General features: G+C 47.1%; 1 protein-coding gene and 3 long non-coding RNA genes across 5 annotated transcripts; 3 read left to right on the top strand and 1 right to left on the bottom strand.

The window, feature by feature from the left end:
• Positions 1 to 23,644: 23,644 nt before the first annotated feature.
• POU3F3 (POU class 3 homeobox 3) lies at positions 23,645 to 25,941 on the bottom strand. Its single transcript, XM_074930431.1, has one exon. The coding sequence runs from the start codon at positions 25,939 to 25,941 to the stop codon at positions 24,622 to 24,624; it is 1,320 nt and encodes a 439-aa protein (XP_074786532.1). The 3' UTR covers positions 23,645 to 24,621.
• Positions 25,942 to 38,388: 12,447 nt separating this feature from the next.
• On the top strand, positions 38,389 to 57,046 carry LOC141972520 (uncharacterized). Its single transcript, XR_012635403.1, has 3 exons — positions 38,389 to 38,492; positions 54,534 to 54,615; positions 56,934 to 57,046. It is a non-coding gene; the product is annotated as an uncharacterized LOC141972520 (long non-coding RNA).
• A 58-nt stretch (positions 57,047 to 57,104) lies between these two features.
• On the top strand, positions 57,105 to 65,524 carry LOC141972524 (uncharacterized). Its single transcript, XR_012635412.1, has 3 exons — positions 57,105 to 57,260; positions 63,437 to 63,555; positions 65,288 to 65,524. It is a non-coding gene; the product is annotated as an uncharacterized LOC141972524 (long non-coding RNA).
• A 1,347-nt stretch (positions 65,525 to 66,871) lies between these two features.
• LOC141972516 (uncharacterized) lies at positions 66,872 to 68,857 on the top strand. 2 transcript variants are annotated; one of them, XR_012635402.1, is made up of 3 exons: positions 66,872 to 67,260; positions 67,730 to 67,825; positions 68,282 to 68,857. It is a non-coding gene; the product is annotated as an uncharacterized LOC141972516 (long non-coding RNA). The 2 variants fall into 2 exon arrangements; XR_012635401.1 differs by having other exon boundaries at positions 67,730 to 68,857.
• Positions 68,858 to 71,160: the final 2,303 nt, after the last annotated feature.

The following is a 71,160-nucleotide window of genomic DNA, read 5'->3' as shown; positions in this document are numbered from 1 at the left end:
ATTTACTGAAAGAAGACCCTTTTTGAAGGACAGACTCCATCTGAGCAACTGTGGAAATAGCCGTCTGGAAGCAAGTCTGGCAGAACTGATAAGCAGAGCTTTGAACTGAGAAATGAAAGGTACAGAGTCAAAGACTTGAATAATCTCCACATGCCCATAGAACACCAGAGGAGAAAGCCTAGGTACACGAGGGTATGCCAAAGGATAAAGAAATTTCAGTGATCAGAATGGCGAGGGATGAGAAGAAAGAAAGTGCAAACTGTGATGAGAACTGCTTCTAAGTCAGCAATAGAGTGCGTGTCAGGAGCAGGTCTTAACAAAGCTGTGGTATGGGGTACAGAGGTATTTAATAACAATATATGGACCAAAAGAGGGAAGAGCATGAACTAAGCTGGCAGGGCATTAGGCAGGACAGGTATACACTGGTGACACAACAGAATAGCAATCACGGCTGGAACACTGGTCTCGAAGCATATGCATTATTCAGAAAGGCAGAGATAAAGGTGAAGGTGGTAGCAGAGAACTGCACATTAATGATATGAAACACTGCAAAGAAGGATGTGCAGAAAGGAGAGCATGCAAAAAGCAGAATTTGTTCCAGTTAAAATCACTTTGGGGAAAGCTGGTAAAAGAAAGTACTTGGAAAGTGCGAGGCCCCTGATTTGGCTCTGGTTTTGGATAAAGTCAGCAGTAACATCATTAGGGAGAACAAGTTCTGTTGGGTTTGTATCATGCAGGGAAATTTTTACCTTCCCAAATACGGATCAAAGAACAAATGTCACCAATAATGACAGAATCTAGATACTTCTGGATGTAGTAGTCAGCAAATTTCTTAATAAAATTCTCACAGAATCAGTAAAGAGTGATGCTGGATTGAGACTTTTGGTAACTGATAACTGCAGACAAAAATTAGCTTAAGTGGTCAGGGACTGACACTTCCTAATTAAATGGAACAGATAAATGAGTCTGTTAATAAGGGTTTGCACTTCAAAAGGGCAAAGTTTGGTAAACTCACAGTATTGATTAGTGAAGTCATATGGATTGCAGAGTCCAGGCATTAAAATGTGAAAGAGGCCTGGAGCTTCTACAGGTCTGAATGACTAAAAGTTTTGGGCATCTCCGTAACAGGCAAAAGAGAAAGCCTGGTTGTATAACCATTTCAAGAGAGGTACTAGTACATTAACTTATGTCTTTTAAAAGAAAAGACCAGGTACTCAACAGGGGGAATGGACTAAAAAGTGACAGGAAAGATCACACCAAAGTCCTCCTAAGCTTTCTTGGACAAGATGATATCCTACACAGAGAGAACAGGGTAAGTACTATCTTATTTGCATTTCATTGCAGCATTTGACTCAGCAGCACAGACGATGTTACTTGTTAGCTGGAGCTCTGCAGAAAAACTGTAAGTATAATAAGGATCTGGCTCATAGCATACAGACACCACTGGAAAAAAGCATTACAAGGCTGGAGAGAAGCAATTAGGAGAGCTCTTCAAACTGTTTTGGGACCAATCTTGTTTAATATTTTCATAAATGATTGTAAGTACAGACCTTCGCATTCTTGATGATGCAACACAGAGAGGTGTCATTAATGCAATGAAAAGCATATCAAGACTCTGAAACCAGGTAAAGATTAAAAAAAACCCACAAGTGCAGTTAGGACTAACAGTACCGTTTCCCCTAGTTGCTCCAAGCTTGTAAGTGAGCAGAAGTACAGGGCCACACTATCCAAGGTGACTCTCATGCTACAATATGACCCGCCCTTCAAACAGGTTACTAAAATCCAGTGAGACAAAGATTGGAAAGTGTTATTGCCTTAGCACAAAACTTGATGAGACCTTATGTGCAGCTCTGAGCACTCCTGGGCAGAAAAGCTCAATTCCATCTCGAAGCACTGTGCAAAAACACGGTGAACTTGACCAAGAGGAAACAAGAAGAGGCCTGAATAATTGGGATTGTCAAGCTGGGAGGAAAAAAAAAGGTTTTTTTAAAAAAAAGTACTGAGAAGGTAGTACAAGCTAGACACAAGAAATCAGCAAAATCAGAAAATACTTCTTAGCTGTTAGTCATCAGTCTTGCTGTAGGGGAGAGTGAGCACTAAGAATACAATGGCATTTAAGACTGAACCTGACACATCATTGATTGAAAGCAAATCCATGTGTTTGTGATAAGAGGAGGTCTTACTAGTCCAAGAAGCCTCTTCTAGTCTGGTGGGCCTAACTGTGGCTGAATATCTGAGAGAGAGATTAAAAGGAGAGGTTTGTGTGATGAGAGAAGACTGCAGGTGTCCTTAGTGTTTGATAAATCTTTTAACTGCTTCTCAGTTCTAAACTTTTGCTAGTTTGCCAAACATGAACTGAAAGACAAAAATCTTGCAAGAAACTTCAAGTTTGAGCAATATTCAGTAGGTTGAATGGTGACAGAGGAAGAACATGGATTTTCATGTAAAATTTGAAACATTTTTCTCAGACTTGTGTGACTACTCTGCTGAACTTTACCATCTGACATATTCAGGCTGGCTATGTCCTATGTAGAGAACAAACCCCATTCACTACCTGCCTGACAGCCAAACATCAAAAGTGAAAACAAAGTGGCCTAGGGCATTTGTTTAATACCATCTCATAAATATGCAGTGTCGCTGTTTGCCAGTTTGAAGATAAAACTACTTGCAGAGCTAAGGACTTGGGCTTGCTCTTGCAAGAGGCCATAAGAAATTACCTACTAGCTTCACTGGGATAATATATATGGAGTTCTTATAGCTGAGCAGATGGATATTTTCTCATCTGTCCACGGGGTCCATCTGCTTCTGCTGCTTCTCCAGAAAGGTCTTGGGAGTGAAATTTTCAATAAAGGTGACAGGGTCCCCCAAGACATGTTCTTCTGCAGAAACTGATGCTTGGTTGTTCTTCTGCTTCTACTACTGTTAATCAGCCATTCCCTGTGTCATGCTCTACTCTTGAGACTCACCTGTCCAGCTCCCATCTTGCACCATGGCTCTGACAACTTGCTGTGTCCAGCCCAGTGCTACAGGCTGTCCCAGGCTCTGACCTCCCAGCCTGGGTGTGATTGATCCCACCACCACCTGGCTCCAGCTGACACATGAACCCTTTGGAGCAAAAGCACACAAAAAAGGCTTTGGGGTATGAATGTCTCTTCCACTACAGGCCAGCACAGCAGCTCCCTTGCCTTCATACCTCCCAGTTCATGAAGCTCCACTAAGTGGGTAGAGAGAAAAAAGTTTGAGTTTAGTATTGTATAAATCTAACTCTGTACAAGCTGTGTGTGCCAGCCCTCAGTAAACGGTTGTATTTCACCCCAGAGTGACCACGTGAGAAGGTATTCCTATATTCATTTCTGCCAAGTTTTCATTTTGGTTTTCAAAGGTCTTTGTTTTGTTTTTATGACCCATCTCATGCTGCTTGGCATTTCCTTTAACACTTGGCTCCTAGACTCATATGGTTGCGCAGAAAATATTTTAACAAAAGGGAAGGTCGAACTCACCCTGTCATGAAGGAAAACTAGAAGACCTCATGCCTCGGAGAGGCACCACAGCCTGGATGGAAAATAAAAGTGTGCCAAGTAAAAGTGAATTTCAGTTGGCATGACTGTAAATTGATCAAATGAGCTGCAGGCTGGGGTCATGTTTCCTGAGATTTTGCCGCTGACTACGGTACAAGTCAGGGCTCTTTTTCAAGATTTTGTTTGACACAGGCAAAACGCATGCACACTCAGTAATAACAGCTTGTCTTGACTAGTCCTGAGACAGTGCTGAATGTGGCTTGTCCTTGTCTGCACTGCCTACAGAGAGGTAGGACAGGATCCATCTCCCCTAACTTCAGCCATCTGGTCAGGTACGCTGTAACTAAGCTAGCTGTCTGGCCTCTTGCTATAATCAAGAGTGATGCAGGCAACTTCCAGAGGTGACTCATCCCTCCCTTTAATAGGTGCTCAAGCTAGCTGGCATGAATCGCCCTCCATCCTTCTCCACTGAATACAGGGGGAGCCCAGACTTGGCCTACACATTAACCAGTATACGGCCAAAGTTAGCGAAGATAAATCCCGTCTGCAGTCAGTGCTGGATCTGATAACTCAACTGCTAAAGGCACATTTGAAGTGCAGGCATTACTTTTAGAAATAGGTATCATAAACTTATTGGTATCAGATGTTCTCCATAAATGGGCAGTCCTAAAGGGTGGATGGGGCAGGGGGAGGGATAGTAACCCCTTGATTGTGAAATTACATGATTACTAAATGAATATGATTCTTCAGCAGGCTGTTTTTAATGTCTAGGTTGTGTTTCTAATGAAGGAAAACATGTTGTATCACTGATCCGTATCACAGTGCTCTTGCTGCCTGCTATCAAGAGAAGCCAAGCTCTAAACACAGGATCTCATATTTTTATTCATACCTGCAGAAATAAAACCAAGAGGTTGTTCTTTTTTAAAATCAAAATAGTCTCTGTGCAGTGTATCTGATTCAAACCATATTGCTATCAAGGTGGAACCTTGAAAACATTAAGATTTTTCTATGGTAAAAGTTAAAGATTAGAGGGCCCTGAGGAAACAGAACACATGGTCCAGAAGTTTTAAACCCAAATATTAAAGATAGTTGGCCAAGTCAAAACATTGGCATGTACATGAAGGGATCATAAATTACAGAGAGACCAAGAACCCACTGAGTCTACTTACTCCCTAGCACTTCTGAAAACTACTCCAGTTTTAATTAAATACCTTCATGAAGCTGCTTCAGTTTTGTACAAAAGAATTCATGGCTCCTTGCTTTACTAAAAAAAAATCCAAAAGGGTTTGGTCCCTTGTCTTTCTACACTGGAAAGGGACAAACGATGAGAGAAGCCTTTGGGACTGACAGACATCTTTACAGTTGAATCAGAACTAACCCCCAGAAAAACAAAACAAAGGAACCCACCACATCATTCACCAACAGCTCAGCAAAAGTACTTCAGAGGAACAGAAACCTCCCACCACAAATCCAGCAGGTTGAGGATCAAAAACTTAGGATGAGCTAACCCCCATGAGTTGCACAGCAAAAGGTACTTTTGGCTTGCCACAGATGATCCTCCCATGGCCCTCCTGAGACTGACCTGGGAAATGCATTGCCTTGAGTCAGCTCAAGGAGCTGTTCTCATCTTTTGAGTATGAGAAAACTCCTAACACTGCAATGATTTCAAAACCAAAGCTTAACTTCTCTGAATGATAAAGAAAACTCTGAGGTACTCTAGATTATATTTCAAAAGAAAATATGTGCCATATTTTAGGTTGAAATACAACGTTTATGTCCCACCTGATAGCAACAAAAGAGTATCTGCTACTGTAGAGCTAAAAGTAGGTCTCGCTCAGCAATGTCAGGAGGACCTTTCCTAAGATGGAACATGTGGTAGCAAAATGTGCCACCTGACATCCCTCTGGACTCACAGTCTTTGTGGGGTGACTGAAGAACAAGCATGGGGATTCCTCCATCTGAAAGACATCAGGCAGCTGTCCTTCCATCACTCTTCATGTAAAAAGTGGATGAAAAACTGTTCCTGTCTTAGTTTAAAAGATTCTCTCAGTTAAAACCAATAATTCACATTTCCCGGTGTAACCACAAACCTGGGCTTCTTATTGTTCCCATCCTTTTCTGGACAGTACAGCTTTGGACAAGGCACAAAAGATTTGTCTGTATGCGCCTTCTTCATTCATAGCATAGCGAGCCCTGGTGCCAAAGGATGCCAGTCTCAGGGCAAGGCACTTGAAAGTTAAGTACTGAGACAACTGACTTTTAAGATCCTTCATTGGATCTAGTCATAAACCTCTCTAGCCTAACTCTTCACAGGTGACTAATGAACTACAGTATGTCTGATTTTTCATGCCTACCCCGAGACTTCCTAGCCTGACTATCAGAGGTTTTCCATTGTCCATACACTTGAAAATGCATTCTTATTTCAGTGTAGACAGAAATTGCCCTTCTTCCCAATCACTGAACAAAATGAGTATTCCCAGACTCACCTGGGAATGAATGAAGAATGAAAATATATTCCTGTCTGTGGATATACACATTAAAATTTCTTGTCTATAAAACCAGTTCAGTGACAGTATTCTATTTCATTTTTGTCATGCCAAAGTTTACAAGCCTTATTTTGATACTGGAATAAATGTGTGTTATTTTTAATTATTAAGGTGTCAGAAGATTACATGGGACAGGGATTATGAATCACACTTTCACCTCTGAAAATGCAAAACCCAATAAAATTTGACCAAGCAGCAGAGAATTGATCAGACAGTCGTTACTGACACTTAATTGTCTGGTTTATGTAATGGCCTGTGGTGCAGCACAATCAGAAAGGATAAAGTCTTGGCCACCTTGCACTTCACGTTCCTTCTAGTGGTTTTGCTTCATATGATAAAGCAGGGAAGAGCACCTAAAAAGTCTGCTTCTGGCTGTCAGGGGACTTCAGAGTTGAATTTCAAAGTGTAGGGTTTTTGACATATTTAGTCATTCTTCTGTTGAGAAGATATAGGCAACCCAGACGGATGAATCCCATTTCCAAACAGTGTGGGTCCCATCACAGATGTTTCAGATGTTACATCACAATAAAGAGGGATCTAGGACCTAAATATTTTAACATGGGCTTTAAGATTAAGGTCCACATACAACAAAGGATTTAGACTTGTTACTCTTGTTTAGGCTTTTATCTCACTGTCGGTGTCCGAAGGAATTCAGGACCTCACACAGAAGTTCGTAGCCTAAACCCTCTGTTTGGGCTGAGCCTTTAATGCCCTAGTAGTGGTAAACTCCAATGTTGGTGACACTCAGGTACCTAATCTGCCAGACTCAGTTTGGGAAATGTAATCTGGCCAGCTAAGTGACATGGGACTTGCCACACACAGAAGTGATATCCAAGGGCATTGGACAACCTGGGCTGACAAATAAATATGGTTGGAGTGGCTGATGCAATACAGTCATTGCCAGCCAAAGACTACGCCACCATTTTATGACTTGAGGCATGGACAGTAAGATTTCTGTGCTTTTTTGGGACTCCCTGCCAGCATGCATATACAGAAGACCTAGGTAAACACAGCAAAATTGTTATGTGTAATTGAAGACATGGCTCGTATTCTATATCTGTTACAGAAATACAGAAGCAGAACGAAGGTAAATGTCAAAAGTAAAGGAAAACCTCTATCCTGGTTCAGCAGAAATGCCTGTATTCTCAATTCTAACTTGAGTCCTTAGAGGTGGCAAGAGCCAAAGAGAGGCTGGCACCTGTAGAGGCTGTCTGGGATCTCAAGTGAGCCCAAACATGTCCTGGAGTGTGTCCATTTTTTTTTTCTGCCCATGCCATGGGCCTGGGGTGAGCAGGTTTCTAATCTGGGCAACTCACTTGGTGCCTTAAATGAACTGGGCTGACTGGGTCAGCTGCCTTCCAAAGCGTCACTCTGGCTGCGAACGTGGGCATGGCTGCAGCGCCCTGTCAAAAGGGCAGCATCATAGTTTAATCTTAAAAATTGGCATATGCTCAAAAGTTTGGGAACAGATAGCTTCCTGGGATACCAAAGAAGCAGCAGAAATGGGGGCCCTATTCACCTGCAAGATGCTGGAGCTGGCGGGGGTCTTCCCTGACCTCCTAGAAAAGAGAAAGAAATGAAACATGCTGAGCTGAGAGGGCCTCCTCCTAAACACCCTCAACTCTGGCTTTGCTGGGATTTATTCATTACCCCTCCCTCTCCTAACCCCCCCCCCCCCCAAACAAACAAACAAACAACAAAAACCTCTACCAGCTCTTCACAGCTACAACGACATAAAAAATAAAAAAACCCGCAGAGGCTGGGGGCAGCTCCCAGAGGAGAACCCTCCGGTCGGGTTACAAAGCAGGTTTTGGACAGGTTTTGTGTAGAGGATCTGCACCCTTCCTCTTGCCACAGGCACCTTCTCGCTCCCAGGAGCGATCCCACCGCAGCCCCTCTCCCCACCGCTCCGCTCCCGAGGGCCAGGGTGTCCTCCGCGCCCCTCCGCACCCCTCTGTGCCCCTGGGCGGGCAGTGCCACTGAACCCGCGGGGTGTCGGGGCAGCAGCCTGGGACGTGCCATTAAAGCCGGCGCCTGCTTTGCCTGGGATAGGGGTGCTTACAAAAAAAAAAAAAAAAAAAAACCCAAAACCCAAACAAAAACAACAAACAAACAAAAAAAAAAAAAAAACAACAAACCACTTTTTTTTAAAAAAAAAAGGAAAGAAGGAAAAAAAAGCACAAATAAAAAGGGGGCGGATAAATCCTCCCACCCCGAGCCTCGGCGTTACTGAGGAGCAAGGGCTCCGGGAAGCAGGGGTGGAGGGTCCGGGGGTGCGGCGCTGTCCGGGGCGGCGGGGCCCGGGGGTCCGGGTCCGGGTCCGGGCCCCGCTGCCCCGGTTGCGCCCCGCCCTCGGCGGTGCGGCGCGGCCGCCGCCTCCCGTTAGGTGGCGCTACAGACTTTCCAACCACGTGTATAGAGAAAAGAAGGGGGGTGGGGGGGAACAAAAACCACATTAATAACAGAAAAATAACCCTCTTATTGTCCGAGACGCGGAGAGCCGGCCCCGCGGAGGGCCGGGGCGGGGAGCGGCGCCCGGCGGCGGGATGCCCTTTCCCCGCGGGGAGCGCCCGGGGCCGCCCGCACCCCCGCGACCCCCGGGGGCGGGGGGGGAAGCGGGCGAGAGGGGGCCCGGCGGAGCCGTCGCTCCTCCCGGGGGAAGATCCTGGAGGGGGAACGGAGCTGAGGGGTGTGGGCACTGGCCGGTTCCCATCCGGGGAGCTCGGCGAAACCGGCGCGCTCTTCCCCCCCCCCCGCCCCGAGTTACTCTTCCCTTCCAAAAAGCTGCTCAGGCAATCTGCACAGCCTGCCTGGGCTCTCTTGGTTGATTGTTTCATCAATTCACCCACCACCACCACCACTTTTTTTGGCTTTTATTTTTTTTAATTAGAGTCCGCGTTTTCCCCCGGTTTCGGACCCGCGAGTTTCCGAGCAGCCGGTCGGTGGCTGCCGCGGGGATCCGCCGGAGCGGGGCTGCCCTCGGTGCGCGGCTCTGCCCCTCGCCCATCCCGGCCGAGGACGCTGGGAACGGGGACGGTGCCGCCGGGTGAAAGCGCCGGTCCGCCGCAACGCAGCTCCTTAAAGCCAGTGACCGACTCGCCATCACTTCCCCGCCCGGTTCCCAGCAGAAAGGCGGCCGGGGCTCCCTCAGCGCTGCAGGCGAACAGCCTGGGAAGGGGTTAGGGCTGTCCCCACGCAATGGCCACCCCCTCACACACCCCCACACTTCCCCCCGCCTGCCGTCGGGCTGTGAACTTTGCGGTGGGGTGAGTTCTCCTTTAAGAAAGCGAACTGTTCCTTATGCATATTTAAGGCTGTTTGTCTGCAGTGCCCAGCTGACGCGGGGCTGGAGGCTCACACGCGGGACCTGAATTGTAGGGGAGTAAATCATCCTCACTTTAAACGCACCCTCTGCCAGGGCTCCAGTTGGGAGCCTCTTGCCATTGCTCTAAACACATGTAAGTCAGAAACGGAGGCGGGGGGGGGGGGGGGGGCGGGGGCTAGGGAGGGGGGGTCAGGCTGCGTCTAGTTAGGGAGATGAGGATGCTGTTTTGTTCATTCCCATCACAAAAAAAAAAACAAAACAAAACAAACCACAAAAAACCCCACAACAAAACAAACAAAAAAACCCAACCAACCAGATAATACAGTTTAGAACAAGAAATCTTGTTCTTGGACTTTATAAAGGGTTTGTTTGAGGGTTTTTTTGTATTATTTTCCGCCCAGCCCAAGGGGTTCCTGACCCAGGGTATCCCGAAAGTAGCCGGGCGGTGGGGTTTTGGGGCTCCCTCCCTCCTTTTGCCCGCCACGAGAGCGCTTTGCTGGGCGCGCAGGTGTGCGTGTGAGGAGCGCAGAGCAGTGCGGGGAGGGTAGTGAACCCCTTGCTTCAGCCAGGAGGGATAGGGGGAGACCCCCCCCACCCCTCCCGTAGCAGAGGGCTCCGCCGCCGCGCTGGGGGGGGTGGGGGGTCCGGAGCAGCCTCTGCAGCAAGCGGGGGGAGCCCCCCGGGGATGAGGGTCCCTCGGAAAAGCCCCTTCCCTGGCCGGGCACCCTGCCACCTATATGCGTATATACCGCCGTGCGCGTACGAAACGGCGAAGCGTACGTGAAGGTCAGAGGGGCGATCTCCCACTGCCGCTCAAGTGGGAAGGAGCAACTTTCAGTGCTGCGCTCTTAGCGGTTTCCTGCCTTTTAAAGTGAACTTGTTCGAGTGTGTTATTCAAAATGTGGTTCAGTAGTTATGCCTTCAAATTAAGTTGCTTCTCGGTCCTCATTGGGAAAAGCAGACATGTGTCCTCAATTGTATAGTATAAAAAAAAAAAAAATCTACTAGGTACTTTATGATTCCATCTGGAGAAATTAAAAGCCCAGAGCTGTAATGTTTATTCTTACATAGTTTACAAAAAAAGGGGGAAATGTGTGAGACACATGTCTCCAAATATAACCAAAGTGCTTTCCCTTCTGGTTAAAAAGTTGCATGCAAATGTTTTCATTTTAACACTCCCTGCCACCTGTACTTCGCAGGGAAACTTTTCTTGGCGTTAGTGATGAAGCACCAATAGTACTTATTAATGAATTAATTATTATTATGGCTGCTGAATTGACTTAAAGTGCTTTGGAGGCCAAACTAATCCATGTTAATCAGTTACAATTAATTGTGTTTCAGATGCTGTTTTAAACACAGTTTCAAAGGCAGAGGCGAGGAGGCTGTGTATGGGGTGTAAGAGGGGGTGGGGGGTGCTCCGGGGGCCCTCCCCGGCCCCCAGCACCGAGCCCCGTGCCCCGAGATTTCCTTTTGGGTTGCGGAAACGGGCGCAACGTTGTCCCGGGTACCCGCGTCAGGTCATACGAAGGTGCGAAGGGCAGCTTGGGTGACAAACTTATTCTCCTGCCGAAACCTGCAAAGATTAAGGGGACTCCCGGGTTTAGGAGTGAAGCCCCGGAGGGAGATTTTTCCCCTGGAAATTGCCGGGAGGGCAGCGGGCGCGGGCTTTGCTGCGTCGTCCTTGCTTGGCCGCTTTGGTCCGGGGGCTTTTGTGTTGTCGGCGGAGACAAGGAGGCACCGGTGGGCAGCGGGGCCGGCGAGCGGAGCGCGGAGCCCTCTCAGAAAGGCCCGGCTGCAGCCCCTGCCCGGGAGGGTTTGGGGAGAGGGAAGGGTGGGGGGAGACGAAAAAAGCCCCCCTGAGGGGACAAGCGGCAGCTGGGCCGGGCTCTGTGCCTGCCGGGGAGGACAGAGGGGTGGCCGAGGGCAGGAGAAGCCGAGGAGGGAGCCGAGACACCCCGGGGATGCTCCCCCCGTGCCCTGCCGCTCCCCGCCCGCCCCGTCCCGCCCCGCCCCGCCGCCGGAGAGACCTGGGTGCTGGGGGCGCCGGGCTGAGCCGGGGAAGGGCAAGGCCAGGGACAGGAGTTGGGCAAAGCCTCGGAAAGCCCCCGGGGGCGACGGGAGGAGGGCGGGCGAGGGAGGGCCGCCGTTCGGCCAGCCGGTCTTAGGACGGCCCGTTTGTGCCCGGCCCGACGGCCGCGGGGGAGCCTCCCCTCCCCGAGGGGTGAAACGCGAAAGCCGAGCGGGCCCTGGCTCAGGTGGACCGGGCGATGTCTGGGGTCGGCCCGGCGGGGCCGGCGGCCACGCACCGATTGTCCTCACCCCGGGGGGGCGGGTGGTGCTGGCGGAGGGAGGCTGGGCGCCCAGCTGGTCCTCTTCTGCCAGGGAAACGGGCTTTTCCATAATAATAACGGCACACACACCACCACCTCCCCCCCCGAAACTAAGGGCGGGAGGGAGGGAGGGAGGGAGAGCGGCGGGCTGCGCCGGGGAGAGCCGGCGCTGCCCCCCTCCGCCCCCCCGGGCTGGGCACCGCACCCGCGCCCGGCCTGCTCCTCGGCCTCCGGGGGGGGGGGGGCAGGCCCGCCCCTGGGAGCACCAGGTGTCACGAAGGATTCCTTGTCGTTAAGAGACTTACACTTCGCAAAAGTAAAACTCTCCCCCTGCCCCAGCCTTCAATGTGATTTTTTTTTTCTTTTATTTCTTTTATGGCAGTCCGCAGAAAGGCAATTGGGAAACTTCACTCCCTCCCATCCTCTCTGGAATTCTGTTGCTGGAATTTTTTTCGGTTTGATATTTTCTTTTCCCACTCCGGTCTTTCTCAGAGATTCACCCACTTTTTTTCTCTCTCTCTCTTTTTTTTTTTTTTTTTTTTTTTCCCCTTCATCCCATTGACTCTGCTCAGCTTTTGCTTAAGATGGACAAGCAAAAAACCAAACAACCTTCCCCCTATACGTGCAAAAAGACCTTTCTTGGAAAGCAGTAAAACAAACAAACTTTTACCTGCAAGAGAAAATAGTATACAAAATTATCTCCCCCCCGTCCCTCGTCCCGTCCCATCCCGTCCAGTCTCGTATCGAATACAGCTGGAATTCAATGAAAATTGAGGGAAGAAATGCATTTTCCACGTAGGAACGGAATAAATAAGGTGGCAGCGGGCGGGTGGGTAGGTAGGACACCTCGCTGCTCTTCATCACGCGTGGAATCGTTTTCTCCAGCCGAGGCGGGTGGTGATGTGCTCGCAGAGGTGCAGGAAACAATCCCCGGCTCTCCTCTGTCACAAAAGCAGGCTGCGTTTGATGAAACATGCGTATTAACCAACTTTCTCCCCCTCCCTCCCTATTTTTATTTGTTACCCTTGGTTGCAGGACCTAGGTGGTCACAGAAAAAAAAAAAAAAAAAAAGCCCTTGGTTCGTGGCGGCACTTTGTCGTTGGGGCAGAACACCCGCATTAGATTATTGCCGGGGATTTATTTGCATGCAGCTGCAAACCCACAACCCGGCTGCTGACCGCTGCGCATAAAGGGCTGCCGGGGCCGGCCCCTGCCTGGCCGCCGCGGCTCTCAGCGGGGGGCTGGGGGGTGAGGAGGGAGGATTTGGGAGGGGGTTTGCTCCCGACATAGCCCGGGGGGGATGGAGGGGTCACAGAGCCAGCAGCAGCAGTGTCCCCAGCGCAGCCAGAGGCTGCAGGTGCGTGAGGGGGGCCGGCAGCCCGCAGCGCCCCCCCCCCCCCCCCCCCCTCCCGCCGCCCGGCTCGCCCGCAAAGGCAGCCGCGGCTCCCGCTGGCCTTGCTCACAAGCACCTCACAGAACAGCTTCCACTAATGCAAATGTCCCGGGAAGAAAAAACCGGCGGCGGATCCTCGGGATTTCTTAGCGCTATTTTCAGTGCTTTGAAATTTGCAGTGATGTTGATGTTCTTCCCTTCCCCCCCCCCCCCCCCCCCCCTTCTTCCCTCTCTTCAGCCCAGCAGCGTTTGGCAACGTGTGACCAGGGAGCTTTTAACCTTTGGAGAAAGGGCTTTGGGTTCAAACTGCCTCCTCCACTACCCCCTATTTCCCCACACGCACCCCCACGGTGCGGGGATGGATTTGGATGCATCTGTCTCCTCAGGCCTCCCTCTACCTCGGGCTACACCACCAAGTCTCCTTTATATTCTCCCGGAGAGCCAGGCGAAGGCGCAACATTCCGGGGGCTTGAACTTGCTCCCCTTCGGGCGCAGTGGGAACAAAAGCTGCCCCCGAAGCAGGGCCGGCTGGGGGGCGAGCCCCGTGGCAGCGCTGCCATGGCCTGGCTCGGCTTCCCCCCTCCGTAAGGGGACGTACGGGGTCAAACCACCCCCCAGCAAACTTTGGGAGGGGGGGAAGGGGGCCTCCTATCAGTCCCTCTGCCCCGACGGCCAGCATGGCTCTGTAGAAGAGCAAGACAAAACTGGATGCGGGGAGCTCAGTTATTCTGGCAGAGGAAAGAGACGTTCCCACTCCACGCAGGCTCCTTCGGCCGGGCGTGAGCAGGGGGGCTGCTCCGGGCGTTTCTGCCAATTACAGGGGGCTACGGAGCGGGGTCTGCCAGGCAGCGAGCAGGCGGGGAGGGCAGCGCCGGGTGGGACCCTCCACAGGAAAAACTGCCCCGCGAGGGCGAAGCTGGAAGGACAATGGAGATCCCCCAGCACGCCCGCACACACACACACACAGACGCGATCGCCCACCCCCCCCTTCTCCCTCGCACCCCCCCCCGGCGGTGCGTGGGGGATGTGGCGCTGCCCCTGGGCGAGGCCACGCCGCCCTGGGAGTGGGGTGAACCCCCTCTGCCCGCTGACAGGCCGGGCGGTGGCGGGTGCCCAAAGGGCTTGGGCGGCTGGAGCCCCGCCGGGCCACCCCGTATAACGCGAAGCCCCCCCACTCCTCCCACCCTCACCCCCACGGTGCGGCCCGGCCGCGGGCGGGACCCGGCCGGGCTGCGGAGGCGCAGGAGCGCGGAGCCCTCTCGCCCTCCCCAGAGGAGCACGGCGCCGGAGGGGGGGGGGGGGGGGCGGGACACACGTTCTCCAGCCCTCTTCCCCCTGGAAACTGGGGAATAGGGGTCCACGGGTGCTCGAGCAAAGTGGGAAGCGCCTGTGGGCTGCAGCGGGCAGCGGTTGCAGGGGAGCTGGTCAGTAGCAAGAGTGGCCGAGAGAAGTGCGGGGAAAGGCGGGAGGGGATGGAACCATTCGCAAGCTCTGTGCGGAGCGGAGAGTGTGTTGTCATCTTTGTTTTGGTGGTGGTGTTTTGTTTTCCAGGGGATTTGGGAAGATAGCTGGAGTGGATTATCCATTCCCGTAGGCAATACTTGCCTGTATGGGCTCGAGGATGCAGTTGGAGGCTCGGGAACAAAGCGGGCATCTAATGTCAAGGTAACTGGTCCCCTTCCTTTGTTTATGCTATTGTTAATGACGGGGCTCACTCAGCCCTGGCCTCAGCCGTGCTGTATGGCATTAATATTGACTTGAGAGAATAGGCAGGACAATTAAAAACCAAAACCAAACCCCAGAACAACAGCAGTATCCAGCCCAAGCCCAGTTCTTCAGGTAAAACACGCCTCTTCTGAGCTACTGAGAATGATACTGTCGTCTCGCCTGGTATTCACAAAAATGCACGAACCGTTCATAAGATTAAACACGTCCATATCCGTCATTAACACCTAGGGGAGACACCGTAACCCTGTTCTTCAGTCCAAAATCAAAAGGGAAAGAGAATTATTTTCAAATACCCAGTATTAAAACACGAAGGAATTCTCACCACGCTTAAAAAAAAAAAAAAAAAAAAAAAAAAAAAAAAAAAAGACAAACAACCCCCCAAAAAATCCTACAATCAAAAAACCAAAACACCCCCCCCCCCAAAAAAAAAAAAGACAAAAAAACCCAAACAAACCAAAACCACGACAAAAACAAAACCCTAACAAAATAATTCTTTTAATTGCGATAATCTAAAAGTAGCAGAAACCTGAGCGTTTATTGACTCATTTTCTTCTTCTCGAGGTAGCGGATGGTATTTAAAGTTCAACATTTCACACAGCTCCTTGTTTAGTTTAATTTCCTCGACAATCTAGGCAATTTCAGCAAACTGAGTTAAGAATTTTGGTACACATTTGAGTATGGATATGCATAAAATAGAGAAGGCAGCAGAACAGGGGAGAGGGTATTTTATTATTTTAGGAAGAGAAGGGAGTGTATGTTTGCATGTGTGTGGGGATGCATGTGAGAGAGAGAAACAAATGGAGAGCTTTGCACCTTACATTTGGTCTGTGGCTTTAGTGTGGACTCTGGAACAAATATGTATTAGATTTCTCTGAGAAATGTCCCACTTGGGCAGATGGGCCTCTGTTTTGGACGAGAGCTCCAGAAGATGGAAGAAATGTATGTTGCTCCAGCACAATTCTTCACCAACCCATTTCTTTTTTTTCCCTTTAGAAAGATTAGTTTCAGCTCTGCTATCCTGGGCCCATTTTCTGTCGGAGAAGGGATATAATAATGATCAATGCCCAGCACTTCTCATTTCTTTTGTACTTGGTAAATATTCGCAATGTCTTGAACTCTGAGGGGAACTGGAGACATGAGGCCAAACTCGGCTTCAGAGAATATCTCTGTCCTCTGGCTCTCACCAGCACTCACACGGAGGGGGAAAAATCCCCAACCAAGCAACTAAACCACTCAGAAGACCCTCCAGCCCACACCTCCCCTCCAGCCATGCTCTTGGTATTTTAGCTGCCTGCTTGGTGATGTGGTATACATACATCGGGCTACCTGGGTTCATGCAACCAGCTCGGGGTGTACGTTAATACTCCAGTTGGAAATGGAGCCTGGAGATGTTGAGCAAACAGTTCCCGCTTGACTGTAGCGCGGACTGAATGCTGTATAGTCAGCTCTATGGAGCGCTGGCAGGGAAGTAGCACCAAGCATTTCCAAAACTAATAACAAAAAGGTTACTATATATAAAACGTTTATACAGCCCACACTGCCTCAAGTTGTTTAAATTTCGGTTTGATGCACATAAATATAGCAGCCATGCGGTTCCCCATTAGCCAGTCCCTGCTTTTATAAATCAATTCATTTCAATTTGAAAGGATGGCCCCTAAGAAAGACAGCAAGACAGTCAACAACCCTTTGACTTTCTCCACTCAAAGTGGACCTCAGGAAGAAATAGCGTCTGTCTTTGTCATTTCACAGGCATATCTCTGTGCCTTGACGTTGTGTTTAAGAGCAGGCCTACTACAAGTGAGGGTAGCAGTCCCCAGCTGGTTTCCCCTTTCTGATCCATTTTCCCCTTTTTCATCTTAGGTGTCTTCTGAGGAAGAAATAATTCTGCTGGGCCCTGTGCCTGGACTTTGGTCTGATCTGAAAGCACCATCCCTGTAGGTAGGAGCTCTCCTCTGTGTCTTGCACCTTGCAAGAAAAGCAGCAAGGGGACACTTGGAGTGACCAGGCATCTGACATCAAGAAGCAGCAATCCACTTCGTGTTACTGCAGGAGAAAGTTTGTTCCCAGACCAAATACTTTTTGGTGCTCAATACTGGTGTCAAACTGGTTTGAACTATCTCAAGCCTAAAATAAACATCTCTGTTGTGATATGCCAGTGAGCTCATCTCGATAACCCTCCCCTGTTTGCGTTGAAGGTATTGAGCTGATGTAACGCTGTCTTTTCACCCCAGTGATGTGCGCAATAGGGACAATTCAGAAAAGTTCTGTTTAGCGTTTTTTTCCCTTGTAGTTGCAGAAATGCAAGCTATCATCAGAAACAAGCCTATGTTTGAAGGTACAGTTTTCAACATGTGAGTGGGAAACATATGTACTGGCACAATTCAACCGCTCTGTAAAGGCTGTGCTCGCATTTTGGCTTTTAATCTCAACTCTGTTAGAGAGAGAGAGATGCAAAATGGAAGGGAATGTGATTATTTATGCTGTAGCCTTGTGATACTCATCCTATAACCGTTGGGGAGAGAAGCAAAACACTCTGCTAAAGCTTTGGGTGAGCCTGAGTTTCAGGGGGACTCTAGTCTTCACAGGTTCTCACTTCACTGCCTTTCTTCCTTTGCTATTTGTTATATGGGATTTTTTTTTTTTTTTTTTTTTTTTTGTCTGCTGATCTACGTTTTAAAGTGAGTAGAGACTAAATCCTGCTGAGAGAGAGCTCCCTCCATCACAAACTCACGTTTGGAAAATGCCTACCCCCCTCGACCACCCCCCTTCAAGCCATCCTCCCCCTTTCAGGGGAGAAAAAAAAACTTAAAAGAAAAAGAGAGAAGGGGGGGTGGGAAGGAGGGAGGACCCCCAGATTCCTCAGTGACCTGCACAGCTCGGACAGACCTTCAAGTTCCCCTTTCCCTCCTGCAGACAAACCCCGTCAGAAAAAAAAACCCATATGCCTGAACTTTTAGCGTGGCTTGGGGCTTGTACAATTCAGGCTCAATTTTAGCACTTTCAAGGGGTAAAAAAAAAAAAAAAAAAAAGGGAAAGGGGGGGGGGGGAAGAAGAAAGTTTAGATTTAGCTCTTTGTTGCTAAAAAAGCAGCACAACCAAGCCCCCAGTCATCAGCAAAAGGAACGGGCAGCCCCCGCAGGCGGTGCCCCGTCCCAAAGGCAGGCTGCCCTCCCCACGGGCAGCGGCCCGCACACAACGGCAGGCAAGGACAGGCAGCGCCAGCCTGAGCTGCCGGCACCCTGCCTGCTGCCGGGCCCGAGGGTCTGCCCTGCGCCCTGCAGAGAGGGGCACCCTCCCGCCAAACGCTGCGGGGGAGCGGGGCCCTGCCTGCAGGCTTCGGGGCTGGCAGGGAAGTTTTTTGGTACTGCTGAATGCATACACACACACATATATATATCTCGTACACACACATCTTTATATATAGATTTATATGTAGGTGTCTAGTCTATGTTTAAATAATCCTATCTATACACACAGTCCTCCTCTGATGAGGTCATTCCCCCATATATACGAGATTGGGTGCATGATGCCAGAATTTAACGCCAAGATCTTATCTCCACCGATCTAAGAGCAATATAAAGTAAATGTTAGCAGAAGGGGAAACAAATTTTGGAGAGAAACAGTCAACAAGGTGTCCCTGAAGGCTTCTCTCCTGCCCTCCCCAGCCGAAGTACCCACGCACTTTATGCCAAAGAGAGCAATTTCGGTGCGAGAGACTCCTGCTTCAGAGCAAGGACAGGCTGCACCCCGGATCGTGGGGGCTGGGGCTGCACCTTGACATTTTTAACCCCCGCCCCCCCCCCCCCCCCTTCCCTTTCCTGAGCGATGCTCGCCTCTCTAACATGCTGGTCGGCTGTAGCTTATTTATTTTTATTCCCCCCCCCCCCCACCCCGCGGCTCCAAATGTCTTAATGTTTTTTGATTCCAGGAAACTCAGAACGGAAGGGGGGATGCTACTTGAAAGTGTGACTCAGAAAAAGGTTTCGCTTTACAGCCATCAGTAGCACCAGGAGACAGCTCCATTAAAAAAGTAGTTTTCCACTGCTCTTGAAAAGCCGTTATTTTTTACATCGCTTTTAGGAAGATAGATTAACAAAACATCACATTTCAAGCCACTCTGATCTGTAATTAAATGGGGGAGCCGGTTTGTATTCTCCTATGGCTTTTACAGAAGTTGCAGTGATCCAAAGTCAGGTTGCTGTGTCAGAGTGGCATTTTTATTAATGAGAATACAAAAAGCTTGCATATTCTTAGCCCGGCTTGAATTTAGTTGCTAAGCAACCGCTGTATGGTAATTCATCCGCGAAATTTAAATCTTGGAGAAAGGATCCTGCGTTTTGCTGAATGGTCGCCACGAGGAAAACAACTTGTGGGACCGGCAGCAGCTGCCGCCGCGGCACCGCGCCGCCCGCCCGCCGGCTCCCCCGGGCCGCCCGCCGCCCCGGGGCCGGCCCGCCGCCCGCCGGGAGCCCCGGCCCGGCAGCCCCTCCCGGGCCGCTCCGCCTCCCGGGCCGCCCCGCCGGGGGAGGGGAGGGAAAGGGAGGGGAGGGAAGGGGGAAAGCGCGGCCGGGCACCGTCGGCCGCCCCGACGCGCCTTCCACTCGTGGGGACAGGCGGCGACCCCCTTTCCCCGCTCCAGGCCCCGCCGCGGCCGCCCCCGGGGGGGTGTGGGGGGGGTTTGGGGGAGTTAGTGAGGGGCGGGGGGCCGGCTCCCGGCGCGGCCCCGACGGCGCGGCCCCGTGGGCGCCCCCGAGGCCCCGGCTGCTCGTTTGGCGTCGGGGAGGACGGGATGGGCGGCGAGCCTTCCCCCGCTCGGCCTTCACCCCTGAGCTTTTTGTCACGCCAAAGCCTCTCAGCCAAAAAACCTCCCTACTACTGTGTCATTGATACGGCGGGGTCGCTCGCTGCCGTCCTCTCCCCTCTCTCCCGCCGCCTATTGAAGGCTGCGCCCGCTCCATTATTCCGAACTGCAACTGAAAATACCGGTGGGGTAACCACCTCCCTGCATCTCCTCCGCTCGCTCCATCCACCCGTCTCGCCACAGGCGGCCAAGCTCCTCGCCATCATCCCTGGTTTTAGCAAAATCCGTCCCTGTCCTAAAGCGCTCGCTCCACACCCGCCTCCGAGGCCGGGACTTGTTGCATCCCTTTTAGAGTTTGATTAATTACCCTGGAACTTAAGCAAACTAAAGTACATGTGGCGAAGAAGCTCACGCCTACAGTTTGGTCCTGCAGCCTGTCAGTTACAATCGTTACACTCTCGTGCAAATCGGACCAAGTGTCTCTCGCCTCAAAAAGGTATCCCTGTATAAATATATAGAAGTATCGATTTTGCTGTAGCTTGAAGATGTTGATCATTTATTACAAAAATAAACGAATAAATACAACAATATATTGTTGCTTTCGACAGGATAAATATTTTACAAATATATAATTTAAAAAAACAAATTTAATTGTTAAAATTATTTAAAATATTACACTTATTGATAAAATTATCAATAGTATATACTGCATTTCATATCAGAACCGATTATTCTCTAAACGTTCCATTGAAAACCATTCGTACAAAACAAGTTATGAGCAATAATGTGCAAACACGAGTCACTACATTAAAGCATAAGGATTCTGTGAAGATCAATTTCCGATAGGAACCGCTGCGTTTTTAAACCAAGGTAGAGCTCTTTGCTAAATTCCGGAAAATATGCAGATCAACAGCAGTGAGATGACTATTTTAAATACACCTGAACATGATTTATTGTGTACAGACTCGACGGGGGAAGCATGGGACGTGAGTGAGAAGACTGGGGCGTAGTGGAGGACCGCAGGATATGAAAATGTAAACTATAAATAATCACATCTCGGGATTACCCAGACTGATCAAACATAACTTTGTAAAACATTTGGCTTTCCTTTAGGGAGGGAAAGAAAAAAAAAAAAAAAAGGGGGGGGGGGGGGGATGTGGGAAGAGTAAGGAAAATGATGCCGACTCAGTTACCAAGCACAGAACACTGATATTATAAATGAATACAATTACTAAATTCATTAAGAGATCTGGTGATATATAACAGTATTTTCATTATTTACACGTGTAACAATATAACCCTTAGCGCAAACCCTCTCAGTTATTATCTACCTCTTGTTATCTCATAGACTCACAACCCTGAAATTCCTAAATACATTCAAAGGATTCAGTTTCTCTGGGCGGGGGAGGGGGGGGGGGGGGGGGGGGCGGAGAGGGTTGGTGGTGGGGCGCCCATGGCCTCACTTTTTGTGTATAACAAGTCCACGGAACGGGCCCATTTTGCCAGTCCCTCCGACCAAACGTTACTCCTCCAGCCTAAACCCCGGCTTTTCTTAGGCAGCAACCCGCAAAGCTTGCCTTTTCATCGAAACCAGTGTGAAGCCTAACGTTAGCTCTTTGTTGCCATCCAAACCCGGTAACCAAATACCGCTCCGAAATTTAAACAGACCTTCTCCGTGTCTAAATAAACCGCTCCCCTTCGTGTGTGAAAAACGGGATCCCACCTCACGTGTGCACGGTACCGGGCGGCCGGAGCGGAGGCCGGCGCTGCCAACCTGCCCGCCCGCCTCCTGCGCCCGGCCTTTCCCCTCCCGAGCCGCAAAATTAGCCAGGAGCTTTTGCTAAAAGGAACAAAAGAAAGAGCGTCCTTTACCCTTTCGGGTTTTCTTTCCCTTTGTTGGCTTGGGTTTGGGTTTGGGTTTGTTTTGTTGTTGGGGTTTTTTTGTCCCCCCCTCTTCCCTCCCTCCCCCCCCCCCCCCTTCCCCCCCGTGTCAGTAGGGCCTTTCGAATTTCACAAATCAAACCGACGGTGATATTTACTACGAGCTGGTGTTAAAATAATGCATCCCGGTGCACGGCTCAGGTTGGTTTTGATTTATGGACTGACACAAGGCCTATCTGAAAGAAAGAAATGTTTGTTGTTCCTACAGCAGTTTTCTGGGGGTTTAACCCCTGCCTCAAGAGCACGCAGAGAAGTAAGGCGGGGGGGCGCTGACGAGGGGAGGGAGAGGAAGGTGAGGAAGGAGCCACGGACGAGATGGATTATAAAAGAAAAGATTATTCTCCGGCAGACTATCAGAGGGGGCGGGTGGAGGCGTTAGGTGCAGCTCTCTAGTTCCCACAACCTCCCCGCTTCAAAATGAAGAGAGTTGAAACGGTCATTCACTTGTCCTTATATTGCAATAAATTATAGCGGAGAAATATGACAGGCTAGCTAGCGCATCTATTGGCATCTCCAACGTTACTAACACACGCGTGTCTTTGCAAAGAAGGTATGGCAGCGCGACGGCAGAGTGGAGGAGGAAACTAGGCTACACCACTTCACACCCCGTAGAAAAACCCTAAACCACCACCGACAACAACAGCAGCAACAGCAACAACAGAAATGGTGAACTAGGCGGACAGCACGTAGGATGCTGAAAGTATTATTCTATACATCCTTAGGGGGGGAGACAAAAAAAAAAAAAAAAAAAAAGTACCTTCTCCTTAAATTATAAAGACAAATTAAATACAGATATTTATACAGACATAAAATGCGTCAAAATAAATTACAGCTTATCCCCCCGCCCCCTCCCCAAGCTTCCGTTCGAAAAGAGAGAAAACAAGGCTGAACTTCTGGCAACATCCCTGCTCTGAGCGCGGCCGCGCCGGGCCCGCGGGCAGCCTCGGGCACCGCCCGCACCGGGGTGCGACCGACCCCAACCGACACCCCGAGCCCTTCCCGGGAGGAGGCGGCCTTTGGCGGTCGCTAATCTCGCCCTTCCTTCCCCGCGACAGAGGGTCCCTGGGCGGGGGGAAGGGGCCACGGGCATTCGCCCGGCGGAGGGATGGGCACGGGGTGCGCCCCGGCGCCGAGCAGCCGGCGGCGGGGGGGCACTGCCGGGCGGCACGGGGGGCGTGGGGCCAGCAGGGCCCACCCGCGGGATTTCTCTCACTTCAGCAATATTGCCCTTGAGAACTTTTTTTCTTTTTCTCTTTTTTTTTTTTTTTTTTCGACACAGTGTTTATGCATCAGACACAGACTATTTCATTCTAACAAATTTATTTTCTCAATCAGCTCTTACGGAATCACTACTCAAATTAAATTACAATCAAATTATCACATCAAAAGATACCCTTATTACCTAACAACTGTCCATATTTTCATTTCATTTTGATTTGTGCTCGTCTGAAAAAAACACGTAATACAAGATCTGGGGAAAAAATAAATTACCGTTTTGCAGCAGTTCATAGGTATTCTGAATAAAATATTAAAAGAAGTCATTTAATGAAAATATAAAGCAAATTTTTTTTTTTTAGATCAACAACGGATCTAACAATTCTATATTGCCGTCTTTTTGAAAAGTCTGTTTATTAAAACCTACCAAAAACACTGCTTGGAAATGGCAGTATTATATAATCACATCCACAGCACCCATTCAATCAAAGTTGGCAACGGATTTAGGAGAGGAGAAGTTCAGATAAGTGCAGCTGCAGATGCTCAGTCCTTCTAAATCCCTTTATCTGAATCAGTCCAGAAATAAAAAATAAAAATATTAATAAAAAAAATATTAGCAGTGGATTTTTTTTTATGACTCTTCCATGATGATTGGCAGCCGTCAGGAGCAGGACTTTGACAGCCCTAAATTATTTCCCTTTCTCTCGCTGGTTCCCTTAATTCATGCAAAGTCCTTCTACAGAGCTCGAACTTTAGGGACCAACAACCTCTCCTTCTCCCACCCTCCCCCCGGCGTCTGTCCCTCCCCCCTTTCTCCTCAGGGTCAGTTTTTCGGCGTGCGGGCATTTATTTCCATATTTTTGTTCTATAGCTATACCTATATATATAGATAAATATATATATATGTATTTGCTTCCCTATGTAGTCTGCTTGTTTTTAGTGCTGTGTGCATATTTTTTTTTTTCCTGGAAAAAGTGGCCCCTTTCATTTTGCAGAATATATAGATATATAGATACATATGTTTTCAGAGTGGATGTCTGCCTTGCACCAAAATTCTACGGTTTGGCCAAGAAAAACAGGGTGCTGGAATGCAGCAGGCACCCTCTGATTAACCAGATTATTTTGCTTCTGATTCCCTTTTTGGATTGCTCCCATTCAAAAAAATTAAAAAAAAAAAAAAAAAAAAAAGGGGGGGAGAGAGAAAGGACAAAAAAAAGTTTCCGTGATTCATAGAAGAGAGCCCTTTTGGGGATAGGGGGGAGAGTGCGGAGAGGGGGGGGGGAGGAGGGGAGAGGAGAGGTGCAGACATCAGTGGTGTTCCTCGCTGCGAGAGGGGGCTAATTTGGAGAGTGAAAAATGAAAATAATAATAATAATAATAATTAAAAAAAGCCCAAGCCCACCCGCCCAAGCCCTCTCCCCACAACCAACCCCCCAGCACATCTGCAGTTTTGGTGCATTACGCATCTCCACCCCGTTTTCCCAGCACGGTCTAAACGCTCTCGCTCGGATCGACCTTCTCCACCGCTCCCTATCGGTATCGATCTTATATATATATAGATGCGCGCATCTATCCATATATATATAAACACAAGCAGTCTGAACGAGCCTGGATCGTGTGTGTGTGTGTGTGTGTGTGAGTGTGTGTGTGAGTGCGTGCGGGTGTGTGTGTGAGCGTGCGGGTGTGCGCGGCGGTGCCGGTGCCGGTGGCGGTGCCGGTGGCGGTGCCGGTGCCGGCGGCGGTGCCCGGCCCGGCCCGGCCCGCGCTGCCCCCGCTCCCCCCGGCCCGGCCCGGCCCGGCCCGGCCGCCCGCCCGCGGTGCCCCTCACTGCACGCTGGTCTGCAGTCCGTGGTGAGGGGGCGGCGTGTCGGAGTTGACGGTGCCGACCTGGGAGTAGACATCGTCGGGGGTCTGCTGCTGGATCCCCGGGGGGGTCATCCGTTTCTCTTTCTGCCTCCGATTGCAAAACCAAACCCTGACCACCTCCTTCTCCAGCTGCAGGCTGTCCGCTAGGTTCGTAATCTCCTGGGCGGAGGGCTTGGGGCATTTCAGAAAGTGGCTCTCCAAGGCCCCCTTGACACTCACCTCGATGGAGGTCCGCTTCTTCCTCTTCCTGCCCTGGGCGGCGATCTTGTCGATGCTGGTGGGGCTGCCCGTGGAGGAGTCGGCTTCCTCCAGCCACTTGTTCAACAAAGGCTTCAGCTTGCACATGTTCTTGAAGCTGAGCTGCAGGGCCTCGAAGCGGCAGATGGTGGTCTGCGAGAAGACGTTGCCGTAGAGGGTGCCCAGCGCCAGCCCCACGTCGGCCTGGGTGAAGCCCAGCTTAATCCGCCGCTGCTTGAACTGCTTGGCGAACTGCTCCAGGTCGTCGGAGGTCGGCGTGTCCTCGTCCGAGTGCGGGTCGTGGCTGTTGACGCCGCCGTGGTGCGGCGGGTGGTGCCCGGGGTGCTGGTGGTGGTGGTGGTGGTGGTGCCCGGGGTGCTCGCCCAGCTCCGGCGTCTCGCCGCGCACCAGCCCCGGGTGCACCAGGCTCTGCCCGCCGGGGGGGGGGCTCAGCATGCCGTTCACCGTGAAGCCCCCGGGCTGCGAGTAGAGGAGCGACTGCTGCTGCTGCTGCCCGCCGGCCATGGAGGGCAGGTGGGCGGCCGCCGCCGCCCCCCAGGCCGCCGGGTGCCCCTGGTGCGGGGGGCCCAGGTGGGGCGGCCGGTGGTGCAGCGCCGCGCCCGAGTGCAGGTCGTCGCGCCCGCCGCCGCCCTTGACGTCGGGCGGCGGCGGCGGCTGCTGGGGGCTGCCCGTCATGCCCACGGGGCTGCCGGACCAGGGCGAGCCCGCTTCGGCGGCGGCGGCGGCGGCGGCGGCGGCGGCGGCGGCGGCGTGGGGCAGGGCTGTCACCCACTGGTGGGCATGGCTCAGCATATGGCCGCCGTTGCTGGCGGCCATGGCGCCCGGCATGAAGTCGCTCTGGACCATCTTGGCCGCCGGGTCGCCGCGGTAGCCGCCCGCCACCGAGGTGACGGCCACGCTGCCCGGCTGCATGCCGCCGCCGCCGCCGCCGCCGCCGCCGCCCGAGTCCGCGTGGACGATGGAGCCGGCCGCCAGGATGCCGTTGCCGGGGAGGTAGGGGTTAGAGGTGGCCGCGGCCATCCCGCGCCCGCCGCCCGCCGCTCGCCTCCCCCGCCGCGCCGCCGCCGCCGCGCCGCCGCCGGCTGCCGGGCGCCCGCCGCGAGCGCCCTTGCCCGGCGCTGCCGGGGCCGCTGCCGGGGCCGCCGCCCGCGCCGCCGCCGCCGCCGCCGCCGCCTTCCCAGCCTCGCCGGGGCGCCGGGGCGCGGGGTTCACCTGCTAGCGCTCCGCGGCGCGCTCTCCTCCGCCCGTCCGCCGGCCGTCCTGCCTCCGCTCCGCGGCGCGCTCTTCGCAGTCGCCGGCTCTCGCTTCACCTTTTTTTTTTTTTTTTAATCGCTTTGCTTTGCTTTTTTTTTTTTTTTTTTCCAAAAAAAAGAGAAATATTTAGCTGTACGTATATTTTTCCTCCGCCGCCTTCTCGCCCGAGTTTGCTGCTCGCAGGGAGGAAACCAAACAAAGGCTAAAAAGCGAAAAAGAAGGGGGGGGGGGATCAAAAAGCCCCCGTGCCTTCTCCCCTCCGCTCCCCTAGGAGTACATCTCCACTTCTCAGCCTTCCCCTCTCAGAGTGAAACTTTTCCTTTTCTTCTTCCTTTAAGGCTTTGTGTGTGGGTATATTTTCCTTTTTTTCTCTCTCTCTGTCTGTCTTTCTCTCTCTCCTCGGCTCCTCGATCTCCTTTTGCTCTTTTATTTGCAAGTTTTGTTGGTGTCCTAAGAAAACTTCCTGTGATGATGATGGTGGTGATGGTGGTGATGATGCATTTCTCAAAGTTGTGCTGTTGCTGGAGCACTTTGTCCCCTTTGAAACAAGAGTCCTGTCGGAGCCTTCTTGCTAGAGTCACGCTCTGGATAAGACATTTTTTTCTCTCTACCTTTCCTTTAGGCGGTTGGAAAAAAAAAAAAAAAAGTAAAAAAAAATATTAAAAAGTTGAAATTTCTCGTTACCTCGCGAATTGTTTCTCTCCCTCTCCCGCTCGCTCGCTCTCTCGCTCGGTTTGTTGTTTTTTTTGTTTTTTGGTTTTTTTTTTTTGGTGTTTGTTTTGCTTTTTATTTTAATTCCAGCAGTTGGTCGAGGGAGGAGGCGGAGGAGGAGCGCCTTGGTGGAGAGGTGTGTGTATGTGTGTGTGCATATATGGTATCCTTTATACACTAACTCCAGCGGGGAAGTTGGCTGCCGGGCTGGCAGCGCGCACTGGCGGTGCCGGAGTCCCGCCGCTCGCCTCTCCCCGCCTCCCTCTCCCGGGCCGTGCCCGCGCCCTCCCTCCCTCCCCTTCCCCTCCCTCCCTCCCTCCCTCCCGCCGTCTCCCCGCCGCCGCCGCCGCCGCCCGCGCCGCCACCGCCCGGCCCCGCCGCGAGGACGCCGGCCGCCGCCGCCCCCGCCGATTGGCTGCCGGCGCGGTGACGGACAGCCCGCCGCCGGCCGCGCAGCCCCCCTTCCGGCCGTTCCGATTGGCTGCTTTTTAATTTAGGCAAAGTGGCGTCGGAGCTGGAAGTCGCCCCCCCCCCCTCCCTCCCTCTCCCCTCCCTCCTCCCTCCCTCCCTCCGCCGCTTAACTCTTCCTGCCCGGCAGCCGCACGCACCTCGGCGCTTCCCCGCCGCCGCCCGGGCAGGGGCGAGCGGTAATAATTAATAACAACAACAATAATAACAACAACAATAAGCCGGGCGGGGGTGCGAGGGCGTTTGGGGGGGTGCCACCGCCGCGCACACACATCCCCCTCGCCCCCCCCCCGCCCGGCAGCGCCCGCCCCGGCACACCACCCCCCCGCCCCCCGCCGCTCTGCCCCAGAGGCGCCCGCCCCCCGCCCGCCCCCTCCTCCCTTTGTCCGTCCCCGCACCCCGGGGTGCGCCCGGGCCCCGGCCGCCCGCCCCCCCGCAGCCGTCACGCCGGGAGGCCGGCCCGGCAGCCCCGGCCAAGGGCCGCCCCGTCGGCGGGGGAGGCGGCAAGGGGAGGCGGCGGCCGGGCTTGCCCCGCGAGCCGCGGTCTCTCGCGGGGAGCCGGCCCCGCGGCGTGAAACGCGGTATTATTTCTCGTCCAGCGGAAAGAGTTAAGGGGGGCGGCGGGGAGGGGGGTGTGGGGGGGGTGTGTGTTGTGAGGGGGAGCGAGGGGGAGAGATGCGACCGAGCGGAAACGCCGCGCACAGGCAACCTCAGTGAACCGCGGAAAAAGAGAAAGTGGCAACAAAAACAAGGGCAAATTGAACGCTCCTCGGGGACCGCCGGTGCAGTAACACCCTTCGGACATTCAGGGGACGCGCACGGCGCTGCTGCTGACCGCCGCCGCCCCACGCGGGACACCGCCCCACACACGCTTCCCCCCACGGCCAGCTGCGCGGGGAAAACACGCGCGGGGTGGGCATCCAAGTGGGGAGCGTGTCCGTCTGCCTCCCCCCCCCCCCCGGCCTGGCCCTGCCCGCCTCGCTCCCCTACTCCGCACGCTCAATCAGTTGGCCGCGGGAGGCGGTGAACCTCGCAGCGCCCCTCCGCGCCCCTCCGCGCCCGCGGAGCGAGCCCCGCCGGCCTCCCGGCAGCCGGTGTTCAGGGCTCCGTCCAGCCCCCGGCAAAAAATACCGTGGTAGGTAGGTTTAGAAAAACCATTAAAGCGAAGCGTGCGGATCTGAAGGGCACTGGTAACTAAACCCCAAACATAACGATTATATATATATATGTATTTTGTTCCCGTGCGTCCTCCAAAGGTTTCTTTTTTATATATAAAAGATCCAACACAGATTTCATTGAATAAATCTGAGATCTCTCCAGGTGCAGACGTTTGAATAGTCAGTGCCAGAACCCCATGTTTTCTTTTCCAGCCGATTTTGCTTGGATCAGGCTCAAAAACCGAGTGAGTCTCGTGGTTTTGTTTACACTGAATGGGGAGGATAGGAACGGTGCCATGGGGCCGTCTTTCATTAATATACAGTGAGGATTTTGTCTAAATTACTGCTATGAATTTCACAGTACACGCTTTCAAAAGCCGTCTCAGGTGGCCTGATGAAACGTGATAGCGCCTCTGCAAACAGATCTACTTTCTTAATAAAAAAGGAAGGGGGGGAAGAAATCCCCCCAAAATAATAATAATAAAAAAAGTACACCCTCATAACAGCGACAACAAAAAATAAATCTCGAGCTGGAGTAATGTCTTTTATTTTTTAAAAAACAAAACAAAACAAAACAACCAACTTAGTTCCCCAACTCTTCCCACCCCCTCCCTTGCAGAGTGTGATTGTTTTGTCTGGAAAAAAATCCAAAGTATAACAAGGGGAGAACAGTTAGTGCTGATTTTCATTTGCATAAATTTTCATATATTTTGGTGAAAATAATAGACTAGTGGAGAGCGGGGCTTAGTGGAGTCAGTGCAAAGGAAAATCTTAACATGGATCGTTTCGCTGGAGTTGAGAACATGCTTTTTTCCCCCTGTCACCTTATTAAAATCAAAAATTAAAAAAAAATCTCTAAATGCTGGAAGTATGATCGGTAAGTGTTTTACATTTTTTTATCTACTTTTGTTTTCTTTAAAGTCTTCTGGATATATATTTTCAAAAGCTTAGGACAAGACAGCGAAACCCATGGCAACTGCCTGGAAGGAAACAGGCTTAAGAAAAAAAAAAAAAAAAAAAAAAGGAAAGGGAGAGGAAAAAAAAAATCCCACCAGCAACAAAAAGCACCTTAGTGAAATATTACATAAAAAGCATGGATTCATTCCAAAGCTCAAGGCAGCAAAGCAATTCTTCAGCGCTGGAAAGTCTTTCTGGTTACTACTTCACTTTTCTGGGCACTGTTAATTATTGTAACACCAGGACTCGGGGAGGGTTGGGGAGGGGGGGCGGGGGGGAAGGAAAAAGGAAAGCTCTCGAAAATATTACAGGTTTGTAAAGGAAAGGCAGAGATGCGGGCTGTTTTCAAACGCTGCTTCTCGGAGCGGAGGTGGGGGGGGGCGGGGGGGGGGGATGGCCCGGCGGGCGGGGAGGGGGCCCGGCCGGTGCGGCGGGAGGGAGAGGGGCCGGGGCCGGGGCCGGGTCGCGGGTGACCCGGGCACCTGCTGGCAGCGCCGGTGCGGAGGGACGGGCGCGGGGGGGAGGCAGGGGAAGGTGCGGAGCGGCGGTGCACGTAGAGGGTTAATATTGTAACTAGGGAACAGACGGTTAAGCACAACATCTAGAGCTCTGTAGTGAAAGTCCATCAGAAAGAGTATAATCAATCAAAACTAACCAGGACATCCCTTCATTTTATTCTCCAAGGAGGTTGGGGCTGGAGGATTACAGACCAGATTTCACTTTGTTTCTCTCTCCTGACAGTCTTGCCTGTCTCTCCCCTTTCCCCGAATCCCGTCTAATTGAGAGGTGTAGGCTAATGATCTGAAACTCTTTTATAGCGTTTGGGTCAGTGTGATAAATAATGTGATAAATAATGTAATAGGATGAAATTAGTAGGCCAGATACCGCTCCTGAAAACTTTACCGAGGCTTAAATATCCCATTACTTGACTTTCATTTATTTTAATTTTGCCGTGTTATTTGCATAATTTTTTTCTTCTCCTCCCCCCCCCGCCCCCCCCCCCCCCCCCCCTCCGTTGCTGCTCTTTTGGACACACAATAGCTGGTGATCATTGTAATTTCCTAGAATTAGTTACTTCTTTGGAAACGGTCGATAGTCAAATCAATAAAATGGCTTGTAAAACTAGGGAGGTATAGGTTTCAATTTGGGGGGGAGAAGAATCGCTCATTTTCCACTTCTTGTTGACGTGCCCAGCGTCTCTTTTGACTGGGGTTAACTCTGTGTGCTCCATCGGAACAGATGCCGTATAGAGCTGCTCCCTCAAGATCATTTGTTTCCTTGATGGGGGAACATTTCTGAGCAGAACATATTGGTTGCCATAGAGAAAGAAATAAAAGGAAGAACACTAGTCACATTAAGCTATATGTTTGTGCACTGGGCTTTAGATAAAAGGACCCCAGTTCAAGCCAGAAAGAACGGGGCCAAAGCAGAGCTTCTTAGCTTCACCAAAACTAGCTTTATTTTGTTTTGGACTTTTACGGTTGAAACATGTAAGCTAATTTTATTTGCTGTCGTTAATTTTATACGATACGGTTTGCTGAGCAAAACCAACTTTCGGCGCGCTCCGCCAGGTGCCGGCCGCCCGCCAGGGGGCGCCCTTCAGCTCCCCCCACCCCCCCTCCCCGGCTTGCCCGTCCCGTCCCCGCCCGTCGCCGGGGGGGTGGGGAGGGGGGGGACGACACACACAGCCTCAGTCTCCCCCGGTCCCTGGCCTCTGCCCCCCGGCATATCCCCGCCGCCAAGGCACCCCGGCCGCGGGGAGACAGCCCTAAAATTCCGGGGGCCGGCAGCCGAGCGAGGGGGGGAGCGGCGGCTGCTGGGGGGAGGCCGACGGTTCAAAGGCCGCCCCAAAAGTGTCCCCGTGGGTGCGATGCCTCCAACCGACCCGAGGCCTGCGAGGGAGTGACAACAGCTAATTAAACAGGCACGGGCACCACGTTTCGGGGTAACCCGAGGTGCCAAGCGTTTTCGTTCTTTTTTTTTTTGGTGTGTGTGTGTGTGTGTGTGTGTCCAATTAAGGCGCTTAAGCTTCTGGAGACGCTATAAAACAACTTTTTTTTTTTTTTTTTTTTTTTTTTTTTTTTACATCATTTAATATTTAATCGTCGTATTAAACCTGGAAAGGCAGCTTTTTTTTTTTTTTTTCCGTTTTCCATTCCCCCCCTCCCCAAGCTGGCCACTCCCCCCCCCCGCCCCCGACTTCTCTACCTGCGAGAGCCGGCGCGGAGCAGGGGTCGGGCTCCCCCCGCCTCCCGCCCTGCCCATGCCGGGCGCACACCCGGCACAAGTTCTCACCGTCCGGGACACTCGCGGACGTTAACCTCAACTTAAAACAACAACATCGACGGCGACCACAGCTTAGTTCGACGCGGCTCGGCTCTCTGTCCCTTCCCAAACACGCGTCGTCTCAGCCCCTTAACCTCAAGCGCCCGCTTCTTTTCTCCTTTTCCCTCCCAAAGTGGTTGCAAGAGGGGATAGGAGCGTGAAATGTAGGTTTTTTTGTGGTACTCCTGCCTAAACACGGCTGCTTCTCCCTCCCCGCAGGACGGTGGCCACGGGCGCACACGCGTGGCTGCAGCATCCCCTAACGCACCTGCAAGGGGCATGTCCCAGGCAGCCCCCCGGAGGGTGAGGGGGGAGAGAGCGGCTGCCCCAGCGGGAGTGGGGGGGGTGTGTTAAAGCCACTTTGTTCCCCTGCGCTGGAGCCCCAGCAGTTTCCGTGCGACTGGGAAAGTTTTATTCCTTGCCTCCATAAAGGAAAGACCAATTGGAGCCCTGGAAATCACACAGCCCATAAATATGATAGATCCTGGCAAGATGAACTCCCCGCCTAAAAACCCAACACAGGCACACAGACACAGACACACACACACAAAGGAAAAAGAAAAAGAAAAAAAAAAAAAACAACAAAAAAAAAAACCCCAGAAAATTAATCAAAGAGAGAAAACGACCTTCGAGAACATACACTTTTCATTTAAAGTGTTCGTGGGTCTTCATTTGGAAAACGGAGTCAAGTCTGTGTGTATTGACCGTGCGGGAAAATGGTTGAGATATTTACATGAACAAAACTTTCCACCTACCGCATTTGGCGAAATAAGCACTAGCAATATTCCAGACTAGTAAAACACATTTCCAGAGCGCAATTCTCCTCAGAAACGTGGTCGCTTACTCGAGATTTGCCGTAGTTTAGTGCACATTTCCCTCGGCTCTGAAGCGGGCGGCTTTTGGAGTTGGGAGAGCCCAGCAAAGTTCAGCATCCCGGCTTTGGGACTGAGCGGATTTTACCCCAGCTTTCATCTGCGCGCCCCCCCACCCCTCCCGCCTTCCCCCAACCCTCCAAGTGTAACCTGCCTTCTATTTTAAACAAAACAAGAGTTAGAGGCACACCTCCACTGCTGTATGCGTGCATCAGTCAGCAGCAGCAGGCTTCGGGGGACCGCAAAGTGAAAAGAAAAACCGACGCTTAAAGCCAGCAACAAGTTAATTCGGTAAAAGTTAACTTTGCTGGCTGCCTTTGACAAAGTCCGGTTCGGCCAGGATCGCCGGGTCTGTGCCTGCAGTGGCACCCTAATTGTAAGAGGGCTACAGAGAGCAATTTTTTTCACCCTCCCCCCCCCCCCCCCCCCTTATTTGAATAAATGCCTATTTTGTCCGAATGGACGACTTCGGAAAATGGATGTAGAAGCGATGCTGTCGCGGAGGTAGGGAAAAGAAAGTGAATGTTTACCGTATTTAGTATTCATTTACTTATAGTGGGAAATGATTAGGTATCTACTAATATAACCGTGGAGACCAACTGCCTAATTAGCATTTACAAATTAAAATGTTAAACATAAAGACATATTCCGTATACAGTCTGCTATATGTAAAACACATTCGTGCATAATACAGCAGTCAGCTGAAAACGTGAAGTTGACTGCCTTCCAGATATGTAGCGTTCTTGGCTAATGGGATCTGCTCTGGGTTTTCCAAGCTTACCCATACTGTAGTTCATAGTTCTTAGGACCACGCCGATAGCTGCGCTAGGGATATTACGCTAACCAGTCTGGAGAAAATAGGAAAACACGCAGATTACTTTTAAAGGCTGACAATAACGACAAACACAATAGGCAAGCGGATCATTTCTCCGTACCTTTTATTCTGAAGGCTTCATTCGGAACCTTATTTATTGTTTTGAGCATAACAAAGCGTTTCGGGTTCTGTAATAAATTAGAACAATAATGCAGAACTGCACATGCAAAGCAAGATAGCTTCTAAAATAGGGGTCCTTTCTTTCCCAGCTGCATAATTCTGATATTACCCAACGTGTCGTGCTCAGGGTTCACCTCACACGGACGGTAATGAAAGTTGCCAAATGAATGGAACAATCTATCTGTTGACTTGAGCTCAACGTAGACACATTGCATAAGATGGAAACCTAATGCTCCCACCGACGTTAAAATCAGAGGGGTATATAGTTCCAGTCCAGCTCCTTGAACATGTAGATTTTTATTTATAAGAATAATTGTGCATGTAGCGACATAAAAAGGGGATTTACAAGTTGGAGTCTTTTAAAAGAGACTGTGAAAACCTTAGCCCCGCTTTTATTAGACATGATATCATTCTGATTTGCGTGCTTGCCATCTCAATAGCGTTTCACATGTGAAAAAAAAAAAAAAAAAAAAAAGATCCATATGCATTACATAGATTTTCTTTTACGCGCATAAGGACTGGCAGTCTCTTAGTGGATAAGAGGGTGAATAATTGTGATACACCAGAAAACAGTTCGTGCAGTTTGGCAGCTCTGTTTTTTATTATTAGATTTTTTGACATTTGAACTTGTCTATTGTCTGAGGAGCTCAGTGCAGATTGCAGTAGGTCAACCTTAAGGCTGCTCTTTTTGGCATTGCACACAAACATGCACACGCTGCCTGTTCTCCTTGCGTGAATGCAGATGCTACAGTTTTATCGTGGTTTGTTTTTGTTTTTGTTTTTGTTTTTAATGCACATGTATTTGTATTTATCTAATCCGCTTGGGGTTTTCACGGTCCTGTGGTTAGTTTGTACGCGCGTTCATTTTACACCCGTTCCTCCAATCTATATATTTGCCCGATGTTGGATACTTTTAAGTACTCAGTCGCTTTTACAGCAGTATAATTCCAGCATCACGACGTTTGATAAAAGGGACTTCTGTAGCCCTGGGATTAAATGACATATTTCCCCGCAGCTTCGCTCAACTCCATCATGACTCCTACAGTCAAAAGTTAACATTATTCATCATCTCCTCGCATTTATTCCCTCCTCCCCTCTCTAAATTCAGCCCCGCCATCCGACTTCTGAAACAATTTCTCGCCGCCTGCTAGAACGGGAGCTGGGGGGGAAGAGGAGGCGGGGGGTTGGGGAGGGGGGGGGGGGGGGCAGAGGCGGGGACCCGAAAGCCCGGCGGGGAGCTCGCCGCCACCCCGCGGCCTCGGGGGCGGCCCCCGCTCCGCCGGCCTTTCCGCGGGCGCGGAGCGGACCGCGGCCGCGCCGAGGTCCCAGCAAAGGCCCGCCCAGACGGGACGCCGGAGGAGAGGGAGCCGCTGCTGGGCAGGAAAATGCGAAATAGGGATGGATCCCCCCCGGGGTGGGAGGGGGAAGGGGAGAGGGAAAACTGGATCAAGACCGGGTAGGAGAGTCAGTTTGCACTGGGAAAATCCAGAGATTGAGCCTAAATAATTTTTCCCTGGAGAGATTTGCGCCTCTTTCTCTTTCTTTTCTCGTTTGGTTGGTGCTGTTTTGAAGTGAGGGTCTTCCCTCATCCTGCCCGGGTGCGGGGTCTCGGGCCGAAAGACAACCCCTCTCTTCTTCTAGCAGTCTTTCATGTAAATATGTATCTACATCCATATTTAAGTATACGCATATGCATATATAGGTACACGTACACCCAGGCATGCACAGACGCATATACGTCTAGATTTGCTCCCTTCTCCTCTCCACTCCCCCCTTGCTTCTTTAACAAGCGCCTGATAACGCGTTTAAGGCTTGTTATTTGAACTCTCAGATCAGCATGCAGAAATGTAATTGCATCGTTTTTCATCAGGAGAGAAAAGAAGAAGGAAGGGGGGGAAGCCCCCCGCCCCAGACACCCAGTGCTCGGTAATCGCTGAGTCACCGTCTTGGGGGTCAGTGGGTAAACACGAAGGAGAGAACAGCATCTTCTTGAAAACCCTGGCGCAAATCGCATCCCTCCTCATCCCCAGTCTAGAGATCCCTCCCCTCCTCCTTCCCCTGAGTTTATTAATCCGGCCTTGAAATAAAGTGGCCCAAGTGCGGCCAGGGCCCTCTTTTGGGGCTGGATGTCCCCCTCAGGCGCAGTGGAACCCGCTTTGTTGCGGCGGGGCGGGGGGAGAAAATCGACATTAAACTGCAATTTGGGCTGCCGGTGACGGGCTTCGTTGTGGGGACAGAGGGCAGGAGGGAGAAAGTGGGAAACACCAGCCAGTTCACCTAGGGATGTAAAGAAAGGGAAAGCTTTCTCCGGGATTGGGCTATGATCTGGGCATGTTTATTCCTGTTTAAACGCTATTGTTCCTGCCAGCCTTTGACACAAACAGAAGGGGCGGGGGGTGGCTAGAACAAAGCTGCTCAAACCCAAGCAACCCCCAAAGGCGGAGGAACACTTTATTTTCTTATCTTCAAAAATGTGTGTGACAAGACTTTCTGTTTGAGGTTGTTTTCTGGGTGTCGTCGTGTGTCGTCGTCGTCGTCCCCCCCCCCCCCCCCCCCCTTCCCCTGTGAGGTGAGCAGAGTGCCTGTCTGTGATTCACTTACCAGGGCCCGTTTAGAGAGGTACATGTCCCCCCAGGTGGGTGCCAGGGAGCCCCGCAGGGACAGTTTCTTGGGCCCCTGGGCTGCCGGTGGGTTGAAGGAGCAGACTTGAAATCGCTTTGCGGAAAGGCCTGCAGTGGGAAACAAAGAGGCAGAAATGTTGGGAGCCCGAGGAGAGCCTGAAATACAGAGAGGCATTGAGCTTCCCAGAGATGCTTCAGCTTCTCAGTGGGGGACAGAGCAGGATCCTTTTTGGGCTGGCTCTGTGCATTTGAGGGCTGGGCTGTACAGCCCACAGTGAATCAGAGGCATTGTGTGCAAATGAATAAGTGCACATTGTTTTGAGATGCTGCTATTGTATTTGGGGTTAGGAGGAGGAGGGGGTTACATTTTGTGTGTGTGTGTGTATGTATGCGCGAGGGTCTGTGTGCTTTCGAAAGGTGAGTGCAGATTGCAATAGTTGCTGCTCTGTTTTTGTTTGTCAAACAGGGCCCTTCTCTTGGGAGAGGGGCATGTGGCGGATCCCAGTCCAGGATTACATTAATCAAAGCATTATTTCCCCAGGGATGCGCAGCACAAATGATAGTAAATCCTAATAAAATTGGATCGCTGAGAAATTGAACGCTTAAAGTAATCTGCTCTGCCTGATAAAAACTTCAAATTTATAAGATATTATGCATCCCCACCCCCAAACACCTTAGGTATCATCACTATGTGTGTGTGTTATACATCTATCTGTAGGAGAGAAATCACTCCTCAGTTTAACAGGCCCATCACTATTGAATATATACGTATATGCAGATATGTGTGCTGTGTATGCACATGCATCGCACACACACACATACAGACTCATAAAGTAAGCTCAAATCTATATGCACATAACAATAATAACTATGGTCAATATTTTAAGGACTTTGCATATGCCACCTTTACTGTGGCAGGTGCGGTACAAGGCTGGGACGAGGCTGTACACAGTTGTGTACCAGTGTTGTAATCTTGCCTGGGGACCCTATTTTCTCTTGCTTTTTACGGACACTCACCACAGGCCTCCATGACAGCACCTGTGATCTCAGTCCCACTAAAAGCAGTTTTCCTTTTTAATGCTGGGACCACGGGGGTGGTAGGGAAATGAAAAAGAAATACATGGACAGCAGCATTCGAAGCTGAGTTTAGAGAGCCTTTGAGGGGATGAGCTTCAGAAGAAGACTGCTTTGCACTGGGTTGGCATAGCTGAAAGAAGGGAAGGTGTTCCCGGGCCAGTTATTTTGCCTCGGCCATGCAGCCCCTCCACGCAGGGCCAGGCCACCACCTCCCCGCCCCTTGGCGAGGGCCGGCAAAGGCTGGGGTAGCTGCTGGCCTCTCGCTAGCTCCAGACCCTCAGTCTCAGATACTTCCTCTCTGCAGAAGGAAAGTTTGTTTATAGTTGCAGCTGTAGGACATGACAGTAGGCTCAAAGAGACTCACTGTCCAGCAGGAAAGAAAAAAAAAATTGCTTTTTCCCCCCTCCTCCCCATAAAAGACCGCTGCGCTTCCAAATGTGAAAGGGGCAGAAGGCATTTCCACTCACCCAGCTGAAACTCTTTGAAAGGCTGCGAGTTTCCCCCGCAGTTATAAATGCCGATCATTCCTCTTACCCTTGCCCTCCCGGGAGTCTGTCCGGCCGTGGGACCCCGTTCCCCCCGCGGGAGCCGGCCCTGCCGAGGGCCCCCACTCGTGACCGGTCCTGCCGCAGACTCGTCCCGTACCCTTCTCCCTGACCCTTTCTTTTCTGGCATCACTAGGCAGACCAAAGGAGGCTTATCCGTTCCCCTGGCGCGGGGTTCTCCTGCCCCGTCCCGGCCCTGGGGGCTGGAGGGGATACACACACCCCCCCTGCCCTGCCGGTAGCTGCCCCCCCCTCCGCGTGCGGGCAGGAAGGCGGCGGGGGGGTGGGGTGGGGGAGCTGAGCCCTCTCCCAGCCCCGAAATGACGCAGCCCCTGCTCCAGCATCGTCTCCCGTTTGGGCTGGCTCCATTTCAGGAGCTCCTTCTCCCCCCACCCCCTTCTTCCCAGCCTTCCTCCTTCCTCCTCCTCCTCGCCTCACCGTCACTCTCAAACCCCCCCCCCCCCCCCCCCCCCCCCCCGCCGCCCGCTCCCCCCCGCCGCCCCAAACTCCTTCCTCAGGACCGTGGGATGCTGGTGAGCTCTGGTGAGAGTTGCCGGTCTCCATTTCCAAGCGGGGAGCCGCCGGGAGCGGTGAGGCAGCTGGGGGGGCGGGGGGTGCTGTGCGCGCCGGGGGGGGGCATTGAGGGGGGTGGCAGAGAGGCGATGAATGAAGGTGGGGGGAGAGGGGGCGGCCCCGCACCCGCGCCCCCCCCCCCCCCCCCCCATCTGGAGCACCCCTCCGCTCCCGAGAAGAGGCAGCCCCCGCTCCCCGCCTGCCCCCCTGCCCTCCGCCGCCACGGCGCAGCGCCGGCTCCGCACCGCTCCGCGCCCCTCCGCGGGCAGCGCTGCCCCGTGCCCCCAGACGGGGCTCCCGCCGTGCCCCGCACGACTCCCCTCGCCCTCCCCCACGCGTGTGCGGAGCGGGCGGGCAGGGACCCACTCACCCCGCCACTGACGATGCCTCTTTCCCTCTACCCCTCACCCTTCCCCCCCCCCCCCAAAAAAAAAAAAAACAACCCAACCACCCACCACCCCCAAAAACCCCATTCATTTGCATATCGTTTGGTACCCTCGCTCCGTATTTCCCCCCCCCAGCCCCGGCCCGCGTTCTTTTTACCCCCTCCCAGACCGACGCTTCTCCCCCTCTTCCCCGCATCCCGGGTGCAACCGGATGACAAAAATCAAAGCTGGTTCCAATTTACCCCAGTTGTCTTCCTTTGAACACTCATAAGGTAGGTATGGGGGGGTGCTGCGCTCCCACTCCCCGGGTGTTCAGCAAGGTGCCTTCCCCTGAACCCCCCCTCCCCGCCCCGCTTTCTTTTCCTTAATTGGCTCTATCTTGATGTGCACTTGTTTTGTTTAGCTTATTTTACTATTGCGGACGAGATAGGCAGAAAAAGGAGCGTTTGACTTGGTATGTCTCTCTGATTTCCCCCCCTCCCCTCTCGAGGTTAATTTGCATTTGAGGTCTAATTCATATTTCAAAAACCTGGCGTTCGAGGACCGTATAAGAACCGGGCATTCATTTCTGTTTCTGAGGAGGAGACTCTCCTGAATTTGTTCTTCTCCGTATAATTTCATTGTGTTCACAAGTGACAGGGATTTGCATCAGTTATTTTGCGATTTTTTTTTTTTTTTCCTGAAGAGTTGGATCAAATGTAAAGACACCCCCCCCTTTTTTATTTTTTATTTTTTTAAATTGCCAAGGAAGCAAAACCCAGGCATTATAAAAGGAGCATACATTATTAACAATGTTGCAAACTTAAACTTTAAGGCACAGACTATGTATTCACATAAACGTATTAATCTGCATTCCTTGGAGTTGGATTTCTAGCTCCTGAACATCTGATTTTGATGACAGTCAAAGTCAACTATACAAATACTGAGGTATATTTATAGTTCCTTACATCTATTTACAGGTGATTTTACTGCTGTTTGCCACTCTTGCTCCAGCGGTTTGTAATTATTTCACTCCTGAAAGGCATTTCGTAGGATTAGATGCTGTTTTACTCATTAAAGATTCATTCATCCTGTCCGGGTATAACTTCCATACACATCTCTGGAAATAGTTATGTGGCCATGTGGACTTTATGGAAAGATTATAAAAGGTACATGGTCATATAAAAAGATTCTGTTTTATATCCACAGTTCTTTCAGTTCTTTGGATGTGATGAAGAATCCGTCTACGTTTAGGCCTTTATAGGTCCTTTAAGGACTTCCTTCACATATTATATTCGTATCTATAAAATGGATTTTATTTATATATATAACGATTATATGAATGGCATATGTTGCATAATATGCATATGAGGCATTTCAAGTATTTCTACATGCACACAAATTTATTTTTCACAAATGTATATGTGTGCGTACGTGCATGTTTATACACGTGTGTGATGAAATACATGCTGGAAGGGAAAACTACCCAAAATAAAAAATGTTCATAAAGGAAAAGCTGTTAAGGTAGTTCATTGGGAGTTTGCATCTGGTGCCTTGCAAAAGTCACTTAAGTTACAGACTTTAATGTAAATATCTACATACACTCCCATCTCATCATAAAAATATTTGTGCATATATTTGTCCTTCTAGAACTAACTAAACAGGGCTATGAATTATGCCTAAAAAGATGCCACTGAGATAAAAAACTTATAAAATAGTAATGGAATATGGAATTTTATATAATGCCAACAACTTTAGCATGATTCTTGGCATAAGCAATTTAGTGCAATTTCATTTGTCTGAACCAGAATGATATTACAAAGTGAATTAATAGAACATTAGTACTGAAAAAAAGAAACACTTCTTCCTTTGAAATATGAAGTGCCACTAACTTGAGATGAAACCTGAAAGTCAGTGAATAATATATGGGAAATATTAATATTTTAAATGTATCATATTTAAAATTGCTGTGAACTTAAACAAGGTTTCATATCAAGAAAAAACAAGTAATTCATTTTAGGTGCCAATTTTATATGCAACGTTTTACAAATGAAGCAATTCACTAAAGAAGTGAAGTCAGGTATGTAAGCATATTTTGTTATTTTGCACATGAAATACGGTCATTATGGAATATGAATTTAATTTGGGAAATGATAAAAAAGAACATTTATTTTATTTTTCTACTGTGCTGCAAGGAAAACATTTTTAAGTAGCTGATTAATGAGATGAAATGAACTGATACGGCCCATAATACCTGCATGGGCTTTTATACCTCGTGAAACCGTACCACAACGGGACCTTTATAAAAAGTATGAAGTCAGGTAATGCAATCATATTTTAAATGCAGAATGGGAGTTGATAACGATTCAGCTTGATGCTGTAAAAAGCGAGCCCTCTGGCATTTGGCATTACATTATTTAAGAATTACTCCTGCAAGGAAAGTTAGTAGAAAGATTGTAGCAGGGTTGAATCCCAGCACTAAAGCTCAGGGGCAAATCGTGGTGCTACCACTTGCCTTGCTGCTGGTTTTACTAGGGAGAGAGTGTAGCCCTTGGTCCTCCTCTCCTTAGGACAAGGTCTATTGACTCCAGTGTTTCACTGCCCGGCTCCAGCAGGCAGTGACAGCTCAGCCTCTGGAAACCAAACCTTGTTCTCCTTAAGATGGGCCAAATCCTGCTTGTCCCATTCATTGAAGCCACCTGGAGTTTTGTCTCATTGGAATGAGCAGGATCTGGCCCTCAGTCCACTCCCTGGTGTCTCCAGTGGATGATAATATCACTGGAGGGATTATTTTTTGCATTTTTTTGATGTGGATGGAGTTAGGTCTGAGGGCTGCGTTGACCTTGACCTTCCATCTAAGCCATTTAAGGGTTAGATCCTACCCATTTTGGCTCTGGTGAACTAGGCCAGCAATAATTGCAGTTGCTACGTATGATACATAGGTTACGTGTGACTGGACATTTTGAACAGTTGGGCAAAAAATGTGTCTTTGCACTGATGGAAAGGGCTGGATGCCTATGAGCTTAGTGAAAAGGGCAGTTGCATGTTCTTGGGAAGACTCAGGTTGTCATGAGAACTGTATGCACTTAGGAACTGCCTTGGCGGAGGACAGCAAAAGTCTGGTTAGTCCATAACCTGGGTCCCACCAGAAGCCAGTCACAGGTGCCACACAAGAAGGCAGGTTGTTGGTGGTGGGAAGGGGACACGCTTGTCACCTGCCACACAGCAGATCTCTTCCTGGCCACTTCTGCCCAAAGCCCTGGGACATTTGCTATGCTTCCCCCAGTTATCTCCCATTAATTTCAGTAGCTTACGGTTTTGTCACAAATACCTAGTGTCCTTCTGAAACTCACTACAGATATTTTAAATTCAGAATAACTGTGATGGGGAAAAAAACCCCACGCTTTTCCTTTTTAAACTGTTTTACCATTTTATCACAATTTGTTTAAATATACATTTCTCTGCTGTGAAATAACATTTCTTTCCACGTTTATACCCATATGCACAATGCTAACTCATAGCAGAAACAACATTTTAAAACACTGTGTCATGCTTATAGGATAATTATTAATCTTGTCAGAATAAAAAGCATACTAAAAGTACTCCATACAAAGGTTTGTGCCTTAACGTTTTTGAAAGTTTTTTTTTTAAGTAATCAGAGATGTCATAACAGAGGGAGAAACTATACGATATATAGCACGTAGTAAAAGTAGATGACTCCTACAGGACTATTTAGAAATATACAAAGATTATTTTTTCTCCTTTTGGTTAGCAGACTACTTGATGAAAAGGTATGTTTTTATTTTTATTCCTGCTTGTGTCTTACAGTTCTATGAAGACGATGTGAAACTACAAATTCCAAATTTTAGTAGCTATAAATGATATAAAAATAAGGAAGAGAAATGTTCATGATATGTATCTGGAGGGATAAATACACAATAATCATGCAATCTGATAGCAGAAGGAATAACTGTTTGACAATAAAACCAATGCTAAATACAAACGGAATAATATTGTTTTAGTGAGAAATACAGCAAATAAAATGATATGACATTGGAACTCTATGTTTAGATCTTTTCCAGTTGAATGTTCATTTTTAATGTTTTGTGACCACCAAGATACAGTTAGCAAACAAGTTAGTCAACACTTCTCTGTCTTGATTTTCATATCCCACATCTACAAATCCCAAAAAACCCCTGTTGCAACCCCACTTAAAGTTAGGAAGGTGGCTTTGTTGTTGTTGCTTGGGTTTTGCTTGAGATCTTATTTTGCGTACTCTGACTCGTGTGCTGAAATTGCTGGGGCGTGTGAGCAGTGCTTGTAGGGTCGTCTCCTTATTTTGTGCAGGATGGCCAGTTTTTCATACTGGGGGTTCATACAGGCACAGGAAAGGGGTACGGCAGGAAAGTACCCCTCTTCAAGGGCATTGGGCATTTACACCTTCATTTATGAGAACCATGAAAACTCAGTAATTTTTTTTAAAAAAGCGCCCACTTTTCTGTAGAAAGTCACATGTAGACGTAGAAATCTGACTTCTGGTATCTCTGGCTGAAAAAAAAGAAGGGTAAAATGCTATAGCTGGAAATTTCTAGTTTTATCTTTGTATCGGTTTAACATCAGCCCTACAGATAGAAAACACAAACCTACCTTTCCCCATGTGATAACGCTTTGCGTTGCCTTTTCCTTCAGAGAGATAGGAGAAATGATTAAACCAATACTGCCCTGAAAAAAGGAGACATCACTAATAGAAGTGATTGTTCATTACTCAATTAAGAAAATAAGTCTGAAACCTGAATAGGGTGAATTATTTTAAATGCTGATATTCTGACTTTCTGAAATTAGGATCTTAGTACTGAACTCTTCCAGGTATTTCTTAACGACTGTTCGGAAAGAATAAGGTACAAATATTAAAGACCTGTTAGAGGGACAGCTTTCTGCGCCATGACATGCTGAGACATAAGGAAAACATAGCAAATGCTTTGAGAAGCAGCCAGTGTCTGGGGAGAGGAGATTGTGTCGCAGACACCTGTGTGCCAGTGAACCCCATAGCAGGTTGCATGCACCTGGGGTTATGGGCTCCTCTTCAGAGGAGGAGAAGCAGGAGAACCAAAAGCCATGACTGATTACCAGTGAAAGTCCCCTCAATGCAGCAGCATCAAGTTTTGGGACCAATTTTGGCTGAATGGTGTCAAGCTGAAAATGAGAAAGGGGCCCAGTCCAAAACTCTGTGCAACCCTGACACCCATACTCGGGGAATAATTTCTTTGTCTGCAAGTGGTGGGTGAAGCCATGACCCTCCTCCCAGCACAACCGGAGACAAGTCAGCACTACGACCCCTGGGCAGGAGCCGAGGTCCCCGGCGTGGGAGTGGTGCCCCTCTTTGTTGTGCCTAGCACATAAGGATGGGGCTCCCCTCTGCATCCTGGCCCCTACTTCACTCTTTGGTTTCATCTCTAACCACGCTGCTAGGTTTTTGTTTTATTTTAAATCCTGGATTCGCCTAGAAATGATTGGGCTGTGCTCAGCACCGGCTGTCTTGATAGGTTCGAAAATCCTGGGAAACCTCAATACTGGCATTTTATAAACACAGTAAGCAAAGCACACTGGAATATTAATGGATGAAACACATTTTAAAGGGGCACCATCACTTTGTAATTTTGCCTGTTAAAATATATCAGCTAGGGGCAGTTTGGGAGAGTTGCAGCAAAGCCACAAGTGTTCTTCACAATTTAAAGCTTCTGCATTTTAATTTTTTTTTTTTTTTTCCCACCGTAAAAGCTCCCTAGAGACAATGGGGGCTGTGACACTGAGGAACAGGTTATCCTGACTGTGTAGGGAGCACCATAAAAACCACAAAATGGACACATGGAATAAAATACCCTCACACACCCCCACCCTCTTTCCCAGTTTCTCTAATTTCTGGTGCTTATGGTAGTTTTGTTACATCAGCAGTGTGTTAAAAGGAAAAAAAAAAACCATAAATAGAAATATGGTCCCTAAACTGACAGAGGCTCTTTAAATTTGCTTGAAGAACCATCTCACAAAAAAAAAAAAAAGGACAGAAAAAAAAGACATACTACACTGTTCTGGATATTATTTGTTTAAATGCAAATTTATGGAGCTGGCCACACACCAAAAATTGGAGAGTTTGGTACTGCAGTTGCTTTGGTGTATTTTTTCAGCATTGTAATGGGCTACAGGGAGACAAAGGAGAGTATGAATATATGGCAGTTGATATTTAGATTTGGGTGACATTTTTGCTTGTTGTAACTGTCATTTTTAAAAATCCATTTTCCTTCTATCATGCTATTGAATCGCAGCAGACATTGATATAGAAAAGCTGGAATTATTTAATAACCAAAATTAGGAGTGATTTTTGTACTATATTTCTCATTACCAACATCTCGACTGATGAGGAATCCTGAGGTTCAGGCTAAACTTGCCCATGAGGTAGAATGGGCTGTTAAAGAGTGCGATGATAGATGGACCTCTTCCTCACCCCTCCCAAACCAGTTTCTTTATAAGGCAGTGGAAAGCAAACCCTTTCAGAGAGCTTCGAAAAGCAAGCTCAAGCATGACACTACTATCACACCTTTCATGGTATTTTTTTTCAGGACTCTGCCCCCGATTTTAGTCCAAAGGAGCTGCTTTTGGGAATTGCGTGTCTGGCTCTGGTGTTTGCCTGCTGAGGAAGAGGTATGCCCTTTGTCCCTCACCTGCAGATGGCTTGGATGCTTTTACTTTTCCGAGGCGAGCACTTCCCAGTGGGCTGCATTCAGAAAGTGCTTTTCATAGCATTAGTACAGAACCAAGTTACAAAAGAATATTAATCTAATACATTCCAAAATTCAAATATGTGTGATTAATAAGCATTATTATCTATAAATAAGGCTCTAATGATACTTTGGCAGTGTTGTAAACACAAGAATCAGAAGCAATTATTGTCATTATTGTTCTGCAAGTACTTTCCATGAATACCAAATGGTTATTACTGTCCAGCTCCTTGGCACATAGAAATCCTGTAAAGAAACAGTTGTCAGTCAGTAAGGTCTGGCCAGTTGCTGTTAACTACGTTTGTCTAAAATACAGCGTACCTAAGGACAAAGCCTGCAAGTTATCGAAAGCAAGACAGTTATTGATTTAAAAAATTCTTTGTCTTTTGCACCCCCTCAAATGATGTTAAATAAAGCCTATGAGAAAGTTTTCACATCCTGTGAGATGAACCGTTTGTGTGATGGCTGTGATTAAAAATGGAAACGGATTCTCTGCCAAAAAAGCTGCCCTTCTTTGTGCGAAACCCACAAAGGTGAGAACGTTCCAGCTGAAAGGTGGTGTGAAAATAATGACAAAGTCCCCCCTCAGCTGTTATAGGTAACCCACGACTAGTGTTCAAGGAAGCAGGATGAAAGGGGCATTCATCCCTGTCATGTTTACCTCTTCTCAGTTTGTACGGGTCCCATAGACTCGAGTCACGCTGGTGGCCAGGTCCCACTCGCTGTGACACCCCCACTCGCCTTCCTTTGGCAGTCTCACCTCCCTCACCAAACCTCACCACTTTAGACGGCGCCAGCCAACAGCAGCATTTTGTGGTGGGTGTCATGTTGTTCTTCAGATGCCAGGGTGTCATCGCGAGCAGGAACAGTGTGGGTCTGACTCTCCGAATCTGCAGAAAGAAAAAGAAAAAAAAAAAAAAAACCCCAAACCCCAAACAGTAAGCTTTACTTTCCAAATGTGTTCAATTCTTCTTTCCTCTCCTTGATATTTGGGGCGTGCAGCACCCTATACCATGTGGTTTAACATTTTGTTCTCTATTTGTAGGTCAACATTTCCATGATTAAACTTCATCCTTTATTCAGCCTGTTCTGGCTAGGCTTTGCAGCACATGTGATATAAGCTGTTTTCACAGCTAGTAGGCCAAATCTTACTCTGGATAAGGGAGCCAAACATATGTGACTGAGTCAGACACTTAAATCAGCTCCCTGGTAAATGGGAGATAACTCCAGGTGCAGTGTTGAACACTGAGAACCAAAAAAGTGGGAAGGGTGGCCAGCGTTCCTCCGTGTGGGAAAGGAGACATCCTATGCACATAGACAGTGAAATCATAGCCCTGCCCAAATTTTGCTCTCCCACGTTTGCCTGAGGGTATGGAGCCCTCATCACCGAAGTAACTGGGAATCTTTTCATTGACTTTGGTGGGCTCAGGATCGGGTCAGCCTGGGGCAGGCTTGGCTGCAGCTGGACACAGGTCAGACTTGTGCAGGATGGGGACAAGGTGGGAGGAGGCAAGGCCCTTCCTGGAGACCCCACCTTGCACTTGCAGTGTGCACAAGGCGGTTGCTGGGGGGACACGGAGCACCCCGCCTACGGCACTGCATTTCGTTCACTCACCCTCTTTTCATCACCCTTACATATCTGGCTCATTTACTGACTGAGGCTGGTGACTCTTCTTTCGTCTGGTGACAGGTATCAATTGCTGTAACGCAGGGTTGGACTGGGCGATCTCTCCTCATAGATCAGTGGAACAATTCCTGGAAGTGCTGGCCACCTGGAGTGAGCATTACCCAACCCAGTACTCCTCGGTGCAGAGGTTTTGCGTTAAAGGACTCTTTCTGACCATGTGGCCAGCAGCCCTCCTTCTCCTGTCTTTCCTTGCCATTGCTTGGTAACTCTGGTAAGTACAGGGAAGCCTACAGGGCTCATTAAGTGCAAACAGAAGAACCAGATGAGCAGTCAGGTGTCATATATGATCCAGAGCCATTATGTCACTGCTGTGTGACATTCCTATTCTCACCAGGGCTGGATGGGTCCTGGCTGTTGGGCTGCTTAACAGCAAACACCAGGGCTGACTAGAGTGAGTAGCAAAGGAGACCTCCTGCAGCAAGTGCAGGGAGGACACATTTTCCTCAAATGGGCAAGGCTGTACCCCCCCATAATACTGCAGGACTGCATTTCATCTATTATTTGGTGCTGAACTGGAACAAGGGAGTTGGCAATGAATCATTTCCCTCAGGAATAAGCCCTTCCAGAGCTCCACTTGGGCTGACTCCCTCAGTTAAAGGAAATACTGGCAATGTAAAGAGCAGGACTTTCAGTGATTTTTGCTTTTATCTTTCTTTTTATGGCACCCATCCTTTAGCTTTTGTACATTTGCTTTGATTTTTTCAATAGATTTTTTTAATTTAGAAAAAAACATCTCCTGCCCAAAATTAAATCTGCTTGTGAGATTTTCAGTGGATAAACTCAAATAATGAATACTGTGGCTGTGAGCACTGTGTTACCCACTGTTTAGAAAGTCCTGTCCTGATAACACACATGGTGGCATGTGGGATCAAATGGATGAACTACTCTGAAGCTTTGAGGACCTGCCTCATGGTTGGACAAATTCCTGGGCATGCATGTGGGCATCTGATTGACTTCCCTGCCATTGCATTGGGAAGAAAAGCCTGCTGGCTACAAGAAGAAAGTTGCTGAGACCTTAATAGAGGGCAGGATCCTCCAGTGCTTGTCCTGTCGTTAGGGGATGCTGTCCTGAAGTGAGGCCCAGAAGTAGATGATGTGGTCTGGTGTGCCTGGGGGGCATGAAATAGTGCAAGGCAGAGGAAGGATGAATCGACACTCCTGAGAAACGACAGGGAGAGTACCACGATTCTGCCCTCACTGATGTGAAAGTTAATCAAGAATATGCTGGAATAAATCCATAAGTGCTTCAAAGACACATCGGTGTCAAATTAGTGGAAAGGAGAGGGGAATTCAGGCCAGTAAGATCTGCTGATAGGGTCAAGTGGCCTTCCTGTCCCTGGGTTTGCCTTTTGGAAACAAACTGCACTTTGGTTTCACTTTTAAAAGTGTCAGCCAAATTGTGATGCTTACAGAATGCAAGAGGAGAGGAAGAAGATGGGAAAATCCTGTTATCAGGGTACGAGAGGATCATACCACGGTACGATGATGTGAAGTTGAGGAAAAACAAATTAAGCTTTTTCTCTGCAGTTATTTAGACAAAGGAAGTTAAGTCACCATTTTCTTATACTTAAATAAGAGCCTCCCTCTTCCATGGTATAAAAGATCTCGTGATCACACAGGAATGAATTAAGACTGTGGTACCAGATGTAATTTCAAGTTAATGAAGAGACAATGTATTTTGTATTATCTTTTCTCATGTTTCTGATTGTCTTTTTTGGGGTTGATATTACTGTAAGTAAATACATTTGTCTTTTGTTTCATTTTCCCCTTGTGACCTATTTCATTTAATTAGAAGGAAATGTATAATAGGAAATGAGTAGCATCACACTGGGCTCCATCCAAAGCCTGTGAAATCATCAGGAATCTTTCCCGGGCTTTTCATAAGCACCGGATCCAGCCCAGCAGAAAAGAGGGGCTATTTCCACCTTATCTGGAAGAATGTGTGCTGCCAGCATAAAAATATTACTGTGCTCGGTTTAAGATCTGGCCCAGATACTAGGGAAGGATTTTGCTACTGCATATGCCTCTCTGTGCCACATGTTTCACATCTGCAGCAGCACGTCAAAGGATAAAGGTTCCTAAAACCTTAACTCTGAATATACATATAAAAAGAGGATACAAATTAAGGAAAAGATAAAAGATATTGATGGAAGTACAGGAGATGCTCTTTAACATGCATATTATTGACTCAATAGATTGTTACGGCTTCAGAGCTATTAGGGTCTGCTGTGTCAATGTGTACTTAGGGACTGTTTAATATGCAGATGGTTGACATGACAGACCGAAGCCATTACAGTCTATCATGTCAGGGGGATACATGAATACGCACTTTGCCAACACTGTAAAAAGTCCCTTTAAAATACAGTTGCTGTGCATACTTAGCTGCTTTTTAAAATAATTTAATAGGTTTGGTTCTTTGGATGCCCAGAGATTACAGCAACAAAATTTATTTCCAAATTAAGCCATTTTCCACAGGGTATATGCAGTCAGGAGGACAGGGTGTAATCTCAGATACACAGCTCCTATCGAATCTTGTAAAATTATCTATTGCACTTGTGCGTGTGTAGAAGAGATCAGAATCTATCTGTCGGCATGTGTCTTTTTGAAGAATATAGTTTTGTCTTTTTGAGGGGTAAGGGAGAATGTCGTCCCTTTTTTCATTCAAATAATCTTCAGTAGCAATTAAATAGCTTATGCTACCTAAGAGATCAGTTATTACAAGATAAGCAGCATGACAGTTTGGAAAAACTGAATAAGTCTTTGATTATTTACTAAGTTTTGATATCTGCTATTTGCCTGAAAATGCTAAAAAGTGAAGTATAAGATACAAACATGAAAGGCTCATTTGATCATCATAAGGAAAGGAATCAGTAGTTTTGCTTTTCTTTTCCTCAACAACTTTTTTTTTTTATTAAAATAGCAATGCCAAGTGTTGTGTTTAATAAGATATTTTTTTTCATTTGAATATCAAATGGAAAAATACAATTAAAATATTTCTGCTTTTACATTAGTCGTAGGCTACATTTCAACAATGCATATATCTAAGAAGCTCAGCATACACATTTGGTATATATTAGATGCTTCTAACAGATGCCCAGACCTCTTCCCCTGATTTTTAATGTTCTTTTTTATGGCAGCAATCCAGGGACATTTTAATTTGCAAGTCTGTGAACTTGGAAATAATACTTGTAGTGGGGCATTACATCTAGTCCATTCCCTCTAACTTTATTGTCATGTGTCACCTAGCTCTGATTTTAGCTGATTTTCTGGACTGAGACACACCATGCAACTCCAGTGCAAAATTCACATAGCAAAAGCACTCTGCCTTGCGAATAATAGTAACTGTGCAACATTATAAAGGCCTTTTCTCTTATCTGGGGGACAGCTGGGGGGCAAATCCTGCAAAGAAGTGTGTTTTCAGGCAAATGTGATGACTGATTTTCTGACGGCACCTTTTACCACCTGGTGCTAACAGGGAGACCATTGGGGCAGCTGGAATAGGGTGATGAGGGGTAGGGCAAGTGCCAGCAGATAGAAAGCATGGAGAGGATGTTTTCCACAGCCTGTCACACGTGTTCTTCAGAGTCTTCTTTGAGATTTCTGCAGTGACAGGAAAGCCAGGAAAAACTTGGGGGAAAAAAAGAGGTCCAGGAAAGCTCAGGAGGTGACTGCTTCTTACAGCTGAATAAATTTGCCCTGCGCTCCAGGAGGGGCCCCTAATGGGAAGATGCCTCTCCCTGCGCTGAGTTACCTCTGCAACGACGAACGACCAAGCAGCAGGAGCCTGAGCCGCAGGAAAAACGTATTGTAGCCTCAAACAACATCAGTGTCGTCGCGAAAGGTGTGCTTTGCGTTGTCGCTGGACCTGGGAAGGTGGGGGCATCTCTGTGGTTGCCTCTTGGCAACAGGTGGTGACCATGGCTATGGGAGCAGCAGCCTCCACACCCCTTCCCACGCCACCTCTGGCCATCCGGGATGGCGGGGGGATGGCGGGGGGGCGGGGGGGGGGGCGCACATTTGGCTGTCCAGGGCTCTGCCCTTCTCCTTCCCTGGGGCAGCCCTGGGAGCTCCATATCTCCCTCTCTGTGCACCCATGTGCAGGGAAACAGTAGCTGAAACAGGCATGTATGAGGGTGCGATGTGGAGCGCTACATTACCTGGTGCTAATCAATAAAGCGAAAATGTAGCTTTTTGACAGCACTTGTAATTTTGACTATTGCAATGGTGTGCCATTTCTTTGAATGCAGTACGCTTCTGTGCCCCATTAAAGCATGGCTGGCATCGCTTTCAACTATTCACAAATGCTGAGATGTTGAAAAATGTAACATTTACAAAAGATACATCTGGTGTATATTTACAAGGCTCAGGAATCATTTAAATAGTGCCTGTGCCATCACCATATTAGGAGAAAAGTTAGTCCCAGCCCCATATGTGAAGTCGGTAGTCAAATGTGTGCTGGTTGAAATTCCACTGATACGATATAGTATTTTTGGGTATTAAACACGAACATATCACACTGGGTGTAATACCCTAATGTGATAAGTATAGACTGGCCTAACACGTGTGATAATTGCCTATACGCACCTGTTTCAAGCTATGTGATCAGAAGAGGATTATGGGTTTTGAGGGACAAATGCTTAATTTTTTTATTAAAGAAGAATCTTTGGCTTCTCACTGTGAAAGGTCATCATATTTTTTCCAATTCTTGAATGAGAATTGTAAGACCTACCTAGGAATTGATGAAAAAGATGTTGAATGGCCTCCCCTGTATCACATAACATGTTGAGGACAAAAAAGTGTTTGTCTCCTCCTGCCAGTGCAATACCACTTAAGCTACATTTGAAAACTATTTTTTAATTAATGTGATGGGTCATATTTTCACCACTTTAAGGCAGGAAATTCAAGGTAAACCAGATACTCCCTTCCTCAGTCACACAAACATGAACTAAGCGTGTAGCATCAGAATTAATTTCAATCTCTAGGTTTGTAATTGAATCTAGCTCAATATGAACTTTTTTTTTTCTGCACAATCACATTGATATCTGGATGTTAGTGACATTATTTAAAGCAACAAATCAACCTATAGGACTGTGTTCAGCTATACTTTCTTTATGTCATTTGACAGTAAATGGAATAAAAAAATATTACTTTTCTCTAGGGGCAGATTTGTTAAAGGGTTTTCATCTTTTGTCAAGATATTTAATCTTGAAATGTTACAAAAAAAAGTGCACAGTTTGTACAAGTGCAGATTTCTGCATGCACAGTTTGCTTGATTGCTAATTTGGATGAACATGCTTAGACTTAACACAGGCAAATGAGAGAGGAAAGAATTTGTGTGTATATCCTTCTGAGTCAAGTGTGAGTCCCTGGGCTCTAAGGGAAGCAGGTATCCAGTTTTGGGGCTGAAGGCTGTCACTCTGGATCGCCCCATACATCAGTCTCTGTTCATGCATGCCAATGAGAACAAATCCTAACAATGAGCTGTGGAGTGATGCCAGCAGAAATGAATGTTTCTGAAAGCTTCGGGGTTTTGGAAAAAGCAGCTAAAGCTGATTCGGTGGCACTCGCCACCGCTGACTGACTGAAGGAGGGTGAGGTTTTGGCGAAAGCCTCCCATGTAATGGACAATTCTGAACACACCTTTGTTTTCCAACAGGCTCAGTAAAACTGATATGGGACTATAGAATCCAGCCAAAATACCCAACCATGTTATTTCCTCAGAGAGGTTCACTGCAGAACCACCTATCCAGATTTATTAGCGCTCCTAGTAATTATTATCATTAATTCCTGTTAGTCAGCCTGTCCCTCCATCATGGTAGTGATCATGTGCTGGGATGTCTACTGCTTATGACATCATACGCCTTTGGAAGTGGATGGTTGTTTAACTGATAGATTGTAAAGATGAGATGACCTATTGCCTTTTTGTGCTTTGATTTGCTTTAGTTGCCTGGACTCTCACAGCTCCTTAGTAGCTTCTCTGATCCATCATGTCAGGCTGGCAGCTGTGCCTCTGCACTCTGCCTGCCTGCCCACCCCAAGCCAGATTTCGATCTCAGATGCATGGCATACCTTCCTCCCTTGCTGTCCTCTCACCAGAGAGCTGATTTTGCCTGCACCTCTATTAAACGGCTTGATTTTAACAGGAACAACTGCTTTCTCCCGTGGGTCCTCTCAATCCAGGGCACTAGGTGTGCAAGGACAGAGGAGGGCACATTCCCAGATGTCCTTAGGTGTGTGCTATGCATCTGAGATCAGGCTCCTGCCTGACATCTGTGGGCTGGGCCTCCAACCCACCCCAGCGAATGGTCCTGCTCAGTACCGTGGCCATTTTCATTTGGAGATATTTCCCCCACGCTGTGTAACTTCTGCCTTTACTGTGGACTCCCTGCTTCTCTCAAGCTTAATTTCTCTGTGGCTTGCAGGCCCGCAAAGGACAGCGCTTCAAATGAATAAACTCCATTTTACATCGGTCCACCTGAAAAATTGTCCTTGGAGGTTTTCATCCCCTCCCCAATACTAGGAAAAAAGGATTGGAAAATGTTTGAAATTTTATAAGCAGATTCTCAAGAAGAAACAGGGTTTTTTTACTGCCAAGCTGTATAATATGTGTTTTTGAGAGGTCGTTAACTTCAACAGTATAGTCAAAAACAGTGTTACACCCCACACTGCATCCTTCGTTAAGCAATTAAGTTACTGATAGGCTTTTACATTTATTTACCTTGATGGAAAGATATGTTTACTCAACCTGAGTACAAATCAACATGAGGAGGTGGAAGTTCAGAGTAAATTTGACTAATGATGTTGTGTCTTCATCCTTAAAAGAAAGAAAAAAAGCCTCCCTGCTTTTGATGCTATTTTATCTTCATTGGAAGGGATCCGAAATGATCCCAACTGTCATGTGAGCACTCAGTTAGGCTTAGATCCTCTTTGATTGCAGCTGAACGTCTCTCTCTGTTGGTTTATACCTCCCCTTATATGAATACAGCGTACAGCACTTCAGGTTGTTTATTGAACAGCACTTTAACTCTTCCTCTGTGGATGCTCACATGATTATATCTTTAAGCAAAATGTGGGCTGAGGCCACCTTTGCCCAGGGAGATGTTAATGTGGCCGTGTTGTTGATGTGAAGGAAGAATTTCTTCTAAGTTTCAGAATAACTTCTGAAGTACAAACCTGACTGTTACAAGTCATATTTCTTTCACTAAACCTTAATTATCTCTCCTTTTCTTTCAGGCTCACTCTGTTCTTCAGTCTTGTTACGTGGATTTCTCTCCAAGTAATTCCTCAGCATCCCCTTGAATGGCATCTACTGCACGTGAGCATCCTCCACTCTCTCTAAGATACTTTTGTTGTTTTTCTTTTTTGAACATTTGTTTTTTTTTGAGATGACATTGATAGACGTGAGGCCTAAGTCTGGAGACGTTCTGTGGGTAGAGCTCACATTTATTTCAGTATGTTGAGCAGTTTTAGGATCTGATCCATACTGAAGACTAGCACGGCGTAATGAGGCCCGGGCATATAAAACAATATGTATTCTAACACAGCTCACTCAAAACAAATATGTTCCCTTCTCTTTGGCTGGTATAAACAAACAATCTCCATTGTGTTCGGCACAGCTCTGCTGCACCGCCGCACTCATGGCAGGAGCTTGACTTCCCAGTTCACAAAATAGCATCTCCATCCTGTGATATGTCTTCCCACTGCATGCCCAGACAACCCTGTGACTTAGGACACTGGTCCTAAAAGTTGTCATTAAGTCTGGTGTTAAGTCTTAAGTGCTTCGTGGGGAGAACATTTCTCGCTACAGATATATTTAAAGGGGGTCTCATTTCTGAGTCCTGTGCTCTTCAGTCAGACAAAACTGACTCTGGATTGCAGGACAGTTTTGGACAATAGGAAAGCAGAGAATCCATGTAATAGTTATCTCAAGATACTCTCATGCTGACCTGCAAAATCTTCTCCTCTGATATCTAAATTTCCTTGCAGTAAAAATCGGCAGCTGCATGAAAAATTCGTGATGGCTGGAGGTGGAAACATTAACAGGGGCTAGTTCAAAACTCACATGCAAGATTCATTGTCTGTGTGAAGTGCAGCGAGTTTGAACTCAGGTGTTCCTTCTGCGATTGAACTCAGACTTTTATGCTGTTCTGCAAAACCATTACCCTCTCCTGTAACTTGTGCTGGAAGCAGAGTGAGCTGTTTTGGCACTGAAATGATTTCATTGTTAGGTTAAGTGTTACACAGATGGCATTCTTAAATGTAAAATTCTTTTTATGATTCTTTCGATTTCATATTTATTTCATTAGATCATTATTTATGTTAAAGAGACACCATTAATATGAAACGTGCTCAGCTTGAAAGAAAATGTTGAGAGGATTTTCAGGTATCTGATCCTCAGTCCTTTAGTTTTTGTGTTTTGCATTTTCCTATTTAAAATGTTTTTTTGTGTCTCTAGGTGCTATGTGACAGATCCACACAGACAACAGAGGGGAAAGAGCCTCACTTAACTGATTAGAGGAGAGAAGCAGTGAAAGGGAATATGCACAAAGCGCTGCCAAGTTCACAGAGCAAAGGAAAAGATAAAAAATAGAATCATTTCACCAAGCTTTTTTTTTTTTTTATTTAGAGTAATGAGAGGTATTTCTTATAGTAGCAGCAGGGAAACAATTTTCAGACAAAAATGTGATTTCTTAATCAAGGGTCTCTAATTCAAAATATATTTATTTAATAAACAGTAATTATGATAGCTGCAACTACTCATTCATATCAATAATTCATTCAGAAGTAAACCATATCAACATATTAGCATTTATTTTTCCATTTAATAGGCTGTGATTTAAAATAAATGTAAATCGTCATAATCATTCGGCTCCATATGCTGGGAAAGGAAAAGTCACCTTAAACCAGATGCATATTGTGAAAAAAAAAAAAAGGGAAGACAAGTTGTTCTAAAGAAACAGCATATGGGGGCAGATATTAAGCTGGGGTAAAGATGCTCTGTTTTGTAGATGCTTTGTTACGTCAACGTAACGAGGCTGAGCTACACCAGATGAGGTTCTGGTCAGTAATTTTGAAGAACTGGATGTTTTACAGGGTTTTCCACTGAGTCATATACTGATTTCTTTCTTTAAGAAAAGACATAAATATAATTTCTTCCAGTTTTAATCTGGAAAAGACAATAAATGTGATCAAGAAATTTGAGGATTTTTATGTATGGAAACAATAGGCTGTATGACTGAGTGGGCTCTGCATGTTTATGTGCTTGTGTGTGTGGAGCTGTATTTATTTTTTCCTGTTGCTAGTTAGTTAGTCAAACCCTCTCCTAACTTGTATCCCTAACTACCCACCTTATTTTGTCAGGGGACAGCTCTTTTTGAGCTCCCTAACCCATCAGCTCTCCTGAAGCAAGCTCTGTTGAAAAATCTTTCTTTCTGTCCCCCGTCTGAGGTCCAGAGAGTGGCATTTGGAAGCTGCGGAGCATGGGTTGCTCTTGGTAGAAAAATCTCTTTTTATAGGGAAAAAGCAATGAAGGGTTCAAGCCCTGGTCAGCATCTGCTACTGCTGCTAGAGCATTTCAAACACTTGGTGCAGATCTTGTCTTGCAGCTTTATCTGTTGATTTTGCTTTCAATAGGTGAGGCTAGAGCCCGTGACGGGGAGCGGGGTGTCACCACACTGCCTGTTCTGCTTCCACATCCGAGCCAGCGCCGATGGCACACCCTTTGGGCCTCACCACAGCCATAGGGCCCTCTTGTCCTCTGATGAGCTCAGCAGAGCCTTTTTCCTCCCACAGACAGAGCGCCCTGTGTTCTGACTGGGAGAATAAGGCCATGCACCCCTTCTTCCCCTGAACTCATGCAGCGATGCTTTCAGGGGACGTCTCAAGGCAGTGTCTGCAGCCACAGTGCTCTGAGCATGACATGGGTTAACTCTGCAAGCAGGTGTTTTCACAGCCTCGCAGGTGAGTTTTGTCGCCCGTGCAGTTATTGTGTTACTCTTCCAAGGCTGGTGGTGCTGTGCCACTGTCCCAGCGCTGACTGCCCTTCACATGTAGCCTGCGGTGCATGGGGACTGTGGCCACAAGGTCGGCAAGTTAAGGCAGTACCTGAGTTTTGTTTTTTCCAGGCTCTGCCATGCTTTGTGCTGCTAATATTCCTCCTACAATTTTTAAGGAGACAAGTGAGTCATGTTGTTTAATTTTCCCCATTCTAATAGAAAGGAACCATGCTTTTCCACAAGTTATTGCATTATTCCTCTCTATGGTGTGGCTCTGATTTAGTGCTGGATGAAGCTCAAAAGGAGGATTAGTGTAGATATACTCCCATATGCTTGGATGCATTTCTGAACTGTGTCTGTACCATCCTCACTGCTTTTGATGGAAAAAGCTGGGCTATAAACCTGATGAGAACAGGCTTCCATGCAAGATGTTTAGTATTTCCTGCTTCCATTTGGGCCAGGAATACGGCACATCCAGCCCCTTTTGGCCCTGAAACTCTTGGTCATGGCCTTGCCTGAAATTCAGAAAATCACAGCAGCAGAAAATGAATGGGGGAATAAAAGGAAGATGATTCTTCTCCACTTTAATAAAGGGTAGATTAGAGCTTAGTTCTGGCTTTGGCTGAAACTTTGCTGGGGGATGGGCACAGGTAGAATGTTTTTATTTTAATGGAATTGGTTCATCCATCTTTTAGATGGTTGCACTGGAGTGCAAGTCTGTTTTTATGGTCCTGAGTAAAAGAACCTGTGCTGGTTTTTAAGAGCTGCACCTTCTGGGAAAATTAGGGCTGGGTGTAAAACCCTGACTGTATTGTATTCAGGAAAATTGGGAGCACAGAAAAGAAAGGACTCAGAAAGAGTGAAAGAGGGAGAGAGGGGGGCTTTACCAAAGGTATGCTGCTACAGTGAGTCATGCTACTCCGTGGTGTCACACATAGGGTCTTCACTATGCCTAATACCTGGTCATTTTTCTAGCCGGTAACCAAATTGTTAAATTGCCAGACAAGCCACGTTGAAATAGATCCTAAAAGTACTGTTCTACTGTCATTTGGGGGCTTTCTTCCTTAGATGTTATTTTAAAAAATAATTTCCTAATAGTGCTGTAATCAGCTGATCATTTTTGCTGATTCTCCTTTCTCCATTACAAGGGTTTCTGAGTTTATGAATGAAAGCCTATGTTTTCTCAGCCAAATCCTCCACTCCTTGGTCTGTTAGTAAACTAATGTTAATTTACAAGATTTGTCTGAAACCTCAGGCTCTGCCAGCTGGATGCTTGAGGAGTCCAAGCTGTCTAGGTAAAGAAACACCTTTTTCACATGCCTGGGCCTGGCTCCCACTTTGCCCTGTAAGTTTCTATCAGTACAAAGGCTGACATTGTCTGCAAGGAGCAACTCAGATTACGGCCCCTTCCAGCTGTGTTGCCCCTGACCCCAGTCCTGCCCTGGGCTGCCCATGCCCTGCCCTCCCTGCATGCACGGAGACTTCGGCTGCAGCCCTCTGCCTGCCAGTGTTGAGTCTGGTCTTGAGGGTGGCCTTGGACGCGTTTTAAAAGGCAGCGCAGACGCTCTGTGGGGATAACATGGAATGATTATTTTAGGGCAGATTTTCCCCTAAAAAAAATAATAGTTCTACATGCCCGCAGTTTGATCTTCACACAAAGGATTTATATAAGAACTCACTTCTCTCTGACAGTTATTAAAAAAAAAGTGTGCTGGCAGGATTTAGGGAAGTGTGCAGGCTAGAGGATAGCGACAGACAAAAGGGAGTTTTTCTTCTAAGAACATCTGCACAGCTGGAGTTTTGGCAGTGCTGTGGTTAGAAAGCCTAGGTGTTGCCAGGCCAGTGTGAGGGACAATATCTGTTTGGTACCCTCCTGACATGTAAATCTGGCTAGCAGTTCTTAAAGCAGTCCTCAGCTCTGTCCTCTGCCATGGACACACAGATGTATATGCATTATTTTTCCGTCAAATGCCTGGTTTGGGGAATCTGCCAGACTGGAGGTAAACTGTATGTAAATGGTCTAAGGGTAAGGGTGGAGGGAGAAACTGTGATTCCTTTACATGCTGAAGTGGTTGTAAAACTGGCACAATGTTCACCTGGTCTCTCAGGAATAGAATTGCCGCAGTGGTTCTAGACAGCACAAACCCAACATGCCAACTCCTAATACCCTGCAAAAATGTACCTATAGCTCAGGGTGGAGAGACTCAATGACAGGTCTGCTGGAGAAAGGGCCCTGGTAGCCTAGCAAGGACCCAGCAGAACAGGAAAGGTGCCCTTTTGGCACCTACACCTCCAAAAGTCTTTCTAGGGTCCAGTCACCACCTACGAGTGGAGCACTGGCTAACTCTATCCAATCTGCATTGTGGCGTGAAGAAAATGTGTGTGTGAGTCTGAAGTTGCTCAGATTCTGGTCTGTCTTGGGATGGCCCTATTCAGCCCTTCCCAAGGAGTGAGTCCCAAATCCAAAGACAGATTCTAGCAATAAAACCTTCGTGCTTGCCTTTAATATAGCGTGATACTTAAAACTGAATATAAGCAAGGATGAGGCTTTAGATCTTCCTCAAATCTCAGTGTAACTTTGAGGTTGTCAAACAGTACTGAACTGAGAGATCTGGAGTAGGAAAATTAGTGAACACAAAAGTCATGATATTTACTCAGTTTATGCATTTTCTCTCTCTTTTTTTTTTCATAAAACCTGCATAACTGGCATGTAATTGTTTTGCTAAGTGAGCCTTGAAAGCAAAAGTCTTGATAGCTGTCACATATCTTCTTTGTAGTACAGTGTGTTGTCCTTAGAAGCTAATCAGTAGAACTTGCTCAGAAGAACTTAATCAGCAGAACTGAGCACATTGTCAGTGCTTAACAAATAATAAATTATAATAATAACAGCAGTTCCTTTTGACACAACCTATCAAACTTTTGCTTTATTTCTAGAAATGCCTTACTTGCTTCTAGTTAGGATGCAATACCTGCTACAGCTCTACTTAATATGGTTGAGAGGCCTGGTGATACAACCTAACAGGGTGGAAGTATTGTTTGAACTGAAATTTTAACAAACAGCAGAAAAAGAATCCCGAGAAATTTCTTGGAGTGTTCCTTTTCAATTACCAGATTTGCTTATAAGACTTAAAAATTGAATTCAAGAATAGATTTGAGCTGTTCAGTTGTTGAAATGTAAAATGCTATGCTTACAAGTTAATAGAATCATATTTGAATTTCCTGATAGTCTCCTTTTTAAAAGACAGAGTCATTAGTTTTTCCTTACAGAAAGGTGAACGTATCCAGAAGCACATTTATTATTATTAATTATTTTTATTATAAGGAGCTTGGATAGCTCAGAGAGTTGTTAACACATCTGGGGCTATCGCTGCTTTGTCACTATTGTAATTTGGCCTGGGCTGGGAGTTACCGACAATCATTTCATTTTCTGATTGTTTGGTAGTTTATATGCAATTAGTTAGTAGGTTTTATTCACTTTCAACAACGTATATCCACGTTATGAAGAAAACCACCAGGTCAGCTTTAAGCTGCTGCTAATTGTCACAGGTTTAAATGGAACCGTGTCAATTTATCCCAGTTGAGGATCTGACCAATGATCACAACTGGCATTAATTAGCAGATGTGTTATCAGACTCCGCGGAGATGTCCCGTGTTGAGTGACAACAGAGGTGCTCAGCTGCCATGGCTGGTGGAGCCATGCCAGTTTGGCAGCTGATGGTGCAGAGTCCGATGCCGGCAGGTGGAAAGTCCAGGTCACCCATGACAGAGGCACAGTGGTAGCTTCTGCCACCAATCCCCATGCAGAAGAGTGCACCCAGAGCATGGGGCAGCTGATTGTATTAAAACACAGGCAACACAAGCTACCTGGGAGGGAGGAAGGCTGGGGAGAAGAGCAGGAGGATGCTCTATCACTGAACTGATTCATCCCTGGAGCCGGGTATGCACAAGAGCTTGTGCTGCTAGTGTGAAGTGAAAGTCACTGGCAAATGTGTTGTGGCTCTGGCTTTCTGGGTGCACCATCTGAACTGACACTGTAATGCCAGTTGCACGTGTGTGACAGAAGGGTGGGGGAGGCACCTCTAAAAAGAGGGCATCCTAAAAAGCAGTAGGATTTCACAGTGGCAGTTACTGACACCTGCAATGCTATTATGGTTGTAAACTAGGGGTTTGGATCATGACTAGAGAAGTGTCTTGAGCAGGTCATGTGGGTGAATAAAGAGCAGGAACATGACAAATTTGAGAGGCTGCACCTTTACCAGGAGAAAGGAAGAATGTACCGTCCTCACTTTGCATTTATCTGAGTGCAGCATGTGTTAAAACCAAAACAATAACCGGTGCAGATACTCCTTGCTCGATAGCAGCCACCCTGTCTCCTTTCTCATGCCCACCTGCCACCACGGGATGGTGGAAAGGAACAAGCTGTCAAGTTAACCCTGTGGGAAATTTGTAAAGATATCTGGTCTCTCAACATTCACAGGAGAGACTTGGACCTCAGGTAGCTCTGGGAATAATCTTTTCAACTACTGGCAGTTTCAAAATTGGCTTCTCCCACCATTTTAAACAAGATATGAAAAGACATTTGGGCATCTATTTGCTGTGATAAATCTGTGTCATTCTCTGAATAGCCATCTCTAGGCCCAAAGCCACAACAGGAGATGACTGAGACTCACATGGGATATAGAAGTCCAAGTCCAGGATCCCAATACACACGCTCCCTAAATTCATCACACATATTTTTGCAAATATTTAAAGACATCTAACATCCTTTTCTGCTCATGCTTCTTGGCCAGACGGCCACCAGCTCAGCTGAGCTGAACTTCTCACCAGCTAATCCTGATTTGTTTCGTCAAACTGTGCATTGCTTTGCCCACATCTCTTCAAAGAGTGACCTGGCCAAGCACGTGTGACACGAAATTGGGACTGAGCAGTACACAAAGTACAGCAGCTGTCTTCGCTGTCATTCAGAGTAAATTCCTCTGAAGTCCACCTGAGCTTCAGGGGGTTCAAGCCCTTATCTCTTACCTGCAAAGAAAGCAGGATCCCTAGCCAAGATGCTACAAGCTAAATATTCATAGGGGAAGATATTTTCCATACTTCCTGTAGAAGTGGTGCTGATATGCATAAGGTTCTCTGGGAGGAGTTTAAGGCAATAAGGTGGAGAATAAGATACCTTCTCCAGCCCTCCTCTGCTGAATTAGCTTGCTCTACACTTAGCTGTTTTGGATTGGCATAAGATACAGGATCTTGTTCGGTATACTCATTGCGGCATAAGGTGTTTCTAAAATATTGGCTTCACAGCCTAATGAAAATACAGTGATTTTTCAGGAAAATCAGTAGAACATATTCTCAAAGGATATACAGATATGATGATTATTGGAATTTTAATTAAAATAGCGGGTAAAATAAGTATTATGGTGTGTTATTATTTCTAAGATAACAACAGAATAAAGGTGCCCATTTCTTTCTTGAGTGCAATTTTCTAAATGAAAAAGTAAACATTAATATCTTCAGAGATCTTACTGATCTTGTATGATAATTTAGAAAAATATCTCTATTAGGGATAGTTATATATGCTTTCTGTTGGAAATGCAATCACAGGATATGCACATAGCTGCAATCTGTAGACAGATTAAGTAAATTAAATCACTCAATGTCTTTTTTCAATAGCTCTAAAGTTAAAAGTAATTTGCAAAGAAAATACTCAGTTTCAATTGGTTTGTAATATCTGTTAATGATCTTTGGAAAAATTTCTGATAACATACGGGAATTCCCTCAGGGACAGGGTTGTGAATAAGTGGATTTTTTTAAGTTTGAGATGTCATTAGCTAGTGATTTTTTTGAAGTAAAAAGCTGTTACGGAATAAATTGCAGAGGTATACAAGTGAACAGGACAATCATTTTTATGAATAATATACATTTTTTCCACTGTGCTTTCTGCCCCCCAAAGAAATAATTTACAGTCTAACTTGCTATTACAAACATCCTGGAATCACGACTGCTTGTGCATTTTGTGCTTACTTTATGTATATACTCTGTCTTTATACAAAAGTACACATTGCTAGTGTAAAACCTCTAGTGTAAAGAGATGATATGCTCCTTTTAATTTTTTTTTTTTTTAATTTTCTTTTTTTCACCTAGTAGATAACTTTTCCAACCCACAAGGCGGAAACAACTTCCTATAACTCACTCCAGCACAGCTATTCCCTAGAAGACATCCTCCCTGATTTCTTGTGGGGCCTGTAAGATCACTGAAATTGTAGGTAAGTGTAATCATGGAAAAAAAGGGCCTCTATTCTGTTGGTAGCTTGTTAGAATTAACATCTTTTTAACAGTTCAGAGATGAACCAGATATCTATCATGCATCACCACAGTAAGGTAACATTTCCCAGGACCAATGATATCTCCTGGCCTCTGGCCCCCATCTGAGGATATCTGAAGTAGAAAAGTGTGCCAGAGGTACCATAGACTACACCTACCCCTGGGGAACATTGTCCTGCTTCTGAGGTTCAGCTGTACAATTCAGCCATCTGCAGCTAAGGATGGACCTTATGTCTCCATAGGCTCCTCTGGATGACTCTGGGTTTAGACAGGGACTGGGGACACTCTGAAGGAATGCTGGTCTGTGTGATGAGGCACTGGGACTCCAGGGTGTGCTGTCACATAGATCAAAAGAGAAGACTAGTTGCAGTCATTGAGCCTTTGGTTTCCTCACCTTCCTCCAAACCTCTTTTGCCCAAGATCTTATTGATCTTGGTCTGCTTTTTCCTGATCTGCAGACAGGGCTGTAAGGCACACCATGCTAACATGAATATGACTGCTGCCTCCAGGATTCCTACGGAGGGTTGGAGGAGAAAGGATTTGTCCAGCTTTAGAAATAGATGTGAACAGCCAACAGTTTGTAAAGCCTCCTAGCCTTTCCTGATTCTCTGAAGACCCAGTGTGGGAATCCATACTTATCCTGATAGTCCATCAGTAGGTTAGACAGCCTCTCACTTCCCATATGTAGATGTGCATTGATGCTCTGCAGTTACTCTGAGAGTAGTAGGACTCTTTCCTGGCTGCCTTTTGGCAGGCACTAGCATGGGTCAGTCCTAAAATGCCTTGACTTTGGCAGAGGCCAATACCTGACAATACAGAAGGAGAGTCTCCCTCCTCACTGCGTGCTTCATTGTAACAGTTTACCATGAACGAAGATGCCTTCCTGAGTATTGGCTGTCTATTGACTGCCATATGCCAAGAACTGCTGGGATAATTAGACATTATTACATAATACCAGCTAGTAAAACTCTCACAGATTTTTTTTTTTTTTTTTTTTAAGGCTAGGAGCAACCATTATTATAATCTAATCTCACTTTCTGCATAATACATGCTACTGATTGCTACCCCAATCTGAACTTTGTGTGAAGATTTGCTTTTATGCCTAAAAATGCCTCCTCATTTACAAATATGATGCTGTTTCTTTCAGTACTATCCGTGCAGCAGCAAGTTCCATTAATTAATTGTACATTGTTTGGAAAAGCAATACCTCTTATCCGTTTGAAATTTGATACCTCTTCGTTTCACCTTGCAAGGATAGGAAAGGTTTTCTTTTTTCCTTTGCTGCTAATTAAGTTGGAAGATCATGAGGATGAAATGTTATTTATATTATAGTCATGCTTAAGTAGAGCTCTGACGAAGCCTGGGGATCCCATCGCACAAAGTGAGGGAGACTGTGCAAGTCCTTTGGGGCTGACACTATTTGAATAGACAAATGGCACATTTTCAAGGAAGCTAAGTGATTTAACTGAAAAGATTGCCAGGCAAGTCAATGGACTTTTACCTCTGAATCACCTCTGCTTTTCTGAAAAACTCATCCAAAGTGTGAAAGAAAGTTATGGAAAAGTGAAGTTTCTAAAACTGAGACCCCAAAAAAAAAAAGAGTTTGGAATATAGTCAGCAAAGGAAAAAAGGTGTTGCTAACATGTGGCTTTGTGCCGTGTCCACTGTCCATAGGTCACGTTGGCCTCCAGTGACTGAAGGGCCTCTAAGACAACAGGATAAACTGAGGAAAGTATCTGCAATGTCTGCTTCATACAAAGGCACAAAGCCTTCCAGAACTTCTAGGGTCCAAGGACATCTAGATTATCTCAGGCAACAGTGCTTATTCCAAGTTTACAGAGAGGGTTCATGTATGATTTGCAGTCCCATGAAGGTGAGTCTTCCCTGAGAGACAAGCTGGTGCTTGTGTTCTTTATCTATTCTCAAGAAATTTCCCATCCTTGTAACTTTTATCATTTTTATTACCAGTCTCTGGACTTGTTCTATTTCTACTTTCTTTTTTCAGGGATGAGGTGACCAAATTTGAAGACTGTATTCAAAGTGAGGATGTGCCACTGATTTATATAATAGCATTATAATATTTTCCATATTATTCTCTAAAACTCTTTTCTTCGTACAAACCCCATAAGATTCTTTTTAATTCTTTGAACTATGATGCCTTTTAACATCTGTAGTTTACTCTGATCAGATTTTGACAAAGGAATAAAAGGCTCCATTTTTCACATAGAATTTTATTTATTGTTTGAACTCTAGAGGAGAAATTGGTTAACTTACGATTTAAAATTCTTGGCAGTGTAGACCATTGGGCAAGGATTTCATTATCAGCTCTTCTGTACTTTCTGTAGAAATATGTGAGACTCAAAGTTGTTGTACAAGGTGTTGGCTCAGTAGACTTGTCTTTTTTTATAAATTTGGAGCTGCCAGCATCTCCAAAGATATCAGAAATGGTTTTTACCTGTACCCCTTTCCTGATGAAACATGCATTTACATGCTGTTTAGCCAGGACTGTGGACACGTGCAAGAGGTACCCAAGTTCTGTGGTCTCCTGTTTACTGTACCACACACCTCCATGCCAGGTCAGGGGAAGACCCCTTTGAAAATGAGGCATCTGATGACTGCAGAGGGTGAGGATCTTGCTGTCGTGCCACACGTGGGCATTATGCCTTCATCAGAGTATTAGAAAAGGCTCAGGTAAAACAGTTATATCTATTCAATTGCCTATGATACTTCCTGCAGCTACTGCCTTTCCTTAGAGTTACCAATCCAAGTGCTGACCCTACCTGACCCTACTTATCTTGTAAAAGCTGACAAGATCACAGCCTGAAGCTGTATAGCCACAGGCTCAATACTGGCTACCAAAATGTCTGTTTAGTATTTTCAGAAAATGGTGTTCTAAAGATTTACAATATCAGCTGCTAAATATACGGACAACACCAACACACGGCCCTAACTCCCAAACATTCAGCCCCACTTACACAGAAATTTATGCCTCTCAAGGGGCAAACACTGAGCTACCACAAAATAGTGATTCCCTACCTGCAAGTGATCTGGAATTTAGGCATCATATGATTATATACACTCAGATATTGGGTAAAATTATTTGAAAACTACAGTCTTGAGTTCAGAATTAATTTCTTGCTTCTTTTGTCAGTTACATTATGCTTTAGCAATAGAAAGATCTCTACCATCTCTGTGTAATATATTTTTTTTTAGTTTAGTATAGAAAATTTTCTTAATTCTTCTGTGACCAAAGCAGTTTTTCATCAGAAGTTATTTTTAGATGAACTGTAAGTTTCTTCTCTATCAAACATTTTAGCTCCATTGTATGAAAGCAAATGTACTTTTCCCCAGATATCTCTAAGGATAAACACAGGTTTAAATTTCCAAGAAACATTAAGGGACCAATCTGGTTTAGATGCATGCACAATATACAGTAATAGTTCTTGTAGAGTGTGTTTTGTTTTGCTTTGTTTTCTTTTCTTTTCTTTTCTTTTTAGAACAGCAAAGACATGGAAAAGACATTGAGGTCCTATTGCTTCTGTCGGAAACTTCTGACTACAGCATGAGTTGGATTGGGCCCAGAGAAACCAAATACACACAAGTAGCAATAAGTTGGCCATACAAGCAAGGAAAATCACAGATAACAGGTGCACACAAATTAGCAATGTACCTTTTAGGTCACCCAGTACAGCTCCCTGACACCATGAGATTGTTTCCTATGGCATATTTTCAGTTGTTTTGTGTGCCTAGATTAAATGTCTTAAGTGATGCCATGTCCCCAGGGAGAGATTGTGCTGCCTAGAGTATCTGCTTGTCAGAAGTGTTTTTTCCTTTCTTAACATCATCATATTTCTCCTAGTTATGTCCCTTTGTAAATCTCCTTCTTTTCCTTCATTGATGCTATTTTCCTTCAGTATCTCTTAACTAGTGTGATGTTGTGTTAGTTAGCATTAAGACAACCCGCAGCTATTTAGCTCATTTCAAATGAGCTAAACAAATCAGTCCTTTCAGTCTCCTGGTTATTCTTCCTGTCCTCTTGTCACACTCCTGCCTGTCAGTATCCTTTTTAGTTATGAGATTTTAAAGATGTGATGCATTTCTCTGAACTAATGACAGATCTGGTATAGAGCTGAGCACCCTCAATGTCGTCTCACTAAAAACCCTCCTGAGGTGCTCAGGGGAAGGCTACAAGCACTCTGGACAGACACACAGGTAGAGTATTCTGCTCAAACCACTTCCCTGGTGCTACTTACTCTTTTGGCCAACAAAACCCTATTAAAACAGGTAACCTAGCAGTTCAAAACTGAATACATGTCATTATGGATTTATTTAATTTCTCACTGTGTTAAGAGATGGAGTAGAACAGATGAAAAGATGTTTTTTGCTGTTGAGATTTTCTAACTCTTGGTCATGGACATCACAGTCTAAAATTATGGAAGACGTCATCTTTCAGAACTGTATCTGAGTATTAGGAGAGTACATTGTAGAAAGTAATTATATACATAGTCACAAGCCTAGCTGTTCACTTCAGACAATAAATTCTGATCGACAAAAACCATTCCTTTGGTGCTAAATAAGATCTTGCTTGCAATTGAATGTCTTTACCTTTCTGTTCTGTTGGGTTGGAGGAAGATAATTTTAATCTACTCTCTTTAAATTTTCATTAAGGAACGTTTCGACTACCTGCAGCCTCATCTGATGATGTTTAAGGATACCAGCTAGCTTGGTCTTCTGTGCACCAGCAGGGACTTCTTTAAATTGGTCAACTGTATGGAACATTGTTTTCAAGTTTAATGTACTTAGAATCAAGCTTTTAAAATACTAAAATCTCTAAGGACAGTTTATATACATAGTGCACACACATACACGAATGCATTTATGTGTGTGCGTGTGTGTATGCACATATATATGTGTAAGTGAACACATATGTACAAAAATGCTGATCCTATTCACCTTCTTGAAACCATTTCAGCTAGTATTAACATAAATATGCTGTTAAATTGGCAGTGTTATACATTTTTGTTGGAGTTTACTTCTGTAATATAAAATCAGAAAGATAAGCTGTGAAACTCATGCAGCTGATGACATAATGCTAGGATCTCGTGATGCTGAATCTCATATTTCTAGGAGTGTGGGATGGATGTTCCTTGCTGAAATAATTATACTGCCTATTGCAATATATGTTTCCTTGCTTTCATGTGGGCACTGAGATGTCCAAACCATTAAACATATATGGTATAATGAGTCCTGCGTTCCTTATTTATTCTAAAGAAGGCATTAACTTTCTATGGTTGTTTTATTGTGTAATAAAGCCAAGTACTCTAAGAATCTGTGATGAACATAGCAATAATCTGTGACAATATGCATATTTGCATTTAATAATGATGTCCAAATGTACATATGTGCATATAAATATGCATATATGTATATACAAACACACATAAGAGACATATACACAAATTAAATGGAACCAATTAGAATGTAGCATAAATAGATTCAAAGCTTACCTGTTATGGCTGCGTGAAGGGATAATTTGAGCTACAAAGACATGCAAGAAAGCTTAGCTCAATACACTCCATTGGCTCATTCCCATTATGCTCAACAGTGACAGGCTGTATGCTAAGACGGGGTACCAGCAGACATTCGTAATGACAGCTGGTTCAAAACAGAGCTTTCAAAATAGTGCAACACCCCTAACTTCTTTCCAAATCTTGGTGTTTGCCAGCACTTAACTGAGGCTGGTTCTTAAGGTCAGATGTTCAGATAAAACTTATTTGGATATAATCTGGTTCTTTGTATTTGAACTGTATATATATTCAACATGCAGGCTTTTTGTTGCCCATGAATTTGCATTTGAGCTCACACATGGATTATGCTTGACTACTACCTGCAGAAATGATGAATGTTTCTCCCTGATACCGTGCCCTATTTGCCTGAGATTGTCCTCTATTGAGTTCTTCACTCTCTTGTGGGCTACATAAACTGAGATCCAAACAGTAGCTGTTTCTTTTTACTGGGACAAAATAATCCCTCAGCCTCTCTGTTGAGAAATGGAGGAAAAGTGGCTTCCCTTTAACATCACCCACATCACACCCACTATGCTCAGCCAACTAGGAACACAGCAAAAATAATACCTTAGTTGTCCTGTGTGACTTTTCCTGGTGGATGTGTATAGAATCTGGAAATAAACACGTTCCTCCTTCGGAAGGAAATGCAAACAGGGTTTATCTATTTGCATTTGAACTCAGTGAAAAATAACCAGGCACAGAAAACAAGCTTGAAGATAAGACATGAATATAAGTAAAGCTAAATTTCACTAGGCTAAATTCAAGTGAAATACGCCACACTGTTATAATTACTGCATAGATCATGCACTAATTCTTATACCGTGCTGGTGAACTAGTTAAGGATTACATATGGGGCAGGTAGAGGAGCCTACCCTGGGATGCTATTGACTTTACTGAGAAGTCAGTATGTGGGAGCATGCAATGAACAACCTTGTGAAAATGAGGCTGGTGAACTGATTTGGTCTTAGAAATGACTTTTCAGGGTGGTTAGAAAAATTTTTTAAAGCTATGATAAATTTTACCTGTAGCACTGAACTACTAAGTGTGTGCAGAGTGTTCAAAAGCAGTTTTTCATTTACCATATCACCTGGGGAGATAGTCAGACCTTCAGAGGAATTCAGACAGCTAAAAGTGTGGCTGTTTGGGGTTCTTCAGAACTCCCTGGACTCTTCTTTCCAAATAAAATCAAGGACACCCGGCCATCAGGGTGCTTCAGAAAAGCATTGACCAGGTGCCCGTCTCTTGAGGAGCTGTACTCCTTTCAGGAGTATTGACCCTGCTTCAGCTGGAGGTGCCTCTGGGGAGATGCTGAGGGGAACAGGATGAGTCTGTGTTCATTTCTAGAGGAGGTATGGCTGTCTTGCATACCAGAAGCTTGTGCAGGGCTGCTTCCCTGTGGCAGGCTTGCCTGGCCTACTGACACCAGTCCTGCTAGCTCCAGCATAGTACGTGTGAGCAGAGTTGGCCATGCACTCTGGCTGTCGATGCTTCTGTTTGCCACCAGCCTTCCCTACTGGATCAGGGCCGCTACCAACTGCTGAGGGGTGGCCAGGAGCAGCTCTCTCTGGTGAACCTCTTTTGTGCTTTTATCTCCCTCTTCTTGGCAGTAAGCTGCCACTGGCTCCCAGCCATGGCCCTCTCGCCCTCCCCAGTGCCCAGCTTGCATGCTCAGTCAGTGCCTACATCTATTCCAGCAGCTGGCCCTACTTTTCCTCCACAGCTGGCTGCTGCCCCCTACTGTGGTAATTATTATTTATTATGGATATTCAGTGTACATTATGTGTCCAAAGTCCAGTACTATCTGAGTCACTACCAGGGTCCCACTGTGTGGGCAGAAGCATGCAGCAATACACAGTTGTTCCACATCGATATTCACCCGACTCTCACACAGGGAGAGATGGAGAGGGAAGGAGCGAAGGTGGCTGTTGGCACCTATTAGCACTATCTGATGTGACATGTACTTTCTGTCCTGTGTTACAT

Source organism: Athene noctua, chromosome 1 (assembly GCF_965140245.1).
Source record: "Athene noctua chromosome 1, bAthNoc1.hap1.1, whole genome shotgun sequence".
Taxonomy (NCBI): Eukaryota; Metazoa; Chordata; class Aves; order Strigiformes; family Strigidae; genus Athene; species Athene noctua.
Note: the sequence above shows the minus strand (reverse complement) of the source record. Positions and strands in the feature narration are given on the sequence as shown.

Bases quoted from the DNA above. Each gene is read 5' to 3' on its own strand.
- POU3F3 (XM_074930431.1), bottom strand. From the start codon at position 25,941: ATGGCCGCGGCCACCTCTAACCCCTACCTCCCCGGCAACGGCATCCTG.